The sequence below is a fragment of the Ostrinia furnacalis genome, unplaced genomic scaffold (assembly GCF_004193835.3).
Source record: "Ostrinia furnacalis isolate ACB-3 unplaced genomic scaffold, ASM419383v2 OfSCF1125, whole genome shotgun sequence".
Lineage (NCBI taxonomy): Eukaryota > Metazoa > Arthropoda > Insecta > Lepidoptera > Crambidae > Ostrinia > Ostrinia furnacalis.
In genome coordinates, this window is record NW_021131364.1 from 1 (window position 1) to 72089 (window position 72089).

Below are 72089 nucleotides of genomic sequence, written 5' to 3' on the forward strand. Positions count from 1 at the left end.
ATTATAGTATAATTATTATATGTTGTCTTTGACACATCAGTGTTGTAACCTGTAAGTCATAGACAATAATCGGTAAATTTAATCGATTTTATTTCAATTATTCAATCATTTTTATTACTGATTGCATTTAAATTGATTTAAATAGGGTCTTAATCAACAATGTTTTTTTTCTTCATTAAATGTACTATAGCCTGACCAGGAACATAAAAACCCTCGCCATGTTGCGGAAAACTAATGGTACTAATTTCTTTTAATGGCAACAGTAACTGAAAACTTCATTGACATGTCACCTTGCATGTCAGTCTATTGCTGTCAAAGTGTAAACAAACTTTATTTTAAATGTGTGCAATTGATTTTGTGAATTAAAATGCTAAAATATTTTTATAGTCGTGAAAGAAAAGTGGTTCACAATGTGTTAATGTATTTGTCGAAGAGAAATACTAAGGGTTTGGACAATATTTTCATTGAATAATGTTTCCGACAAAGGTTGTCAAATTGACTGACATGTTTATCGTATAGTACAGTCCACTATGAAAATTAGCTGTAGTTTGTTTCAACTACCTATTTTAAAGTTTTTTGTCACTTTCTAAGTTTTGAATTTTATGGAATTGGGAAAGAAGTACCGAGTTTGAAGCGTTCATGAGCAGACATTGCAGTTGAATATTCAAGTTCTGAATTTGATTTTTGATGAATAATAAAATAAATCCTACTAGCTCGATTGATGGTTTCATTTAATTTATTTAAACCAGGTTACCTTTATTAATATTTTTTCGTTAATTTATGAAAATATCAAATTAGCCCGTAATCCTGAATCCTGATACATAAATTTATCCTATTAATTTAACACAGGTATGACTGTACTCAGTGTTGCACTATCAAATGCAATTGAGGCGCCTCTATGCCAGGGTTTTTATGTTCCTGGTCGGGCTATACTAATTATTTAATGCACTGCTTTATAAAGCATTATAAATTCTTTCTATAGGTACGTAAATACTACAATAATTTCAATTCGCGATTAACGAGAGGTTTTGTCGCCTCACTAGGGCACAGATTAAAAATGTTTTAATGTCAGTTGGCCATATTTGTTTACATTTAGGGAAATTTCTAAAGAATCCGACTTTAACATTACTGTATTTTTACCAACTACAAAAATATTCAAATTATGATTAGATTATACTTACGATTATACAAAAATACCATTTATAGCCTGACCAGGAACATAAAAACCCTGGCATAAAGGCGCGTCAATTGCATTTGATAGTGCAACACTGAGTACAGTCGTACCTGTGTTAAATTAATAGGCTAACTTTATGTATCAGGATTCAGGATTACGGGCTAATTTGATATTTTCATAAATTAACGAAAAAATATTATTATAGGTAACCTGGTTTAAATAAATTAAATGAAACCATCAATCGAGCTAGTAGGATTTATTTTATTATTCATCAATAATCAAATTCAGAACTTGAATATTCAACTGCAATGTCTGCTCATGAACGCTTCAAACTCGGTACTTCTTTCCCAATTCCATAAAATTCAACACTTAGAAAGTGACAAAAAACTTTAAAATAGGTAGTTGAAACAAACCACAGCTAATTTTCATAGTGGACTGTACTATACGATAAACATGTCAGTCAATTTGACAACCTTTGTCGGAAACATTATTCAATGAAAATATTGTCCGAACCCTTAGTATTTCTCTTCGACAAATACTTTAACACATTGTAAACCATTTTTCTTTCACGACTATAAAAAGATTTTAGCAATTTAATTCACAAAATCAATTGCGCACATTTAAAATAAAGTTTGTTTACACTTTGACAGCAATAGATGAATAGACTGACATGCAAGGTGACATGACAATGAAGTTTTCAGTTACTGTTGCCATTAAAAGAAATTAGTACCATTAGGTAGTTTTCCGCAACATGGCGAGGGTTTTTATGTTCCTGGTCAGGCTATACTACCCATTTCCGTTTATTCCCTCGCTCTCATCAAATGGTGATTATTTGCGATAGAATCTATACTAATATTATAAAGCTGAAGAGTTTGTTTGTTTGTTTGTTTGGTTGAACGCGCTAATCTCAGGAACTACTGGACCGATTTGAAAAATTCTTTTTGTGTTGGATAGCCCGTTAGTTCCTGAAGGCTTTAGGCTATATATCATCACGCTAAGACCAATAGGAGCGGAGCACCAATGAAGAATGTTTCAAATCAGTGATTTTTTTCCTTTTGACAGCTGACGCTGCGTAAACGGTTAAAGTTTCGCAAAAATCATGTATGACAGAATTGTTCCCCTTTAAAAGTTCTAAAAAAAAGTCCGCGATAGCATATGTCTATCTTTTAAGGTTGGCTCATAGTAACCCTTTTTATGCAAAAAGAAATCTGTTTTAAATTAATGCATTATTTGCGCAGGTTTTTTCATAAACATGATATTAATCCTTATCCAAATAAATAAGTTATTCATCACAAGTATTTAATTTTAAACATACTTGGCCTTTACACCATTCGATTTCAATAAATATCTTAGAAGATATCGCAGTTTTAAAATATCATCGCAGCAAAATAATGATCAAGTACTGCGCGCGCCACTGATGGATCAATGCACAGCCTAAACCGCTGATCGTAGAGACCTGAAACTTGGACGGTGTATTCTTTGTAAGACGTAAGCATCTGATAAGAAAGGATTTTCCAAAATTCTACCCCTAAGGAGGTAAAAAGGGGGGGGCAAAGTTTGTATGGGATAACGAGATTCCTTCGTTCAATCTACTTCAAATTTCGCATAAGCATTCTTATAACAGAATTAATGGAAGATGTGTTTCGTATTTTAGTGAAATGCACCCCCTAACTATGTTAAAAAGGGGTAGAAAGTTATTTTAGTGGTGATTTGCTTCAAAGTTGATATTAATTACTCATTAGTGCATTTTTTTTACAATCATGTCATGTTAAAGACTATCATACTCTAGGGGCCTCCACTTAACCTCGGAGTTGGTGCCCGCTGCGTGCGCTCGCCTAACAATGCATAGTAATGCATGACGGTCAAGCCGCGGGCACCTGCTTGCGCTGTATACATAAACTCATTTTCGCGCGAGAGTTTTGGCGGAGGCCCTTGAGGTAGTGGGAGTAGTCTTGAGGAAAAGCTCCTTCTCCCACGGCCAGTGGCATGCTAGAAGCTTGGTGATTCTAGCACCTGTAGGAAAATAAAAAAAAAGTTTACCAATAATACTGCGGTAGGTGTAGTTTTCGATTTCGTTGCAAAAAGATAATACCACCGATCAAAGGCCGAGCTGCATATTCATAAAATATAAGAAAATTTTATTTTTATGTTTATTAATTTAACCTTTAAGATTTTTATATTTTATAAGTATTCAAACATTTAGATAATAACGTTAAAAACATTTAAAAATCGAATGAGAACGTTTTCGACTTCTCCGCGGACGAAGTCGCGGGCAAAAGCTATTTGTAAAATAATTAGACTAAATTATTAAAAGTGCCTACAAAGTCATTATTCCACGCGGACGAAGTCGCGGGCACAGCTAGTGAGAAGATATGACCGGAAATGGGTAGCTGGAACTGTGGCCCATAGTGCATAATGATGTTCAAACAAGTCATTGAAACATAGAGCATTGAAATGTACTAATTATTTAAAATAAAGTACCTTACATCTGGTCACACTGATTTTACATAGATAAAATAAGTCGTATGGCGCAAGTTGTACTTTCGGCCACAATGTTAACTATCCATTTCCGTTTTTGCTCTCGCTCTCATCAAATGGTGATTCTTTGCGATAGAGCGAGACGACATGACCGACAATGGGTAGTTAACACCGTTGCCGATTAGTACACTATGTGGAAAATTGTCCAAGTACCGAAGTATGGGCATGGGCACAGAATAAGTAATATGGTATGGGCGACACACGGGTGCCCGGGTGGGGGAAAGAGACATTAACCGAGATGGTGTTCACACTACTACGCCTTGGCCAATTTCCCGCATAGTGTACTTGTGCCAGTAAAACACCGGCTGACCGGAATGCCCTAATATTTTTAACCGACTTCAAAAAAAGTAGGCTAGGTTCTCAATTCGACTGTTTTTTTTTGTGAATTTTATGATATTAGATCAATCCACAGCAGAGCACATAATAATAATTTTATGTTAGGATAAAGATTAATTTATGAGGACAAAAAGTCCAATAAAATCTAAGTACGTATGACGGTATGACACAATGACGGACTGTGTTATGGTTTGGAACCTAATATTTTTTAATTTGGCTTATTCGCGGGATGCGCTTCAGTCAGACGAGATATCACGGAGACAGGGCAGAATTAAAATAAACAGGCATTGCAGCGATTTTTTTTTTATATTTATTTAATAATAGTAAAACTTGTTGCAGACTTGAACACAAAAATGTAATACTACTGGCACACATGAGCCAAGGGTGTATGACTAGATATTTATACAAAAAATATTTTACAAACAAAATTATCTAATTTCATCGTAAATACCTTCATAATTAAAAAAAAATTGCCACAAATTAATGGCACATAAAAATGAGCAGGAGTGTTGAATTACTTACAAACATAATATTATCATTAGCATCTTAAATTATAGAAACTTTCTATTCTAACACAATGTACTTTATTAGCATGTCAATGTAAATACTGTGATGATTTAATTCTTAGTTCCGTAAAATATTATGCTCTCCTTTATCCACTTCCCTGCTAGGAAGTGGATGACACTGCTATTGAGTATCAACTTTAAAGTTTGTGTAATGGCACGCCCCATTGATGATGATTTCGCTGATACTTGAAGTCGGAGGCGTATGGGCCGTAGGCAGAGATTCTATGTGCGTGGTTGATGTCATTGTAGGGCTTGTGAATAATTTTCCACTATGTATCGCTGTAGTATTATGAGGTTGGCTTGTATGTGTGTATACAGTGCAAGCAGTGTTTTGTTCTACTCTTGTATCACAAATCATGCCCATTTTAACTTCAAATATCACATCCTGTATCTTTTTCTTTGCCACCAAAAGATTCTTTTCTCCTTTCAGAGATCGCAATTCATTGGCAACATACTCCCCAAAGACAGAGAATTCATCTCTATTTCTTTGTATGCTAGGAAATACAACATCAGATTTTGGAGAGCTGAAAGAGTCTGTTCTTGTAATTTTGTGTGGTGGAGAGATGCTGCCTAGTTTGCAGTCAACAATGGAGCTTTCCGAGTGTGGTGGCAGTACATTTGTTTCAGAACTCAGGTCCTGAAATTGAGATAAATTCATGTTAATAAAAACAATAAATATGTAATAGTAAGTAATACTTAATAATAACTAGGTAATATGGAAAAGTCGAGTAAGAAGAATTTAAGAATTAAAATCAATTTATATTTGTAGATAATTCTTTTTTTTAATGTTTAAGTTTAACAACTTACCGTCTGTAAAATTCTGTACGGTTTGCTAGAATCCTTCATAAAGTGTAGATATTCAAACGCGTACCAATTACTAATGTATCGGTCGTGGGGATCCTCTGCATTTGCTCGCGCTTCCCTAGCAGACTCCCTGTTATATTGCGTCCTCAAATGCTGGATCTTTTTGGTCGTGTCCGGCACAGATATACCCAAGATCTCGGATATAGTACGCAACTCCTCTTTCCGCTTCTGTTTGTCCCTCCGAGTATCACACAAAGACGGGTTCCACAGACTAGCGTTCAGTTGCAACAGTTCGATCAACTTCAAAGTCTTATCTTTCGACCACTCCATCGCGCAGTCTACACGAGCGTTCATCGAAATTATGGTGTCAACATTTTTAAAGAGATGTTCGACAACAAATCGTTAGATAATTCACCAAACAACGCAGCGGACCGGATCGAGCTCTTCGATATTTTGTGACTATGACAGTGACAGAAGCTGACAGCTGTCATTTCAGAAGCGTTCCGATTCACAGTGTTATTTCAAATTATTCATTCGATAGATTTTGTTAATTTATACTAGATTTATATTAATTAATATTCCACAAAAATATTAATAAACATTCTTACCACATCCACAGAGCAAAGTAATTCTTACAAACAAGAATCATTTTTTGGTTCCATTCCTTTTGTACGAAAAGGCAAAGGCATTATGCCATACAGCCAAGTATTCAGTTTCTACCTAAGGCCCGGTTTCCACCAAGGCGAAGCAGAGCGGAGTGGAAAAGTGTTTTGACTTATAGCCTGACCAGGAACATAAAAACCCTCGCCATGTTGCGGAAAACTAATGGTACTAATTTCTTTTAATGGCAACAGTTACTGAAAACTTCATTAACATGTACACTTAGTAGGCAAATAAACAATTTGAATTTGAATTTGAATTTGAATTTGAACCTTGCATGTCAGTCTATTGCTGTCAAAGTGTAAACAAACTTTATTTTAAATGTGTGCAATTGATTTTGTGAATTAAATTGCTAAAATATTTTTATAGTCGTGAAAGAAAAGTGGTTCACAATGTGTTAATGTATTTGTCGAAGAGAAATACCAAGGGTTCGGACAATATTTTCATTGAATAATGTTTCCGACAAAGGTTGTCAAATTGACTGACATGTTTATCGTATAGTACAGTCTACTATGAAAATTAGCTGTAGTTTGTTTCAACTACCTATTTTAAAGTTTTTTGTCACTTTCTCAGTTTTGAATTTTATGGAATTGGGAAAGAAGTACCGAGTTTGAAGCGTTCATGAGCAGACATTGCAGTTGAATATTCAAGTTCTGAATTTGATTATTGATGAATAATAAAATAAATCCTACTAGCTCGATTGATGGTTTCATTTAATTTATTTAAACCAGGTTACCTTTATTAATATTTTTTCGTTAATTTATGAAAATATCAAATTAGCCCGTAATCCTGATACATAAATTTAGCCTATTAATTTAACACAGGTACGACTGTACTCAGTGTTGCACTATCAAATGCAATTGAAGCGCCTCTATGCCAGGGTTTTTATGTTCCTGGTCAGGCTATAGGTACCAATCAGATTTTTATTATTTTCAACCGACTTCAAAAAAAGGAGGAGGTTCTCAATTCGACCCGTATGTTTTTTTTTTCACAAAATTAAATCTCTCCGCTCCGCGTCGCGCTGCCACCGCTGTTAAATTCTATAGAAAAACGAGTCCGCCCTATACATTTCTCTCAAATAATGGTCTTAATTTCTTTAGTCCCTTATTCACTCGTTTTAATTCATAATTGGATGCAAATCAAATTTTAAACGTATAGTATAATAGGTACAATGATATAAAAATTACCTACTTGCTTCATTTTAAAATTTAAGTAGCCCTTAGTTCCTGACATTAAACTAAGTAAGAAATTATCCAACAAGCCTAGGATTTACGTTACTGCACTCGGGGTGTAAGAAGTCCCATATAAAATGAAAAATGAAAATGAAATATTTTATTCAGCGACGAGTGCGTTAATAATAACACATTCGTTGCCAGGATAACCTGGCATAATGTTGTCTCCTTTCTGGTGTAAATGTGCCCGAAACTTTAAATTTGAGCCCTCAGCCGTTCCAGCAGTACCTACCTATTCAAGAAAAATGGTTTCTGCTAGGATAACGTTATCCTGACTACATCATTTTTACCTGCCTGTAGGGTCTAGGTGGATGAAAAGTATACCATTTGATATTTGAGCCCGATTGTGCCCCAAAAAAAAAAATTTGAGCCCCTAAAATAGCATCAAAATGTTTTGGCCACATAGATCTGGGACCGGTTGCTCTAGCCGAGTCAGCTAGACAAAGTTAGTATACACCTCCCTAGACCTAGTAGGTATCAGTCGAAATCGCTAAATCGCATCTAGGTTCACGAATCATGAACTTGAATTTGTCAGGAATTAGGAATATAGGGAGACTTAAACTAGGGGGTACCTAAGTTTGTTAGGGACTCGCTAAATACTTTTTTTATTTTATTTATTTATTTAGTAAATATTATAAATTCATCATTACAGTAGTTAGGAAATGTTTTTCAGTTATATGCTGATCTCAATGATATTCTGAAATCCTACTTATTTGTTATAAGCTGAATGACTTTGGTATTGAGATTGAGAACGACTTAAGAATGATTAAAGCAATTTAAATCCCTAAATTGTTGAACCAATAAAACGAATACATTTTTCTAATTCATTCTCATTTATTTACAGACTACAATGTGAGAAGACTTATCACATTATAAAACGAGTGCTCTACATTCTAAAAATATTTATTTACAATATTTACACATTACCATCCATCAGAAATGCAATAAGTAAAAATAACTCGGCTACACTCATCGGAACAAAATAATCACGGTTCTTAACTACAGGAACTAAATAACAATAAAATCAAGGAACACAAAAATCAGCGTTCGGATCGGGTGCCGTACAGCTTAAGTCAATAACTTAATCAATACACAATCAATGTACAGAAAACAAGCAGTTCATTTTATAAACTATCAACACCTAATTTTATTACCAAAAATAATATTAGTCTAGGTACATTGTAATTAATGTTCTATTGTTTGTATTATATCAATCGGTGTACGAAATATTAAAAGGAGTTAGTTTTGGTAGATTGGATCTTATTAATTATTATTATTATTGTTGATTATAATTATAACTATTAATTATAATTATAAATCTAACTCCTCATTTAAAACATTATTTGCTTTAAATTACACGGTTATTGCATGTTATAAAATAAATATTTATGCTTGCGTCTAACATTTAAGAATAATTCATATAATGAGGATATTATCGGACTTTTAAATAATTTCAAATAAATAACAACAACAATGAATTAAAACAAAATTAAATGTAAACAATCACTAGAGAGTTACATTTTGTGTAAAAATAATAAAGTTATGAGTAAAATAATTAAATGGAGAGATAAAACTAGAGATTCACAAATTATAAATGTCACATTGAATACAGACCAACTCTCATTATAAGGTTTATTAAATTAATTCTAACGGAAGCAATATTAATTTGTTGTAAGTAGTTATGTAGAAAAATAATTGTGTATTTAGTTATTAGGTACATTCCATACGTTAAATTAATTATTTACTCACTTAAATAATATTTTATTATGTCCTTTTAGGATCGGTTTTTTGATCCATAGTCAAATCTACCAATGTTTTATGACTAGTGGTTAAATGATCAGCAAATTGAATTTTTTATGCAATTTAATAGTTGTTTTCTTTATAAATGTTACTGAAGTTTACAATTAACCATTGGTTACAAAAGACTATCAGTTGAGTTAACTGCGGATAAAAAACTGACCCTGTACCTAATAATGTAACTTCTTCTATCAACAATAAGTTTGTTTCAATAAACACAGGCCACCCATGCCTATGGTCGGCCATGCACACTTCAAATAGCGTTCACTCACCAGTCGCAAATACTGGCTATTTTATTATCTACAATTTCAACAAATAATATAGGACTTCTTATTTTATAACAATTGACAAAAGACATCTTTGTATTACCAAAACATGGCGATTCTCTTGACAGGTAATAAGTATCTTCAATTAGCGTCTATCGCACCGACATCAGTTCACTACCTACTCATCATTTAGGCCTATATTATGAATGAGGAATTCAGGTTTCACTTCTAGGTCTTAACACATCATGACATCACCAAAGTGAACTAAATAAATACCTAGCTATCTACATCTGTACAACAACGTCCAAAGTGTGTATCAACGGGGTTTACGTCACGTCGTTTGGTCGGGGCTCTCGAGATCTGAAGAAACCCTTCTCCGTGCGGCACTCTCTGATGGTGACGGTCTGGAGGTTCACGGTCACGTCGGTGATGAAGATCTGGTCGGCGACGGGCGAGCGCGCCAGCCAGTACGAGGCTCCTCGGCGAGCGGGCTGCGGCGGCGGGGGAGGCACCGCGAGCGGCGCTTCGCCCCAGGAATCTTCGTCTTCGGGTTGACTCGTCGGGGGTGGTGGTCGGGCGCCTTTCGGCTCCGCGGGCGCTGTCGCAGTCGGCTGGGAGTCGGTGCGTCTTTCTCTTTCTGGGGGAATATGAGCGTCGGCCTCCTCCGGCGAGTGAGGGGCTCGTCTAGGACCGGTCCGAGGCGCGGCGGCTTCCGCGGCGGGGGAGGCGGGCGCGGCGGCCCCGCCGGGCGGCGCGGCCGGCGGTGGAGGAAGGACTACGTGCGGCGTCCGCGAGCCGTTCAACTTGCTGCTATCGTGCCTCTTCGCCGGAGGACTCATGGTTATGGTGACGCCGATCTTGCCCGACTCCCGGGACAGCACCTCGGCCTTGCGCTTGCCGGGCGGCGGGTGGCGCTCCTCGGAGCCGCTCCGCGCGCGCTCGACCGGGGAGTGATCCCGCTCCCGCTTGCGTCCTTGACGCCTCAAGTCCTCCCCGCGTTCGAAACTTTGTATGAGCCGGGGGTCGAGGATGTTCTCCTCCGGTTCCCAGGTGTTGTGCTTCGGCTTCCACCCTTTCCATTTCACGTAGTACTCCACTTTGTTCTGAAAAGAGATATTTTGACGGTTAACGAATCGAATTTAAAATTGCAGCGAGCGCGCGGCGGGGCTGTCGTGGCGCGACTGATCGGTGGCATGCACACGAAACGGGAGGGTTGCACATAACCTTGCTTGCAGATTGTACGCGATAATGTTACGGTGAAAGTGCGGGAATAACGTTCGTGTCGATAAGTAGGCATGGGGTGAAATTAGGTAGGTGTGGAGGGGAATAAAATTTTCGTGGAGTTGCGAGTTGCGAGTGCAGTAGGTACTGGAGTGGGTCAGGTTGGGCACGGGCTGCCCGGGGCGCACCTGCCGCGCCAGCTGGCGGCTCGGGCGGGCCCCGCGAGGGCCGCTTATGCGTTCGCGCGACATGCAACAACGACATGCTTCGCGAGCCGGCGCGGCATCAACACTTCGACTAGCACTAATGACTCACTTGTTGGCAGGGAACATTTTACGCGAACTGAACGATCATTAAAATGAGAAACACCGGCAATAACTTGTTGATCTGCTCATTATTATTGGTATTCCAGCGTTAAATATTGCGATTTTGATATTTATCACGTGAGAGATATTCATGCATCGGCAAACGTAAACTGCGAACTGCCCGGTATAGCAAGGTCGATCGATGTCCCGAACATAAAACTAGGGCAGGCCCAGATTTGAACTCTCATTCACTAACGAGCAATTTATTTATAGTGGCCAGACAATGAATACAGGAATCGACAGGTTGTTGTATTTACATACATTTGATTTTTATGTTCTTTCTTACTTACTAAAGAACTATCTTTGTATGCATTTTACTTTTCTCATTGAAGCCATATCTTTCAGAAGAAAAAAATTATAATCAAAGCTTTGTAAAGAGGGAACATAAAAGCTCTCAATACCCAACCTACTTCACTACCTCCTATGAAAGTTATTAGGTAGCGTTCAACAGGCTTGTTACCTTTTATTAGTAAGTAAGTAGGCGAAAAAATGAAGGCAGAAAGAAATGGATGCGATAACAATGAAAGACGTAGATCTGTGGTCAGATTGAGATCACGAAGGGAAGCAAGAAAAATAAAGCCTTTGACGCGCAAAATTAGGCCTAATTTGGCATGCAAGTGTAAATTAACAGAAAAACATCAATGATTAATATTAGACACAAACAGAATCAAAATCAACAAAGAACAAATAAATCAATGAGTGAAGACAGTAACTTAATACCTCTAAGATAGTCCATTGAAGTGTAAAGTTAGTGCGCATTCACACAGCGGTCAGTTTCACAGGTTGAACTTGTTTCGTCTGTGTGAACACGCCCTTAGTTTTGGAAGGGAATTTTAACGTGCACGCTGTTTCCAGAGTGCATCTGCCATCATCTGTTACAGCGAAATAATCCAGGACCGCGATATTTTATACGCATCTTCAGTGTACTTACTTAATTTGAACAGTGTCTTCAACGGAAATAAAACCTTATTAATTCAGGGTTAAGTCGAAGTCTGTGTGGCTCAAAGGCACTTACGCCCTATGGAGATACGGCCGGCTTTTGAAACCCTCGCGTCTTATTGGTTTTAGTGATAGAGGGTGAGTTGAAATTTTGCAACGACGTGACTTTGTACTGAGGTATTTTTGAAATATTTTTTTGGAAAAAATGTTTTTTTTTGTTGTAGTAGCTGTAGATGCATTAAGTGATACGTATTTTATAATTTAATAAAAAAATGTTTACAATGTAGATAAAGTTTTAAAATAAGACGAGACGACAAAAGAAACATAAAATATAAAAAGTGTGTGCACTAAGTAATAACTTGTACAATACACTAAAATAAAATTTAACAATACCCAATAATCGATAAAACAACCCGCCAAGGTAAAAAGCTTGAGCTAATAATGGAACAATGGCAACATTGTAGTGCATTGTGTGCATTAAAACTTGACCGCAAGCTAAACTCAGAAACCAAACAAAGACATTACCATTTGAAAAAAAAAATAAAGGATCAGTCGGGACGTGTGGGCAAGGTGAGGTCGGTCGCCTGACGTTCAGCGATTGGACGGCGCGCGGGGCGGGCGGGGCGAAGGGAGAGGTGCCCCACCCCCGCTTCGTCTCTCTCCACCCCCGCCTGCCTGGTCTGACCTACCAACTTACGCTTGCCGCCAACATGGCCCTTAACTCGACCGACTACGGTTCAATTTTAACTGAAATGTGGGCGTAGTTAAGATGGCGGCTTTGATGGTTGTAATCGCGCCATGGGCGGACCGCGGCTCGGAAGCATAGACGCCAATTAGCGCCGATCGGAACTCATGTGGTAATTAGTGCAGGAGTAATTAGAAGATTAATAGCTATCCGCATTATCCTCCAGATTAGTGCTCGATTAATATTGCCGAGGCAGAAGGACGACTGGTGCTGTTTTACGCAAAATATGAAGTTGTATTCGGTTCATACTGAAAGTTTTGTCATGCATCAAACTCAAATGTTATACCTACTCTTTGTCATTCATTTAGACAATATACTCGTATAGATTTTTAGGGTTCTTGGGATGTTTGTTCATCAAATCCCACTTCTACCCTTTAAAATTATCACAATTAGTGATAAAAGTTGAAAGTGTGGGGTTAACTTTTATCATGTATTTTTCGCTTTTAGCATAATAGTTGACAGACAATGAGTAGGTAATATTTTAAGGTAAAGTTTAATCAAGTAATTCCACGTTAAGCTTATCCCGGATTATCTTAAAAGTTGCGTAGGAGGTCTCGAACTTCAACAGTTTCAATTTTACAATGAAAGGTAGAAATAATAAAAGTTAATGGATTCTGTCAGTCTTACGTAAAAATAGGTCTTTTGTCGAAGTAAATATTCAAATTAACTAAGTACTCAGTTACGAGAACTTTTTACAACATTTTTCTTTAATTGGCAAAATATTTTGTTTCACAAAGCAGAATGTGCAAGAGGCGATTAGATAACAGAGAAACGTATTTAGTTAATGCAAACCAACAATGAGATGTTCGGACATTATCACAGAAACATTGGCCCCACAGGGATTGGAAACCCAAAACAGAAACTAAAATAAACAACTTGAAAAAATCGAACTGCCTAACACACAACCTGACACGGCGACAAGGCCAGGAGGTCGTCAAAATATTGCCTGAAAAGGCCTGTTGTTGGCAAAAGATTAGAAGAGTTAGGTTTTGGAGTGTTAGGTTTTGGAGAATTAGGTTTTGGAGTGTTAGGTTTTGGAGTGTTAGGTCTTGGAGAGCTAGGTTTTGGAGTGTTAGGTTTTGGAGTGTTAGGTTTTGGAGAGTTAGGTTAGGTTAGGTTAGGTTTTGGAGTTAAGAGTTTTGGAGAGTTAGGTTTTGGAGAGTTAGGTTTTGGTGTTAGGTTTTGGAGTATTAGGTTTTGGTTCAATAATATAAATGTCAAATATAGCCTGACCAGGAACATAAAAACCCTGGCATAGAAGCGCGTCAATTGCATTTGATAGTGCAACACTGAGTACAGTCGTACCTGTGTTAAATTAATAGGCTAACTTTATGTATCAGGATTCAGGATTACGGGCTAATTTGATATTTTCATAAATTAACGAAAAAATATTATTATAGGTAACCTGGTTTAAATAAATTAAATGAAACCATCAATCGAGTTAGTAGGATTTATTTTATTATTCATCAATAATCAAATTCAGAACTCGAATATTCAACTGCAATGTCTGCTCATGAACGCTTCAAACTCGGTACTTCTTTCCCAATTCCATAAAATTCAACACTTAGAAAGTGACAAAAAACTTTAAAATAGGTAGTTGAAACAAACCACAGCTAATTTTCATAGTGGACTGTACTATACGATAAACATGTCAGTCAATTTGACAACCTTTGTCGGAAACATTATTCAATGAAAATATTGTCCGAACCCTTAGTATTTCTCTTCGACAAATACTTTAACACATCGTGAACCACTTTTTTTTCACGACTATATAAAGATTTTAGCTATTTAATTCACAAAATCAATTGCGCACATTTAAAATAAAGATTGTTTACACTTTGACAGCAATAGACTGACATGCAAGGTGACATGTCAATGAAGTTTTCAGTTACTGTTGCCATTAAAAGAAATTAGTACCATTAGTTTTCCGCAACATGGCGAGGGTTTTTATGTTCCTGGTCAGGCTTTATTTAAGAAAATGTTAAAAGCAACGTTTTCTGAAAATTCTGTAATGGAAAGGTTAGGTTTTTGAAGAATAAGAATTTGAAGATAGGTTTTCGAAAAGTTAGGTTTTCTGAGAATCAAGTTATCGAAATTTTAGTTTTTTGGAAGAGTTAGGTTTCTGGAGAGTTGTTTTCATTAAGTTTAGTCCTCGAACAGATACAGATTTTAATAAATATGATTTCGTAGCCGATTACACGCAACAGCAGCAGACAACATGTCACCGCGACACATTATTTTCTACGTATTTCTATGAAATACTTTTAGAAATTAGACGATGTGTCGCTAGCATCGAATGCTTTCATAAAATATAATCTTTTGACACATTGAAAGGTTACGTCAACAAGACCCATTAACGAAACGAGTGGATTTAATACAAAATGACTTACTTGACTTAAGTGCCTATGTCCCCTAGACGGGGCAGAGGGCGTCCATAATGGTTCATAATAGGATTCTGTTTTCAGGCGCGAGTATTCTGCGCCTGAAAACAGAATCCCATCACTAGGGAGGATATTTGGAAAAAACCGAGCGAGTCCAGAAGCTCTGAGGTGGCAGCCCCACCACCGGACTAGGGTACAGTAGGTTATCACCCACTTGCCCGAAAACACTCGATTAACGAAACGTACTCAACAGGAAACCGGACCGATTAATACAAAATGTAACAACTTTATTCCCTGTGAATTTTTAAAATAGCGGATGCAGCCAGCCATAAAGAGAACACGACGTCAAAGGACCACAGACAGCTCTGCGCTCGATTTAATTACAAGTCTGATGTACGAAGTACGGACGTCAGCTCAAGCTAAACAATAGCATCCTTTGTAGTTGTAATAGGTGCTATTTTTCAACAAAAATGTGTAGCCTGATATACTGACGACTGTACGCACAGTCACCCGCATGTTCGCGCTGGCTCGTGATTGTGGATTAAATCTGTTGACTGTAGGTCAAATAACAAACGGGAGCAGTATTTTTCTATTGACGCCAAATTACTATGTAAACTTTGATCAAATCGAAACCTAACTGCGTCTTTAGAAATAAGAACAAAGAACTTAACACACAGGATACTAGTTATTAAAATTAGTCGCGCGGCAAGCGGTAGGTCGTGGGTTGGATCCCCACCTTAGGCAGTAAGATTTTTTCAAGTTTCATAACAAAGGATATTGTCTGCGTGAGTAGTTTGATGCCCAAGTTGCCGTCTTCTAGACTTGACTTCTTGTATAATGACAATAATAATTTTCTATCATGACAGAATCAAAGTATTGACAAAATGCTTATCGAGGAAAGGATCACTCATTATAATATTAAACCCAACACTGTGCAAGAAGAATATCAAAATACCTTTGTTTTGTTTCGTTGTTTGGCATGAAAGGTATCCGATTTCTATAGAAAAATAATCATATAAAAACTCGAGTCTCGTTTGTTGGCGCCAGAATATTATGATACACAAACGTATTCGTAGAACGCTGTTTTCAGTCAGTCTACTGTGGTCCATTATTTAATTAATATTGTAGTAGACACAACATTAATGTTACCAAATACTGGTAGAGCTAAATTATTAGTTACCAAATAGCTAAATAATAATGTTTACCAAAACCACTCGTATTGTACTCTTTGAAAATATCCAGCGAAAATAACATCTCAATGGCTTAATACAAAATTCATGACACAAAGATGTACTACAATTTGGGTTTGGTGAAGTCAAGATACAATCTCGTCGATCGAAAAGAGATTCGCTAAATCTAGACCTTTGTTAAATTGCGATAAATGCAAGCCAGACAGAATCTGGACCAGGTGCATTCCAGGTGACTGCTTTTGAGCAGGGACTGGCGAACTTTGACTTAGTTTATTGTCTGGATTTGAATCAAACAGGTCAAACTGGTGCGCGCTGTTAACAAGTATTAAAGCCCGCACCTCTCCTGGCAACAAAACACCCCCGGCCCAGATATCGTATGGCTTCAGAGGCTTGCGCTAAAAATAATTTAGTTGGCGTTTTTATTAGAATAATTAATGGTCCTTCGAAACTTGCGAATAAGTAATTTAGTGTGTTTTTTTTATTATCAATCCAATTTAATATCTATTGTCAGGAATCATAATCCAGATCCAGAGGAACTATATCAAATTGTCCGAGTAGGTGTAAGAACCTAAAGGCATTTTGAAAGTGTTAACTAATAAACTAGAAGAAAGGAGTTGGGGAGGAGTTCTACAAATAGTAATAAAGCATTTAAAATAGAAAACGGAGTGAAGTTTTACAACCAATTCAGTTTATTGAAAGAACACAAAATGAAATGTGAAATGTTGACAGTATAATAAATGTGGCTCAGTGCCAATGTTTGGTGTTTATGCGGACGACTGATTTGTTACTCGGAAATCGGCGCCGACCGCTCGTTGGGGAAATAACAGCCATTAAGCCGATAATAGCGCCCGAGAATGTTGGGAGGCTGTTTGAAACAGCATGGGAGTCTTATTATTGTTATCAGTGTTATCACGAAAATGTGGTTAAATGAGCAGGTGTAATTTTTTTTATCCATAACTAGGAAGCTCTTGGCCTGTATCTCACCTGATGGTAAGTGATGATCAGGCCGAAGGTGGAAGCGAGCTACACCCGGAATCCTCAAACCACGGAGGAACTTAATTATTAGAATCTTACCTCTAACTGCCGGAACACAATAATGCTTTTAACATAACTAATAAGTAATAAGTTATGTGGAATATTTGAAACACACACTTATACCCTAGTTAGTATGACATATAGCCGCAACCGCACTGTATATTAACCGTATCTCGTTCAGTTTTCATCATCTATCAAGCTGTCGCAAATTGCTCCCGAGTTGCGTCGCCTCTTCCTGGCCATCCTGGCTCCCGAAGGGGAGGCAGATTAATGGTCCGGGCTCGGTTAGGTGGCGTCTGGCCCACGGGGACAGATCAACCGTTTGAACAAGACTCCTCTCAAATTGCCCGAATGCTGTGAAATTTCCGTGAAATTCACTCCACGTTTAATTCGTTCGGAAAGGGGGTAAAGTTTGATATCAAAGCAGAACTCATCTAGAAAGCTAGTCAAAGTTCCTGTGAATTTTCATCTACGGAACAAGCTGAGCAGGGGTTCTCTGAAATTGCTCGAATTATGTGTAAACGTGCAATATACAAAGGACTGTTCACAACGTAGTTTCGTGAATGGTATGAAATTCAATTTTATTTATCACTCCAATATTGTTATCGATAGTCTCCTTATCCAATAAACTTCTGTAAATGAAGTTACAATAGTTATAAATAAATTACGTCTAATTTCACACGAATTATTCCATTCTCCGCTACATACGCTATCGCAGCGATAGCCGATTTGTTCTGTCCTACATTGCGGTGCGTGCATTCCTAATACCGAACCACGGCGTGAAAGGCCATCAATCCTAATTTCTCGTTCTAATTCAGTGGATGGTTGACGTTGTAAATCACGGTGCGTGACCGAGGATGTCTCGGGTGGAGGAAAGCGTGACGGCGACCGCACGACCGGGCTTGTAGTCCTCATTAACACCATCTTACGCCGTGTACTGTGTACACAGGAGTTCTGGGAGATCGGCATTGGTGCAGGAGTTTGAAACTTGGAAGTGGTGGTTTGGAATGTATGACGAAAAGGATTTACGTTAGGAAGAACAGATGCAAGTCTTGGGATATTTTGTCACTTTTCAAAATTGTCTTCATATCTTTGTAATGAATTGAAAAATGATGGGGAAAACAAACTAAAGCAATGTCTAAAATATCTTGAAATGCGTGGAATAGATAACAGTGAAATTGTTTAGAAATGCTCGATTTATTGAAAAAGCAGTAAAACCTACTTACTAAGAATTAAACATAGTTTGGGGATGAATTTTATTGTCTCGTAATACCACGGCTCAGATTTAATAAAATATATGTGAGGTGTATTTAAAAGCTTACTGTGTGTTGGAGATTCACTTGTTTTAATATAATTACGCCGTGAATTTCAAAAGAAATTAAAACGTAATACCAAATCGAGACATGGTTCTGATTCAAGGCATAACGAGCTCAATCTATAGCTCCCGACGGTGTAAATTTAAGCGTAATTCAATTGTGCCATTTAATTTTGTAGACTGAACGAAACCCTCGCGAGGCGTTAAAAGGGTGCTCGGAGGGATCGGGAGGGTGAGGGAAGGTGGAAAAATGTCAGGGAACGAATCTCAGGTCGCCGGGGCTCGAGGCGATCGGCACAATAACGATGCTGTCGTGATTAATTTCACGTTGCGCGGCGACTTGTTGATTGAGACGTGACGCCGTTATGAACTTTTGCTTGATTGAATTTTATTTTCGTGAGACTGTCAGTGGTTTATTAATTACGTTATTCATTCGTATTTGCTTCAATAACTTGTTTAATATTTCATGCATCTTTCACTTGATTTTTTACTTCATTAGCAGCAGCCGTGTGCAGCGTTGTTTCGGAATCTAGCAACCTGACTTAAATTGGATGAGTTAACACCCCGGTGCGAGTTATCTATGAATACTCGCGATTATTCCGTCCACGTACGAGACCTCCGCAGAGGCGGACGTGACGCGACACGCGACCATCATAGCGAGTATATTTTGCTATGCATCGGTCTATTCATTTTGTGCTTTGTGTGTTAGTAGCGCAGTTAACGCAACGATACTAAACAAATTGCGAAGAATACGATCTATACCGCTTTAAACTATTTTCAAGCAAGCGGGTTTATTGAGCCTATAAATAAATATCTCCTTAATTGAATATTAGCATTTAATTTAAATATTGGTGAGTGCCTAATACGCTAACCTATTATTTAAATGAACCAGCTATCGACAGCAAATCATATTGGAGATTTTTTACTTCAGCCCTGCGAAATATAGCGCGTATTCTTTCGTAACTCAAATACCAGGAGCACAGAAATTAGAGGCGTTCAAAGCGCGCGGAGTGTGTGAGCGAGACGTTGATGTTAGACAAGGCAAGCAAGTCGGGACGGGTGAGACGCGGGCGGGGGAGGTAGCTTGGCCCGGAGCCGGAGCGAGCCGGCGTGTCAGTCGCTCGGCTGCGCGACTAGCGGCCGGATGGCATCAAGTTCCACGTCTAGTGTAATCTTCAACACATTACATTCCGCGATATGCAACAGGCACATTGAAGTTTTTTGTTATCATTTCGAGTTACATATTAAACAGAAAATTACTGATTAGATTTATAAGTCTGATGAGTACATGTGCCCGCAATTAATGGCTAATTAACTACATAAATCGTGTATGTATGCTCCAAATTAATAATTAACAGAATATTATACTCGGTAATGGATCTTCGTGCAATTGTTCCAATGAGAGGTAGACACAGACAGACTAACGCACTTAGCGGTCACACGGTCATCGACTCAGGAACAATTAAATCGATGCACTGTCAAGCACAGGGCGTCACCAACGTATCATTGGCACCAATAAGTGGAGCTGAAATGAATGAGATGGTTTGTACTTGAGCAATGATAATTTGAAAGATAGTTACGAAAATGGGCAAGTTATGAATTGTGTGGACACCAAAATCTTGACAAAATAAGAATGTACATATTCTTATTTACACACAAGGCACAGTACCTACTTATTATTTTGTGCTTTGTATTCACAATCAACAGCTAATTTAAATACAAGTATTTGGTATTTTTTAAAATAAATTCGCAAATCTTCGTTGAAATTTTAGATACATACTTTATGAAAATGTGTTTATGTTAATGTTCCTTGTTTTGTTATCACGCTACAATATCAGGCAGATATGGCTTCAAAATTATTCAAGAAATCTTTGGAGACTTTTGTATTGTACTAAATTCAGTATCCAGCATCAGAGGACTTGAATAAATGCACAAGGGTAAGACAAAGTTCTTGTTTGTAATACAAGAGGGTTGGCCCACCCTTGTCGCTAGCACTTGTGGCCAACACTGTGTAAACACCACTTGTAAGGGAGGAAATTTGATTTACGGGATACGCCATATCATCAGGAGATAAAGGGAATACATTATTAGGAAACGTTGGTCCCCATTTACCTGCACCCTGCTTTGTGATAATGATTTAGCATGTAAACAAACGTAATTAGATTCTTAATGTGATAATTTAAATAGCTGTGGATAACAACTGAATTAAGAGGGATCGCAGATCACACCCTGCGGCGGAGCAGATAGGAGTCACGCTGAATAAAAAATACAATACACCCAGGGTGGGTGGCGAGGGAGGCAGCCGGGGAGATACAACATTTCCAGATATCCTGACCCTTGTCTCGACCCTTCATAACTGCGGCGTAACTGATTACATTCCATTGTTATTGAAAGTAATAAACAATGTGTGCCATTACTGGATTAACGATACATACGCTTCCTTTCCTAGTAAGAAGGAATTGATGAAACACAAGTGTCATCCAAAGAGGCGTGTTTGACTTGTCAATGGAAAATAGTGCAAATAGAATGAGATCAGACAACAGTGTCAATTATAAATTAAATATTACATATTTGCCACCTAACAATGGCATACGAATGTCTAGATCACGTGGGAACATCTCACCTGCGGCGCCGTCGACGGCAATATCCTTCACTAATTACCAACCTTATCTCCATCAGATAAAGAGGATTACAAAAAAAACCACCGTCCTTTCCTTTTCGTTTTACATTTACATAATAATGCGTGGGGCATAACGACCGCCGGCGAGGCAACAGGCGCATTATTATAATGACGACCGAGCGCCAAGCCAACTTGTCTCTATACGTTTTTATGAGAGGCCTCCTGTAACGGTGTCCATGTCCAGAATACAGACACCGTTTTTAGAGTAAAAAAACATCGATACGAAAATCACGAGATGTTTTTATCGGAAACGTGTCGTCTTTCGATCCTCTTTTAATTTGATTGTAAAAGGGAATTTAGTTTCTCATGTTTATGAATGAATTTGCATCGGTGGCTCCTTTTAACGCAAATAGAGTTCGCTGTGCGAAGTACGAGCGTGGTCTAACGGAATGCGTTCACGAGTGTGCACGGTACACGCGAGACAATGCAGACTCAGCTTTAATTGTGTGGGGTTCCCATATGACGTCTCCCCATTCACTAGTTTAATATTCCAAGCGCCGTGTACGCGATTAAGTATGCTCTCCAAATATAGGGACCCTTCATATAGTTTTTTATATTACGGTGGGGTTGCTCGGTATCTACAGTGTAAACCTGGTATATAAGCCCCTAGTTATAATTGAGGACATGGGTCAAACAATGACAACTGTGGAGTATCTTTCATTTAGATTTTTTAGATAAATTTAATCTAGTCTTTTTAGACACAAACGTAATTATAATTAATACATATTTATTACGAAGATTTGGTGAAGGCAGAAACATTCCAAGTATGAAATGATCAATCAAACAATCCAAACACTTGATCATAGAGACTAGTTACAACAATATAAAACAAAATAGGGATGTTTCCTGGGTCAAAAAGCAAGAGTTTTAATTAGTCCGTCAGTTAACTTAGCATAAAATACTCTACACGTATTTTTCACTTTTTCAAACTAATGAAAATTTAAAGAGATAAAGCGCGCCAAAGTTCATAAGAAGAGGGCCGTGTCGTCATTGAGTGCATAAAAAGCGCCGCACTTTGTGACGTTGCGCGGAACTTCAACGCACCATAATTATGTAATTATTTGTTAGATTGACAAATAAAAATATGTGTCCAATATTTTTTGATATTAAACATGACGGACTTAAAAATTTTTTTTAGGAAAATCACGAATTCATGATACCTAATAGCCAACAAACCGCAATATTATCTGATACAGAACACCTAACTCGGCAAGAAACTTCTTCGAAACTAATTCAATCTCTACCCTTTAATTTGAAGGGAACTTCAAAACATTTCTACATAATATTATAGCAAGACGACTCAATGCCTGTCCTTGTTCCTTTCGCACTTTTTTATTTCATTCCGATAGGGATGGATAAAATTACGTCGGAGCATTGTCAAGCGATTATTTATAGAAATTTCGGTCTCTTTGTGTCGCTCGCTTCCGAGAGCACGCTGGTTTTGGGCAAGACCGTTCGAATTATCATCCTGACCTCGTAATAACGGTGGGTTCGTTTTTTATAATTTTTTGGGGATTAAGCGAACCGTTAGATTTGATACGATCTAATAAATAAATGATTACTTCAAAATATTTAGTATTAAAAAAATGCCTTTAATGAGGCATAAAATAATATTATTATTATTCCAAAAAGTATCCTCAGTATCCTGCTCGATAATTCTCTAGTATAACAACTGGTAAAAACACTTGCATGTTTTGTTCATTATTGTCCTTAAAATTTTTATAGGCAAAAATCATGTTTTACCAATCCGGTAATATTCGACCAAAGCAATACGTCAAAACAGCATCAAATTCCGAATTTTAATATTTTATATAAAAATTCTGAAACAGCGCCATCTAAACAAAATGTCCCGTACTACTTCGCAAGTGGTTGTGCTAGCAAACCAAAGGACGACTGCAATGAAAAAATAATAAAACTGGTAACCAATTTATGAAACCGCTACAAAAACGTTAATAAAATCAATAGACCTAACAATGAACACGATTCATAAAACTAATCCAAGATTAATTAGTTTTTTTAAAGACACACACGCCTGTGTGATATTTTTGCCCGTCTAGAACGTTGCTCGTCGCTGATTGGCCGAACGAGTTGGCGGGGAGCATGCGCACTGGCTGCCTCTTCGGCCGGAGCCGAATACTGGCGCGTTCTCTGCAAGATACCAGGGCCGCAGAGCTCTGTAGGAGTTACTACTACGGCGATCACCAGCAACTCAATACGCGCAGTAAGCGCATAAGAATAAGACTCAAAGTAGTTTGATTCTTAAAGTATCGTGTGTGTTAGGCCATGCCGCCAGATAACGAGGTAAGCCGGCTGCAAGGAAAAATGGCTTCTATTTCCTTACACACTTTGATCAAATCGGAATGGTTCGTGTATTATGTCATTAAGTAGTTTCCTAAATTTGACACGGCGCTAGTAAGAAGACATTGGGAACTTTCGTCTACGACGAGTTGCCGTATTTCATATTAAATTAATTAATCGAGATAGATAATAAATTGAGCCTAAAAGGGTTGAGTAGTTTTTTGACAAGTTGAGAGATTGTATATTTTTTTAATACATATTATCTTTTAATATAAAATAATAATTACAAAGTTCACAAAATGTTTAAGTAATATTTTCTGTCGAAAAAGGCACTGAAATGAGTGAGGGGATGAAGGAATCCACATGTGAGAAATGAACTATTTTGGGAGTGCTTTGAGAATAGTATTATAATTATGTAAACAAAGCTATTCAAATTATAAATTGAAATTTGGTATTAAAAAAGAAACTGAGTGAGTAGGTAGATATAGGACTTAACACCTCTTCTGTACAAAATAAAAAAAGGTTTAGAACAGGTTTTAAAATTAAGTGGATAAGTTGGTGTGAGTTTAGTTATGTCATAACTAATCTTGTTACAACCGAGATTAAAATATTATTCCTCTGACATTCCAACAAAAACCCTACCTTAAGGAAAACAATATTGAGTTTATTAATATTGATGACACTGATAAAAGTTGAATTAATATTTTCAGCATAATTATTATTCTACATTACATCCAGTTTTAACGAACGTTGTAGTTAAATATATTAAATCAGTTACTTTTAAAGACATGCAATACAAAATTAGTACCATCACATCAAGATCTGACACAACCAGCTCTTAAAACAGAAGCCTTACAGTCACATGAGACAGAAGAAGAAGAAAAATACAACCCTAATAATGATTACAAGTTTATGTCAGAGGATAGATTGACATACAACTCGATTGTAACAATAAAAATGCTTTATTGATTGATCGTGGTGAAGACTAATGACACGCCCTAACAATAAAAGTAGACATCAAAATGTCTGAAGAAAAATAAATGCAAGCAAAGATAATGATTAACTATATTTTTATCACCCGTATTCTGAATTCTTTAAACGTTATGTAATTTAAAGCATCACACCTACAAACCTACAAATCCATTATTTAATACTAATTTGAATAAGCATACTTATTTTTAGTGAAAATTGCATAAATCTGTTACTATCCTCATTATTTAAAAGAGTTCTAACAACTTACCTTACGTTGTCTTGAAGATAGCTAAAGTATAAAGTGAGACAAATAAAACATGCTTCAAATATCATCCACAACTTATTAACAATGTCTAAAACAGAAGATTAGATTAGATGTTACCTCAAATACAGCAAGAAAATGTAGTATAAAAATAATATTATCATGCAGTTCGAAGGAGGTATTTGTAAATTTCCTTGTAATTAAAAAGATAAGGTTAGTTTTCACACAAACAAACAAGCCATGCGATTATAAAAAGGCAAAGAAAACATGCAAGAATGTTAGCAGATTCAGAAACTGGTTAGCAAAAAAAAAAATGTGTTATAGTAAAAATGTTACCCATCCAAGTCACAACAGTCTTGATCATGCGAACTTGTTTACAGCCTGTGACCTAATGTAATCCCGAAGAAGGGCACCATTCATACAAGTATTCAGTTTCTCAGAGTCCCTCCGTTTCAAAACATAAGAACGTGTAAGGGGAGCCCGGAATAATAATGAAGACATGCGTGAAAAGGAACCAAAACCCTTGCGACGAAACAGCTGCCACCAGGATCACAATACACGGATTAATACACGAAAATCTAAATTACAATCACCATGCAATGCACATTCTTATTTATATAAAGCGTTATTCAAGCATGTTTTGAAATTCGGTGCAAGCAAAAACAAGCAAGCGATCGTTTGTTGCGACATACGCAGTTTACAATACGGTGCGCCGAAAGTTGCTGCTGATATGTGATCTCGAACGCCGGTTTCGCAAGGTTAGGATCTGTTGCGGTGTTAGTTAGCACGAAAGAAATAAAGCTTACCTTTCTAATTCTCTTCTTCATGATGCGTTCAGCGGCGTACACACTGTCGCCGAGCTCCATCTTGTGCATCCCCAGTTTGGAAGGTGTTTTGAAAAATCCAAATCCAAAAAAACACTGCAATCCAGTTACTGTGATCCAATTTTAGCACTGCATCCAAATTTTTGCGCACTGCAATCCGGTACACATTATCCGTCACACACTTTCAGAGCACTGTCAATGTTCAAAGTTGCCGCGCGAACGATCCTTTTCCGCGGCGCGCAGCAACACGTCCTGCCTTCTCAGACTCGCAGCCAAACTGAAGTAGGGGGAGGAAGTCCCTGCCCCGCGCGTCCCGCACGATTCACTCCGCCGAGCACCGACAGAGAGCGCTACTAGTTCGTACACACTCGTTCGATATCTGTAAACAAGTTTTATTTTGATCACTCAATACAGTATTTTCAGTTTCAAATTACGTCCTAAGTTACGTCACGTGTTTATAGTGAGATTTGCATAGTTAAACATACTTATTAATGGAGTCTCCCGTATTATCACTATGTAAAATTATGTACATAAAGTACATAATGTACTTAAATTAAATACCTAAACACGTATAAATCCAATTATAAAACTAGGCACAACATCGCATAGCAACAGTTAAAATACTAGTGGTATCAATACAAGAAAAGTAATGTTGGAACTCAGTATTGGTATAGTAGGTATATTGCGTTGGTTCTGTAGTGAATGCGTCTCACTCGGGTCGACGCGGCGCTATTCCCCGCAGCGCGGTGGAGGCACACGCGCGACGTTGCCGCTCTGCGCCAGCTGCGAGAGAAAGACTGAGCGCTACCCTATTATTTACGCGCGACGTTGCCGCGCCGACCGGCCTACGTTGATTACGAGGACACCGCTTTTACGTTCGATCATCCGGCGCTATAATGCCGCGTTTATAGCTCCATTATCTATGCCGGTGTTTATTGTAATGAATTTCCACTAATTGTATTAAGTTTCTTACTAATTATAGATGCTGTTGAAGTAATTACCTGATGAAATCAGCTGATCGGTGAAGTGAACTAGATAATCCAATAACAATCACTCGTAAACATGGAAAGTTGGTTCCGATCACTGTATTTGATTAATTGTATGATTTCACTGAGACCGGCAGCGAAAGCGACCAGCCAACATAGCGCGTGTGAAGTAACTAAGGCATTTTCGGTCGTATCGAATCGTGTCGGCATTCGTGAAAGGTCGGTATTTTGGGCCCGGAGGGGCGCGGGAGACGGGGCGCGAGTGCGCGCGCGATTGGCCGCGGCGGGCAGGCGGCGGGCGCTGCGCGCGGGCAGCCAATGAGCGCGCGTGACGCGGCGCCCCGCCCGTTGACGAGTGTCGGCTGCGTGCTCGCTCTCGCTCTAGCAGGCCGACTCGGTCGATCTGAGCGTTGTTTTTTACGCAGCGCGGCTCACATAGAAAAATAAACGGACATTTTGGCTCACGTGAACAAAACGAGAAGGGTCGCCGGATCCGGGCGCGGGCGCGGCGGCTGGCGCATTTATTTATTTTGTGCGCTTTGTCGAGGGAGAGATATGGCGCGATAAATAGAGATACAGCTTGCGACGAGTCTCATGCGTCCAAGTCTGGCGAGGTTTTTATTATCAGACTGTCATGTATGATGTATGAGCGGATTTTATAATGTATTCATGGACTTCGTCGAGTGGACAAAGTGGCTGGATGTTAAACGACTTATTTTGATGTCGAGATTTAGGTTTCTAACGGTTAGACGCTAGTATATTGATTCAATCATACTGAATTGTGACGTGGTTCATGGGTTTTTACGTATGATGCTTAATTATTCACGTAAATTTATGCATTTTGAAGACTAGGCACTTTAATTAAATGTTTGTATTGTAAAGTTTCGTACACCTATAATTTATCAGTCTCTGCTAATGCATTCTAGCAAACGTACCTACGTAAATTGGGAATGATATCGTCACATGAAACTCGTGTAGATAGTCCTTTGTTTTCGTTAAGCCTTTGTATAAACAATGAGTTAACCACAAGACCACAACACCATATTTATCAACCTAATAGGTCTTATTTCCAAAAATTTTGAGTTTCAAAATGTCATCATAGCAAGAAAACATTGACACTGTCTCATTCGAATTAGGAGAGCGGCGTGAAAACATGAACCCAATGAATCACCGACCAACGAAATAAAACCCAGTGATTCTTTATCTGCAGACTTCCGTGATGTCTGGAAAATATCCTGATATGTTCGGAATTTACTTAGTTCCAAACAGATGGGATTTACCCGCAAACATTTGATCATTGATGGAAATTACAACGGATATTTTGATAGCCGTACCACATTGCTAGTTCATCAAAGGCTGTATGGCCAAGGTTTATCTACCTGAAAATCTGCCTACAGCCGAGTTGTTAGTTTTGGTTCAGAGTTATCGCGGCAACATCGGTTTAGTTAAAAACGCGAGAAAATCGCGGACATACGGATCGAACTCGGTTAAAAACTAGTAGCGCCGAAGTTAAAAAATCAAGTGATGTTGAGTGCGATCCACATTGTCCACTCTAGCTTTTTCGTGCGTCCGACGTGTTGCCAGCGCCCGCGTAGTATCGACGTCTTGATTGCGCGCGTGTATCTTCGACATGGCGCTGCCAAGATGGGCTGCAGACTGCGATCGCAGTGAAAAAGAAAAAGTCAAAGAAACCGCGGTGGCTTTCAGTTTGCGGTCTACAGTCCACCTTAGACTTGTACCTTCAGTTTCGCCGCGACGCCAATGCAGAGCAGCTGCCGAAGGCTGCATCTACGGCCCGCCATAATACACGGATCGCTCTTGCAGTCATAGTCAACAATTTGAAAGCTGCAGTCCGCGAGGAATGGCGCCGTATTACGAGGAACATCACTCTGAATAGTGATTCAAAATGATGACCACGACCACTCTGACAAGAGTGTACCGACTGAGAAGAAGAAGAATTGATACTGCTCAAAAAGTCACAAGCGCGCGAGACGTGGAATGATTAGCGTGGGAGGAGGGAACTGCGTGAGAGCAGCCGATAGCTCGAGCAGTCAGTGTATCTCTGACGACTTAGACCCACAATGAAATTTTCGTTCTGCTATCCGCCCGAAGCAGTCAGCAGCCCGAAGTTTTTGGAATGATGAAAGGAAACAACAACTGCAGCTCGAGTGGTTCCGTGACGAATACTGTACTTTGTTATGCAGTCGCAGGCGCAGCTTGAAGCTGCCGATACTATGTAGTTGCTTCAAGCTGTTTGTGTATGGCGGCCCTACGCAGTGCTGGCGTCGCGTCCGCGCGGCGTAAACGCAACTCTTTTTTGGAAAAGTAATGGGAGTTGCGTTATTTGTCCAAAAAAATGTTGCGTTGGCGCCGCGCCCCTCCGGCGCTGCCATGACGAGGACTCTTGATAGATGCTAGATGTGGGTTAGGGAGGCCCTGAGAGGCAACGAGGCAGGTGGCGAAGCGATTTGTAGAAGGAGGTTGCCAGGGATCAAGAGACTCAGGCTTTGAAGTAGGTAAATGGTTAGGATTTAGAAGCTCGGCTTTGATCGGTTTTGGTAATTGAAGTCATCATTTGGGACTACTTTCAGAATTCATTCCTTGAGTAGAAGTAGGCAGTCCGAATGTACGGGATATACTGAATTAGATAAAACGATGCAGAAGACAAAGCTCTGAAATAGTGGCGGCAAAACCTGAGAAAGTTATAGGTATGTAATATTATTATGCTTTCAGTTGATGGATGATTTATTTAAGTAAAGGTATGATTCGGCGTAATGAAAGAAATATTGAAATACAAAGCTAATTTTAAGGCAGCCAGCATCCCATTTTTTACATACCGGACCTATCGCATAATAAGTATAACAATTTTGGATTAAACAAAAAAGAGCGGATACCTACTTATAGACGTGTAGCGAAAAAAGTTAGTTTGTTGAGGCGAAGAAAAAAAGATAAGAGAAACGCGCAGAACATTTTTATAACACGAAGCGCTTTGCGTTGACGTTTAAGAAATGGCTAATAATTTTCAGCCTGTTTTTGGATTATAATCTGCAGCTAATATTGGACGTGGGACTGGTAAAAAAGTCGTTACTCGGCGGATATTGCGGAGTTAAACCAACGGCCGAATTCCCCTCTAAATTAGAGTTTTTGCCCGCGAGGTGCGTTTGTCAAGAACTCAAGACAAGCCCGCGATCGTTATCTGAGACCCCAGTCCTTATGTCGTCGCGTATTGCCCAGTGCCCTCGACAGAATTAATGACTTAGAAAATTCTATATGACCAAAACGTTTTTTAGCGGCGGCAAAAATTGAGAAATTTTATTTGAATGAAGTTATTAATGAACGTTCTTGGAGGTCCCATTCTGTTGCATTTTATTGTGTTGGTTTTATGGTAGGTTGTTTAGTATTTTAGTAGAAAATGAAAGAATGCAACTTTTATTAAATTGCATATTAATACGTAGGAGGGGCGGGCCTTCGTTTGACGAAAGCAAAATATATTAGAAAATTTATACACTGCTGCCTGATTAGCATGATAGCTAGCCAGGTAGGCATTGTATATAAATAGCTATGAAACATACCTACCTAAGCCCGGAGTATAATCTAGCCTTATCCAGTTTTTACAATTTTACAGGAAGGTGAAGTCGATAAATGATGCGGGCTTGTCTAGAAGATGCCTATTTACTTTTGCTTTGAAGATTTTAATGCTGTCGCGTAGTAGGTAATAGATATAATAGATGCAGTGCACGGAAACATTGTTTTTATGCCCGTCTAATCTAAATGATTCGTGAAAATTTTAGCGCATACTTCTGTTGTGAAGGGGCTGTAACAGGTCAAGCAATGACATTTTATGCTCAGTCTTTAGTTCTGCTTAGCCAGTTCAGCCTAGTATCGGAGCTGTCCTAAGTGGTGGTGAGGATGGTTACTCTCCGCCTGTTGGCGCCCGTCAAGGGGAATATCTCGTGTTTCTCGGGGCATTTCCATGGCGTCCTCACCGCTGGTGGCAACGAATACTGAATATCATTGGATGGGGGCGAAGAGTAAGGGCCCTTTCCCATGGCAATCCAGTATTCCAGTTGTGCGGGATTCTGAATTACTGGATCCTGAAACTGGACTGTCGTGAGATCTAAATTCGAACGATTTTTTGGGTGACACTGCAAACGGGATTCGTGTGAATGTTATATTAATAAAACACGCATAATATTATTAAACGGAATCTTACAAAACACAGTTCCTGCAAAAAACGGTATGTTTCATTGGGAAAAAGTCCTAAGTATGTGCTACTAATAGCGGAAAGAGAACTCGCGGATGGTTTACGGCGAAGTGTCATCATCACTTCTCAATGGTTTGGAACAGCCACTTCCAGAAACACGATTCTGACGGTTGTTATGAGGACTCATGAAGATAACATTTGAGTCGAAAATATAGCGATAAAAATCTTTTAGAAGCGTTCAAAACGTAAAAACCAGAAATAAAAACGTTGTTGGTAGAGTCGCGATTTTATGTCTGATTATAACAGGGATTCATATATTGTGATTGCATGCACGAATTAACTTTTAAAACAACGTTGTAAAGTAAGATGGAAGATCTTTAACTTTCAGAATGTGATTAATTACGTAGCTTGATTAACGGTATACTTAACTTTAATTAACAGTTTTTACTATCCGACTGAAGCGCGTAGAGCGCCACGCAGTGATTCTGCCAATATCTGCCGGGCTAGGATGCGCGCCGTGATAAAGTCTTATTGATGATTTTAGACGACAAACGTATGGGCTTATCGAGTAAAATTGATAAAATGGCGCGATAAAAGCTTGTCGCGGCGCGCTCAGGTGTAGTTTTTCTTTGTTATGTAGAGAGAGATGAAATGCCATGTCATGGTGGCCATATCCTGTTGAATTTCAAGGAATAAAGTTGACGATGAAAGACATAACATAACTGTCCATTGCCTTATTTCGGCTATTTTAAGGCCAAACGATTTTAAAGCACCGAACGTATTTAGGAAGTATGCTCGAATAATTTACTGACGAAACTGCGGCGGGTAAACCAGTTTGGTGCGCCGGCGCAGCGAGGCTGGCGGTGTTCCGTGATATTTAAGAACATACCTACCTGGTAGTGTAAACTTACACCCGAACGCTAAAGGCTCCTCCGGTCGAGGCCAGGCAGCAAATGTCAACAAATCAATCTGATTCATATTTGATGAGATGTAAATATACTGTGATGACAGCCGGGTGTTATTTTTCTTCGACTTCGAGATGTTTAAAAAGAGACTGCTTATGGATGTCACTAAGGCCTTTGCCACATTAGATGGAAATGCTATCGTGGATCTTTTGTAAAGACCTAAGTTGCTGCAGAGCGACTGATCATACGCGTGTGCTCGTTTTAGTCAATTTTAAGCAATTACTGACTTGTAGCTGTAGGTATTGTTGGCGGAAGATCCGCCTCGGCTTTTCGATAAGCGTGGCAAAGACTTTAAGTTATCGATTGACAGATTGTTCTGTTAGTGAGGGGCAGTTAAAAAAAACTTAATAAAGACTTCTTGGTGGATGGGGAGAATTGATAGTTGGTATTAGATTTCCAAAATCGCGGAGGCGTAGGAGGGACGGTAAATGCTTAACACAACACTGCAGCGTAGGTAACTATGCGTAGTATGCGTACGCGCAGATGAGCACGTATTACTTGTTATATGCAAATCCCAATACTAGAGTATTGGAAATGAAACTGCGTGAAACACAGTAAATCACTTGCAAGTGATATGTTCCTAAGTACTCGAGGTACCACGCCCGTTATGCGCTTTTATAGGTAGGTATAGAGTTGTATTTTCAATTTGGAAGTTCGAATCCCAGACGGAACACACATTTTGAAATATCTCTTTATTATGTAGTTGTTTACAATTTAGTTGGGACATTCCAGGCTTGAATCATCAGTCAACAGGGACAATCAATGAGCGTCTGAAAAGAACTCATAAATGCATTCCGTCCTTCGGAGAGAAATGTATGCCTCCGCGGCGATCGTTTGAGTCATGGCAGACCCTTACCATCATATTGGTTGTGATCCCAGTTCTTACAACATACTACTATAAAAGAAGAAGATGGGGGAGGGGGACTGAAACTTGTGCACCCGGTTTGTTCCGTACGGCCGTTTCTTCTGACGCATCTCTTAGTGCCTTAAATTATCTGTGATGCAGATTTCAGAACGCGTGCGGATTTGGTGATTTGTATACGAACGCCTCAGATTAGAGAGACCAAATCCGCACGAAAACCGCATGACAGGAAAAAGGCACTTAGTGAGTTTAACATCATCAGATTATTAGTTCACTGATGAAAAATATCCCGTAATGCACGTCACCGAGCCCACATTACCAATTTACTTATTTAAATTCCGAATGAATAAGCATATTTGAAGGACCGACTCGGATGATCTCATCTTGGGCGTGGCATCGGCTTGCACTTTTTGAGAACTAAAACCAGTAGTATGACTGTTCTTAATAACATTGATGTTGTTGGGGTCATTTATGAGCGAAATAAAGATATTTCTTTGCGCTGATTTAATTATTTCTCAATATCAACAGATTCTTTTGAGATTACTTCATAAATTTTGTATCTCATAGGTTAATATTTTGCTACAAAAATGTTGGAAGTGTGCAATGGAGCGAAGATCATTTGCTACGAGCTCTTCCTAGAGTTTTGCGATTTAATGAATATATGTTCTTGATCACAATGTAATTCCGAAGGGTTCAAATGTGTGAACTAGGATAATGAATAGAGATTGTCTAGCTAGAAGATAGACATCTCTCGTGTCTGATCTGAAGGCCTGGGTGTATTCAGGAATATTGTCGTCGGCTATTCTCTTTGATTGTGTACTTATTAAATGATATGGGGATGTGGCAGAGCGCTTGATGCGGGTAATCCCACTTTAGGGGATAATAATGTCCACCATTTAAATGGGTAAAGACATTTTATAAAACTATTTAGGTCTATTCGCGGGTATGTTTGAATGTGTCTAATGTTATGCAACAATTTAGTTTACAAGCATTGAAATAGTAATTGGATAACCCTAGTAAATATGCTTTAAAAACACGAAATACTTTTTTTTGCGCAAAGAAAGTCGTGGTCATGGCAAACCTTTTAAAAATAGCGGCTTATGCAATTTAACTCTTTTGTGTGTCAAATAATGACCATTATACAACATAACATACAAAAGCCAAGTCCATAAAAGAAAAGGTATCATCATCTGTAATTATCTACCGGCTAATCATAACACAATAGAACCGCCTTCGGAACCATAAATAAAATCTTTACGACCCATAAGACCCACAGCCCACCAGTTATTAACAAAAAATATGTGCTACAAAAACAAGAAACCTAAAAAAACAAGTGCCGGCATCGCATTGTAAAATACCTAATACTTGGGATTTCAACCACGGACGCAAAGGAAAAGGTTCGAACAATGAAACTGAAAAATACCCTTCTGACAAACACCTTTTCTTTAGACATTTACCTTCAAGCACAAAAGCGCTTGAAATTCCAGCGTTCAAAGCGTACAAGCTGTTTAAAGCTGATAAAAATTCTTGCAGCGCTATTTTGGTTGAAACGGGATACGAGACACCCGGAGCGAAATAGCCGAGGGTGTCTCATTGATCCCTGCATGACGAAGCTGCCGAGGGAAAAGAAGCTCTACATTTCTGTTGTTTGGGTTGATATTGCTTTGTTATTTGACTTCTTTGTAATATCTTTAGCTTACATAAAGGGGATACGAGATCGGACAAAATTGCGCGCGTAATGACGTCTCGACAATAGGTGTTCTGGGAATGGGACTGCTTTTTGCAATGTCTGTGCAAATTTGTAACCGACGGGGATCACCATGTGGGTTTTGAAATGTATTCACAGTGAAAGTAACAATTGCTTGAAATAAAGGTTTCGAAACAAAGTCATGGGAGAGTAATGTTCTAATTAAAGCTTAACAAGACAGGAGAAAACTAATTTTATCAAACTAAAAGTGTAAGCGACGAGAATATTCCTTTTAATTATGTTCCAGAGGAAATAATTTGTTCGTACAACATTTGTAAACTCCTTCCATGTTTAAGGAACTTATTAAAAGTCTTTGAAAAACGACTTTCTATCATTCTTTCCAAACTTTTTCCGAATGGTGCACGTACATTTCCTTTAAAAGTTAGTGTTGATGTAAGTAACAAATATCAATAACTCGGTATCTGTTAGTTAGCTTTTGAAATAGCAGTTACAAGAGTACAGTCCCAGTCCCAGCAACAGCATTCATCAAATAACAACTGTCAATAAAAACCTAGAGCACGACTCTACATTAGAAATGCTGGGATTCGTATTATTCTCTGGAGGTATTTAAGAATGAGACGAACCTTAGAATCGGTAGTGAAGAGCCGCGTGAGTTGAATTTTTATGACTCTTGAATTGTAATCGATGACGCCAGTAACCGTGCAGGTATCAAAATGGCACTGGGGAAGAGAAAAAGAAATTGGAGTTTTGGCAGAAATTATTACATTATAAGGTCTTTGGAACTCTACAGCCAGGTACAGTCTAATTTTTTAGAAATCAGCAGAAATGTCATCAAATATGGCCAACTGACATAAAAATATTTTTAGTCTGTGAACTAGTGATGCGACAAAACCTCTCGTTAATCGCGAAGTGAAATGTTGTAGTACTTGCGTATCATCGCCGGGTGATCGTCAAAATACTAAAAATATGCAACAAAGTCGCAACATTGAATGTGAACTGATTATGAAATTTTCGAGAACAGGAAACAAACTGTATTCACAGATGTAATCAAAAAACACACTGGACAGTAAAACAATCAATGATATCCGTAAAGTTATTAAACTTCTGTTGCTTGCTGCGTGATTGGTGGATTTTGGTCATGTCAAAAATAACCAATCATGCAGCATTTGGACCTCGCGTCTACGTATTGCCATCTGGCGGATTTTTCAATCGCGAAAACCCTCATTGAAAGAAGTTGTTTATTTTCTTAAAAATAAACATTGGAACAATACGTAAGCATAATTGCATAAAAAAGTAAAATAATTTCGTTTAAATAAAACCGACTAAAAATTAAACTGACTCCGAAAAAGTAAACACTAAAAGTAGAAAAATAAATTTACGTTATCTCCAATATTGTCGAAGTTATCGCTGGAAAACTAAACAAAGTATCGTATATTTTTTATTTAAAATTAATCAGTAATCGGAATAAGTGAATACTTAAAATAATATCGATTAAATTTACAGATTATTGTCTATGACTCACAGGTTACGGCACTGATGTGTCAGAGACAAGTCATAGACAATATGGAGATAACACATGATTTTAAACGTCAAGTCAATTTGACAATGTCACAAATTTTCATCGTCCACGTATTTTGCTAAAATAATTTGTTTCAAAGATTGATTTCAAACTTGTATAAACGTGAAAATAAAGTTGGTTTCATGGGCTTGTTAAATAATGTGTATGATATTATGAACACGTAAGTGATTATGGTGTAATTGTGTATGAAAGTGTTTGTTTACATCTCTGCTGGATTCTAAAAAATCAAGGTATACTTCATCTATCATTAATCAAGATGATAAGATATTAATGATAGATTCAAACAAAGAAGAGATGAGCATGGCTGCATGGGTATAAATGGAGGAAGTATAAAAGTGGCGGTTATCTAAAAACGAAGAAGAAATTGTTAGAAAAGTAACCTAGAGTACATGTAAATTTTATTCATAAGAAGAGACACAGCAAAAAACGTATTGAGTATTGAGTATTGAGATTACGTCTGAAAAATAAATTATGAGTATAGAGGACATCACGACAAGACAATCTGCTGCAGATTCTCACTTTATCTATTACGATGTAACCTAACCAATAATGGATTCTGTTACTGCTAGAGATGTTGATGGCAGATAAGACAGCATGCAAACATAGTTCAATAGGTATCTGATGTAAAACATAACGTTTGAGTAGATACGAACCCAGCCTTAGACACTCAGCAGGTTTCCTCTTCAAGGTAAAGAAGTTGTCGTTACTCCAGTTGGTTACGTGTTTTCTGTTGATTTACGTATTATTCTTAGAGTTCTGTTGATAATATTTTCACGAAATTAACCTGTATTCTCTATTTATTCCGTATTTTAGATGAATTAAAATACCAACTGACAAATTGTAACAAATCTGTTGCATTTAATGACAATAGTTGCCATTGGTCAATTTTTGTTTTTCATTTACAAATGAAATAAAAGAGCTTTTAATTTTATGATATAAAAAGAAGTTTCTATTAAGTTCGCAGTTTATCGAAGTTTTGTTAAGTTTTGTTTGTTTATTATTTTACTCGGGTGTCTTACCTATATTTTATAAAGTAACTCACTTATGGCAAGAAGTTGCTGGTTGCAAAGCGATAAACGAAGATAGGCTTGGTGGAATTGGTTAGAGAAGGCTTTTGCCTAGCATTCCATTGACGTGATGATGTAGAATTGTAGAAAATACAAAATAGAACTACGAGTATTGTCCAGATTCAGAAACATTCGCCAGTGTTTATGATAAACCAGGAGTGAAACCGGATGGAAAACGGACGAATGCTAGAGGCCATTCCCCACCGAGGGTTCCATCAGCAGCCTCCGTTGTTAGTGGGTAGATCCTGACCTTTTGGTAGGTAGAGTCCCTTAAAACCCCATTAGTTAGTTGGACTGAATTTTTTAATTTTTCTGATGATAAAGATGAGTTTAGTAGACTGTTTGGAGACCGGTGTATTATTCTACCAGCTGAAAAAAAGGCTTACCTACCCTTTTTCAAGTCATTTCCAAAAACAGTGCTACATCCTGTTTTTCCCAATAAATGCTGTACCTACTACTTTCTGTTAAAAGTTTTGCCTTGGATGGAAAGACACATTATTTACAAACTAAAGTGTTTTCTTAAAAACCAAGCAAAAATTTCATTAAAACCTTCACAAAACCCTTTCGAGTCCTGGAATTTGTGCAGATAAATATTCAACTCCGCGTCCGTTTTTAATAACATTACTCTCGGGGGTGAATGGCGGGGTGTAGGGGGAAAGGGTGGAAGGGGGTGAAAGGGCGAAGGGCGTAGGGAGCGGAAATTGAAAACCCAGGGCTTCATAAATCCACCCTCGTTATCGGTGGAACACTCGCACTCGTATGGGCTCAATGAAGTGTGCGTCTGATTCATGACCAGTGAGTTTTGCTGTCACATTGTTGGCGCAACTAATTGGATTCGGATTTTTATCGAGTCGGTTTCCGTAGCAGTCGGCCGTGATGAGAGATAAGGTATCTTTGATATTGCCAATAACATATGCCTTTTTGTGAAGGTATGTGGCAAGAGTATACACACTTGCAACCCAAGGTTTTGTGTTAAAAAAATCCCACCTTTAAAATATGTTACTAAAAAGTATTTATCAACCTTTAAGCTATTACATATAATTCCAATTTCCAAACAGGTAACACATTTACAATATAGGTAGGTACTTACCAAATATTTATTAAAAAGTGATTCATCATCATCATCATCATCATTTTTGCCATACCTAAGACGTCATCTGCTGAAAACTGGCCAAGTGTTTATGTACTAAATACCTACTATTTTAATTAGGCATATTCTCCTACATTTTCCATACTCTGACCTGTTTTAATAGTGCAATTATTTTCCTTATTATAAATTAAGTTCAGTATTATAAAAACTTAAGTCGCTAGGCGGACAAGAAACACAAAATAGATCTACTGATGAAAAATTTCCCAATCATTTCGACCATCGTTTGCCTATTTAATCAAAAAAGGTAATTGGCTATTTCTCATCGTCACGGTTCTCATCGTCACCTTCGTGGCGAATTTTATTTCTAACTTATTTCAACTTTTTGTAAACAAAAATTGTAGCGCTTGATGTGAAGATTGTATTCTCAGTAAATCAGTCAAATAGTGAGTCTCGTTTGGAAGATTTAACGTTTTGAATTTTTTGATGCCACGAAAGTGATTCTGTACTTCACAGCAATATTTTTTTCAAACTTTACTACTGTAAATGACTCTTATAAAACATATATTTTGTCTTATTTTCATAGATAAATAGCAATAACATAATATAAATAGGCACCTACTTAAATACAAGATAAATTTTTACCGATTAAGTAGGTCACCTACTAAGTTACAAGATTCTACGCAATTGGTTTTAAGGGTGACACTGGTGGCATTCTGAAATGCTAAAGAAGCAAAAAACGGATTATCAGTACCTAAATAAAAAGAACTCTAACTGATTTATCAGTCCCTCAGCAAAAATATATTTTTTATTTAGGCCAGATGGCCTCGTATTTTTGTTGTACAACTTTTAACTCAAACTTCAGATTAAATTTATCTTACAAACAGATAGTTACACAGTCACATATACAGACATACATACAGTCATACAGACAGACAACAAAAATACGAGGCCCTTATTTATTTATTGATGTACTGATCTCTACTTTACCACGTATAATTTATTAGTTATTAAAATATTGTAAAAACAATTTTCCTTTAATTACTAACTAAAGGTTGATTTTATCGATACAATTTATACTACAAAATATCAAGCGCATACGTAGAGTTTTGATTTAAATAAAAAAGTAATGAAATAGGACAAATGGTTTTCAAGTTATGATTGATTTTCTAAAATTGACTGCCATTTTTGTTAGCTTCCACTTAGAGATGCCAATCATTGTTTTATAATAGCGTAGTAAAATTATTAAATTGCTGTGAGAAGGGAATTGGGTATCCTCAAATTAAATCGATATCTTGGCTGACCCATGGATTAATTAGGAATACATTAAAATCGCGCGCGTAAATGCCTAATTCTGGTCAAAAAGCCAATTCTGTTTTTAAAGTATTTATGGATTTATTGGTTTTTAAACTATTTTAAACCTTGCTGTGACTCATTGTGTACCCTCAAATTTCATAAAAACGCTATTTTTGTATTATTTATAGTTTATGTTAGGAACCCCTAAAATAGCAATTTTAAAAATTTTCAAGGACAGGTAGAGGCCTCAAGATGACAGATATCTAATTAAATTTAATGCTAATCGTAATCTATATGTCAAAACGCAACTTTTGACACCTCTTGCGTAACCGTAGCTCAAAAAAATTTTTTTCCCATACAACGACGGGACACCCTAATGTGCGTTTCTTACGAATGCGAGGCAACACTGGCTGCACGAAGCTAGCGTGGGGTGCGGTACCAGGTGCGCAGGGTACAAGGTTCTTCGACCTGGTTTCGCATTGTGAAGACATTTTATTACTTCCGTGCGGTACCAGGTCTAAAAACCTGGTATTAAGGTAGGTACATCATTACATTCTATTTTAAGAATACATCATAGATATACAGGGTGTCCCGTAATGTAACGTCAAGCCGAAACTGGGTGTTGAGGCAAGTTATGCTGGTTATCAGAAAAATATTAAAAAAAATCTATGTGNGTATATGCTACACACAAATTGAATGAAAATTGTGAATGCAGTAACCAAATGTTTCATTGCAACCGAAGGTGTGACACGATGAGAACGCGAAAAGTGACCCCGTTTTTTATCGTTTCATGTGATTTTTTCGTATTATTTTTGCTTCTATTACGATAAAATTTATTTTGTATGTAGCTAAATAGATATTTTATCATCTGATTTCAAAGGTATTGTTCTAACTTATACCGTTTATGAACTATTATTGTGTGACCATCAAATTTGAGTGTAAATGAGAAGTACCCAATTATTAATTTATCCATACAAGGTACAAAATTAAAAAGAAAAATTAAGTCAAATTGGCTGGAAAATTGCCTTAGAACTAGTCGGGCGACTTTTATAATTAAATATTATATTGAACATAAAATGGCACTTAACAAGGGCCAGGCAGTGTACTAAAAAAAGTACTACCTACCTACTTTGAGGAGACTTTCATCTCATTTGGTTTGTCATTAAAATCTATTGCTATCGGCGAAAGACTTCTAGTTACGAATCATTAGAAGATTAAACCTTTACAACATTGAGAAACGAACAAAAATACTTAATAACCTACTTATTTCCGAGGATAATATTTAGTAGGCAATTGATTATTATTTCCGTTGCTGAATTTCATGATCTCTCCCATTGTGTAGCAGTTCTTATTGCAAGAAAAATGAAAAATAGAGTTTTATCAGTCTGAATAAAGAAAACGAACTTTTATTACGCTGAAAACCAGCGTCAGGGCACGCGTGGCTCGATTAATGCTGAGCGGGCGCCTTTTTGGCACAAAAATATGCGTGTATGTATAGTTTTAAGTCCCTTTGTTCTGTTTTTTATTTTCTTTTAGTATCAAATAAAGTTTTTCTTATTCTTATTTAACTATAGATTAATGGTTGCTGATATTTTTTTTACCTCCATCAATATTTTTTGTAATAATTATCTCTATATTGATCAAACATCTATTATAATTTGTAATTTACTCGTATCTATTTTTGAATTCGACTTATTTACTTAGGCAGGTATTTACTCGAAAAGAAAACAATGCAGTTTTAGGAGAGGGAAAGTAAGGAAAAGGTCAAAATCTAGTGGAAGTAATTGAAATATACAACAAGCTCTAGATTTTTTTGAACGACGCTAACGTGCGCTCCGCGTTTGTACCTTTAATTCAAAAACCGACAAATCATTCTGTGAAGAGAACTAGTGACAAGTAGAGATTAAATTCATATTCATATTCATCATCATCATCATCATCTCAGCCATAGGACGTCCACTGCTGAACATAGGCCTCCCCTAATGCTTCAGCTCTGCGTCCAGCGCTTTCCTGCTACCTTTATGATGTAGTCGGTCCATATTCATGCTTGTAATAATTCTACAATTTGAGTCTAATAAACCTGCTTCCTTTGTGTACTCGTAACTCGGCATCTATGGCAATCGCTTTGATGCACATCCATTGCCGTGCCGTTACAAATTACTGTGACAAATGTCTGCATGAGCCAGGGATGAATGTTGACAGACTGTCATATTGGAAGCGATGCTGATGTTAATGTGAAGCAGTTAGGAATGCACTTATGCGACTCGCAGGTCACCTTTGTATTTTTACATAAATGGCAATGTTCTTTATGTGCGACAAGTATATATAATAAAATCAGTATCATAATATTCTAATGATGAAGTCACAGTCATGACGTCACTGGGAGACAATAGTTACACAAACTAAGTAAATAAAACATTGATTTGTAGTAAGAAAAAAGAAAGTTTTTTTGCAAAATATTTATTTTATGACACAAAAATTACATATTGAAATTGGAGAGAAAAAATTTGGTTTACAATACATGGTAAAGGATTACCTTTGAAAGCGAATTGGTTATAAACGGTTCAGTTGTGGTGGCTTAACGTCGTTAGTAACAGTCCATTCTTCCGCCTCTACAGCTGTTGTAACCGCTGTAGCCATGGGCACGGCAGCACTCGTCCTTTTCAGCGTCGATGCGGTCGCAGACCTGGTCACAGGGCCCCACACGGACGGCGTCAGTCACGATCACCATGGCGAAGGCAATCAGCAGGAGCACAAAGGTAGTCTTGAACACGGCCATTGTCCCTTCAGTTCAGTAGAAACGGTTCTGTGGAGATGAGAAGTTGTTCTGTGAAGACAACGGCTCACGCTTCCCTATTTATACGAGCATACGAGGATAATCGCGACCGGTTGTCTTTGTACAGCCTGAACTATAATGTATGCCTCTATTATATCGATTTTCCTGTTTTTTACCTTGAAGTTATTGTAACGTTAGGTAATACCTAGAAAATTTACGAACAATTTTCATTTTCATGCCTTTGTCATCCCAATTTGGAGTGCTTGTCGACGAAAGAGAGCCATGTACGGATTGTACTAATCAAATTCATTTTCCTCTAAAAACTTTGTTGTTCCACTTGGACTCACAATATGATGTTTTTCTTTTAAGGACTGGCAATTTAGCAATATCTTTTTTGATTGAAGCTTGAAAGAAACTATAAATATAGATTAGATTTAATTACCACGTTTTAATTACGAATTAATTAAGAATTAGATCACGCGATGTTCGATTAAAACAACTGGAATCTACTAACCAAGCAGCAGTTAGAGGCTGTTAACTATACAGTTTTTTTTAAACATTTGATCCTAATAATTGTAATTACCGTGCGGCATTTAAAAAAACTTGGCAATTTTTTAACCGTGCCACTGATAGGCGATAACAATGTATCTGATATTTTCCTTATATTATGGGCATATTTTAAATGTTTACCTTGTATATGTATAACAGCTGCAGCTATGTTATTGATGTCACATTATCCTTATTTCTAGTCTGCTGTCAGATTTCCCTATTAGTCAGCATTATGCGTCTTAACAACTTCAATAACCATTTTACGGCTTGCATATAAATTTTCCCTCAGAGATAATGCAACTGCCGCGCGGGTAAGACGCTCATACTTTGATTTATTTTTTTAATTATTTTTTTGGTCATTGAAAAAATAACTTGAAGAAAGTTACCTCACGGTTTTACTTTTGTTTATTTATTGTTTGTTTTTCTAATTACTTTTTACGGGTTCATAAAATGATTGTTTATATTTAAAAGTTAAGGTTTTCTTCTAGCTTCTTTGTTCAACAAAGTAAAAGTGCGTAAATTCTTAAATATGTCTTATTTGCTTGTAACATTAGGATTTTAACAATAGAATCATCCAGTTATTTAATTTTCATTTTATAACATTTATTCTTAGAGTTGAAATCTGTGTAATTAAAATTTTGGACAAATATTTGATCACCATATTGTTAACAACATCTGCTTAAATTTTAAATTATTTTAAAAATAAATAATCATTAACAAAAATATCTCAACAATAAATAAATAACTTTTTATGTAATTTTAAACAAAAAATGCACATTCTCAAACATCATAACGTATCGACCGACCGCATCACGTTCACATCCGTATACCTATTATGTCAAGCGTTTCCTCACTCTAGACGAGGTCATTCTTATCATATCATTTTAATATCATCAAAATGCATTTATACGTCGACTATTTTGAAATACAAATCAAATCAAATCAAATCAAATCATTTATTGCATTGCATTACATGTGGTTTGATAGTTGGTAGTTACAAGGAAGTCGACTTGTGGTTTCGGCCTAATGTAACATTTTTGTCAGGCAAACTATATTTTGACTGTTATTTTGTTTGACTACACAAGTCAGTTTTGTTTGATTTCTAGGTAATATCTTTATTTACAACTAGCTTTTGCCCGCGGCTTCACCCGCATGAAATTTAATGTCACAGATCGGCATAAATTATAGCCTATATGTTAATCTGGGTTACAAACAATAATAGACTTAAAGACTTTTAAAGACTGTAAAACCTTGAAAAGGAGGCTGACAATAGTGACTGAGTTTCTTGCGCTGCTTCTTCTAAGCACTGGCCCATTTATTGTCCCGAAGCAGTGGTAGGGTTAATATTTGGACGTGTAAAAGCGCTTTTTTAAAGCCTATTTGCAAAAAAAAAACTGAAGTTTCAACAAAATCCGTTCAGTAGTTTTTGTGTGAAAGAGTAACAAACATCCAGACATCCAAACTTTTGCATATATAATATTAGTAGTAAGGAAGTAGGATAAGCAGAAAAATAACCAACAAAAACTTAACTATAAACAAAAAAATATAGACTTATTAATTACTCAAAAATAAAAGTGCGTCCGCGAGGCAAAGAGGCGAGGATGCTGGCTGCATTTCTAGGTCATGTTAACCATTTAACTCCATCGTTCATTTATTTTCTACCTCTATCATTTATCGTCTGTAACAGAGTATCTAATTTCATTGCCCATTCACCTTTGTGTTATGAAACGGTGCAATAGTCGCTTTATCACACATAGCCTTCGCAAAACAAAGCGGATGGCGCAAACCCGCCATTGTTGCAGATAGGCATTTCATATTGATGCCAGCTATTTAAAGACTAGCTCAGTCATTGTCTGAGGTATAAGAGCGGCACGGGAGGGGTGACATTGACATATTATGAGGTGACAGAGCATACAAGCAGGCCAGGCCTCCTACTAGGTGGACCGACGATCTGGTAAAGGTCGCGGGAAGAGCCTGGATGCGGGCAGCGCAGGACCATTCATTGTGGAAAGCCTTGGGGGAGGCCTTTGTCCAGCAGTGGACGTCATTTGGCTGAAAAAAGAAAAGAAAAAAGAAAGAGCATACAAATCTGAAGTGTCGCTGATGTTTGACGGCACAAAAACTAAGTAACTTGTAACTATCTGTTCATTTAATTGTTACTTTTGGGCACTCGTTGTCTTTTTTCTTAGTTACTATTTTTGTTTAGAATTTATATTTGTAATGACTGTTTTTGTGCCAAATAAATAGAAAAAAAAAACCACTCTCTAGTGCCGCTCCCATACCTCAGGCACACTGGCCTGTAGTTGTGGCAACGATATCTATCAATAAACTGTAAATAAAGACAATAACCATCTGTTACAATTATGAACTACAAACGTCAGTGTCACTCACGACGGTAATACATTCAGTGTGTGTATGCAATTTATTGAATGCGTCCGTTGCATTATTGAACACGGAATCTCATTATTGTATGATGTGAGTGATGAAACACTTTCTTCAAAGCATAGGACAATAAGAGCCTATGTCTAGGGAAATATTACACATAAAACAGTAGTAATTTTGTAATTATGTATGAATTATTAGCTTTCCGCCCGCGGCTTCGCCCGCGTGGAATTTTGTCTGTCACAGAAAAACTTTATCGCGCGCGTCCCTGTTTCAAAAACCGGGATAAAAACTATCCTATGTCCTTCCCGGAACTCAAACTATCTCTATGCCAAATTTCAGCAAAGTCGGTTCAGTGATTTAGGCGTGAAAGCAAGACAGACTGACAGACAGACAGACAGAGTTACTTACGCATTTATAATATTAGTATAGATAGTACAGATTAATTGATGATTAAAAATTTTTTTTCATAAGACAGGATAAAAAATAAATAACACACACAAGATATAAATTATGTTTTGAGCCTTATAAGGAATAAATACGTGAATGCAATACTTTGTATTTGAAAAATATATTTCCTTATAACATAAAATACTTGTTATGTACCTACATAAAATTAACAAGTGTTTACATACAAGACAATAATCTTATTTTCCTTAGCAACGAACATTACCTTCGTGTTGGTGACACATCTCATAGATTCATACATAATGTAGTACCTGATTCTGAGTTTTCACAGTGAATAGTTTAAATAGGTCTGCTTTGTTAATGAAAAAATATTCATAAATACGTATATAATGCCTATAAATAAATAAATTTAATTCTATAGTTACTACGTTTGTTTAAGATTTATTCCTAAATTAATTAAATAAAAATTAAAGAACTTAAATTAATAAATACATAATAAATATTTACATCCTAAACTCATCTCTCTTATAAACTTGTGTAAAAGTAATATACCTACAACAATGATGTTTCTTCACTATATTGTTTCTGGACAAGTTCTTTTAGTAATTAAACAAACTCGAACTTTTTTCTAAAGCAATTCTAAACTACAAAGAAAAGAAAAACAAACCGCGAGATTTCGATCGCTACAGAATTGGGCTCTCTCGTAGAGCCGTGGCCGCGACGCGCCGCTGGAGCGTGACAGAACACGATTTTGTGATATTAAACTCGATTCACCGACTAGACTAGGGCTGGCGAGTTTTTATCGAGGAAATGTGGACACAAAAAAGATCCAATACACATGAAATTTTCACTGAGGGATCTTTTAAGCTCTTCGGGATCTTTTTAGTAACCACTTTGCACTCTTTGGTATATCAAACTCAATTTTGGCATTTTGTGAGTTGGATCCTTTTTGCATAACTGCGTCCATATTACAGTCGACAGAACAATCGGACTGTCTGAGCGGACTGTAGATTTTTATTATTGTTTTTAAAATAGTCGGCCTTATTTACTAGCAGTCCATTGTTGGGCATCGTTCGTTCGTTTCAGCCGAAAGACGTCCACTGCTGGACAAAGGCCTCTCCCAAGGATTTCCACAAAGACCAGTCCTGCTGCGCCGCTCGCATCCAGGCGCCTCCCGCGACCTTTTGGGCATATTTATTGTTGGGAATATTACGAGTAAATAAACTTTAAATCGCCAAAATTAGTTTTTTTTTTTACGGAAACTTGGTAATTTTTTGCCTTTTTTACCCGACTGCGCCAGAAGGAGGGTTGGATATGTTTTTTGCGGCTTTTCTTTAAATAGGCATTTCATTAGATTAACCATTTTCAAACGTTTACAGTTAGAGGCAGAACGAGTAAGTACCTATGTATAGGATTTTCTTCATCTGTCAATTAAGATATGGAACCCATAAAATGTTGTACAGTATCCTAACAATATGGGATTTTAAAACGCTATAATGTAATAATGGGTCCAAGGACGTATTCTAATCGTAAGTAACCGCATACATTTACATAATTCTGACATAAATGGGCATGTCATAATAAATTAGTAATTTATTCAAGCAAAACTAGTTAAACTATCATAATACGATGTTGTTTATTACTATAGGATTAATATTATGTTTATGTAATAAGTATGTCTCTATTACATTGTCATGACCTACCTTAACAGTATGCTAGCATGTAATTAATTAGATAAGTAGGCCTAAGTAAGTACAGATGATTTCAAATCAGTCCCGCATTTACAAACATTACTATGTGGTCTCACAGTGCGCGTGGACGCACAGGGTCACACCCGAACCAATCACAGAGCTCTATTCAACGCTGTGCGTTCGATGCAAGCGTCGTGTGTGAATACGGGCGTCAGACTACATCTTTTTGCAAAATCGCCTCTATTCTATCTATTACAACACTGATCCCATGGTATTTAGCTTGATGTGCTGTTGTCCTACAGATGATGGCACGCCAAGGTAAATACCATGGCATCTTCGTTCGTTCGTTTCAGCCAAATGACATCCACTGCTGGGCAAAGGCCTCCCCCAAGGACTTCCGTAACGACCGCTGCCCGTATCCAGGTTCTTCCCGCGACCTTCACTAGATCGTCGGTCCACCTAGTGGGGGGCCTGCTCACACTTTCCGCCCTTACTTTTTTGTAATAAGGGTTAATATCTGTAGTTGGATATGCTCTCGTTTCTGCCTACTCTTTAGTTAGACGAACGTGCACAATGCACATAAATAAAGCTTTTCAATTAATTACTTCACAGCAAGTCAATTTACGACTTCATGTAAGTATTATTTTAACAATAAAAGATATTTCTTCCAATAAAATGTTGTAACTTTATTCGCATCCATTTTATTGCCTACAATTCACTACGCGGTTATTTCGAATTGCATTTGGAGGCAGACTTTTGCACATTAATTAGGTAGGTACTTATTAATTGAATTGATTCCTCGTAATCTTTGAAATTGTATTGAATTTAATACAATATAGCTATTAGATTTTTATTTATTAACTTTCAGAATTATTGTACAAGTTTTATTTATTAGTAAATCGCTATTAAATTATTTTTACGTTTGATCTTTCGTTTGTATTCCCCGATGCGACATGTTGCATTTTAGAGAGGCTTATCGAAATAAATCCTTGTAGAATTATGTCAATTTATTTGGGAAAGTCGATTTGCTACAATTTTTAAACAGTAATGTCTAATGTTTGAAACACGTTAGGGTGATTTTTTGTCGCCGTGACAGTATATATGTCTCTTTTACACCTTATTTATAGAGAAAAACTCGGTGACAAAAGTCACCCGTGTGCGTCTAGGTCTAGGCTAACTTGTGATAAAGTCTTGCAACTCACGAAGGCGAGTGAGCTTTACTTGTGTTTGTACGTGTACATGCACATAACGATAGTGTTAGTGTAATGTCTATCAAAACTTTTGAAAAACGAGCAGTAGCGAGCCACCACACATGTAAAGCTCACTCGCCTTCGTGAATTGCATTGCAACAACTAGGTATACAGGACTTGACTTTTCCCAGAAAAAGCTATAGATTTTATAAGTTAATAATATAGAGTCGACAACAATTGACGACACTGATTGCAGCAAGCTGTTGGATGCAGCTGATGCAGGCGACTACGGATCGTCCGGTGAGTAAGCCAGGTTGCGGTCACATAAATCATCAATAGCGTTTTCCCGTTCGTTAAAAAGTTCCAAAAGTAGGTACGACTACTAAGATAACTTTGGCTTCCTGGCGTATGTTTAACTAGCGTGAGTTAATTTACTACGAATATACTTAACCTAGTTTATTTGATATCGTGTAGTTTAATTCGAAGCCTTGTGATGAATAGGGCTCGCTTTGTTAAGTAAGCTCTGTGTTAGTGGGTTAACCTCTGCAACATTAGTGTAACCATGATTTTCAGCTTGAATCCCATGAGAATCTAACCAGTGAAAGTTAAATTGTTCCTGGGGATAATTTAACTGTATTGGGAGAGATTGAACGTCAGGGAGAAGTCAAACAAGCGTTTTTTTAATTCTTGTCATTTAAGTAGGTTTAAGTGACCACACATTTTCTGTGGTTCAGGTTAATCTCGACTCTTGTAACAAATGCAGCGTAAATTACGCTTTTTTCACTTCACATAATGTTTTGGAATAAATGCAGCGTAAATAAACGCTCGTTCGACTTCACCCTTAGCTCCTTCACGTAATGAACCGCTGATTGATTCAGCGCGGGTATAATTGCCTCCGTAATGAGCGCAACACCTATAAGGTAACGTTGCGTGTTTTGCATCTTTATTCGATTCCATATAGGAACGGTTACATAAACAGCTATGTTTAAACGTTATTATTGATATTATTGATTAAAATATGCATTGGCTATTTTTAATTAATAATTGAATGTTTTATAAGGAAAACCAGTAATATTCATTAATATATTTACGCTATACAAATGTTTTACACACCAGCTTCCATTGGCTACCACAAACTATCAGCAAGTCCTGAAAATTAGGAACTAAATTATATTCATTAAGGCAAGCAAAGGTCAGCAGATAAAATATAAAATTTAAAACGGACGCAAACAAATTGTTTTATTTTTCCTTACTAGGTCTCCATTGTTACTAACTGATATATCTGATAAAAGGGCTTGGGCTAAAAGTGGCATTTTATCGTATTCAATAATTTTCTTACGAAGATTTCTATAGTCGCCAGAACCATTTATTTATTTATTTTTGTTGCAAAGTAGCACCTGATACAATTACATAAGTCGCCATATTAAGAGCCTTGCTTGGTGTGTCGTCTTGGATTGTATCTGTAAAATTATCTTTGTACAGATGTTCAGCTGACTGAGTCATACATACGATGAACAAATTAAATAACAACTGCCTGAGCGGCAAGAAGGTGCCGTATTTTTGATCAATAAAGAATTCTGTGATGGATGGAAAATCCCAATAAAACCTAATAAATACTAAATTCAGATTTTTATTCGTGCACATGCATCTTTATCGTCTCTACATAATAATACCTCTAAGTAATAAACTAAGTTGCAGGCTATTAAAACAAAATAACTATTGAAAGTGCAGTCCTTTACCCTTTACAATGGTGGACAAGACAATAGGCTGCCTGGAATAGCGTGGTTTCCCTCCCATTGTGAGCTGCAGAGTCCTGGCCTGATTGGAAGCTTAGCTTCAGATGAAGATAACTTTATTAAATACTGGCCACTCTGATATACGGGCTAGATAATTTAGCCGACAGATTAAATAAAACAAATTTTTTTCACTATTATTTTTAGTCTGTGTCTATAGATGGCCATTGCAGAAATCACTAGGTACTTAACTAAGGATGCTTTGTATACCCTTGTTTGTCATCTGTTTTATTGGCGTTCTTGGGTACCTAATGGAAGCTGAAAAGAAACAAAAGACTCAATATCAGGGCCAGCGAGACGGGGCAAAATTATATTGATTTTTTGTTTTTTACCGTAACGTAACTCAGGATAACTGCATTATCAATTTTAAGTTTAAAAAGTATTAGGATGGAATATGTTCGGAATATATGAACAAATCAATGCTGGAAAACAGAACCTAATACTTACTTGCATTCAGTAAAAGTGGTTTTATTTTCATTTTTATATCTAAGTTAGCACTGGCACGGGTAGTCTTTTTCAAAAGCCTTACTATCTTTAGATGTTTGCAATTCTCATCTCTACCATTGTTTCGCCTATAAAACCTATCTATATCACGTTTCGCGCATCCTTCGTACCTGCGCCAAGCGGGAGACAAGACAATGGGCTAGGCCGCTCCATCCATCATCAGCGGCCATTGAGTTGTCTCACGGCGAGGAGGCTGTCTGCTTTATAACCTGCCTCAGTTCATACAATGTTATGCGACAATGTAGAAGAGCAGGCGAAATGTATGGTGCGTCTTACATTTTGGTCGCTCTTCTGGGTTGTCGCGTAGGTATTGGATTGTTTAAGGCACAAAATAAGTCTTGGTATAATAAAAATAGTTACTGCCCGCGGCTTGTATCTTTCGGACGGTGACGAAAGTCTGTAGAGCACACGGTTTCCCAATCCAAAACACTTCATTATCCAAAAGCATGAAAATGAAAATATCTGAGAATTGGTGGTTTGCCATTCAAACTATCGTCCCTCTATTTTATCCCCTTTACGATTTATTTTTAGTTCAAAAGTTAGCCTGCCTGCCTATGTCCTTTTCCCCTCATCTATGTCTACAAAGCTCACCGAAATTAGCTGAACGGTGCAGGCATGAATAAACAGGATGAACAGACGGTAAGAGAAATACTATTTACGTCAATTCTTTCTTCACATCTTTTGTCATACAAAGCATGAGCCTTTCTTCTAAACGACATAATTTTGTTCCAGAATAAATAAAAGAAAGTGCTAAACGTACAGGGAATCTCACAAAGGTTTGCGGTAACAATGTGCCATTATTTCCCCATTGCCGTGGAATTAGCGCCGCCATATGCCGGCCATGTGGCGGCACGCGACCACATCCACCACAATTGTCTATGCTCCACTGATTTTAATGAATCGTTACGTCTTAGAAAGTCTTCATTGTCTATGCGGCAAATGTAAGGCTCTGGCTTGTGGGCTAGTTATAATTAAAGAATAAAGCAGGCTCCCGTGAATGTAAAACAACGATTTGTTTTTCTATTTTCCAAAGTCAGGTTTTTTGATCTTCTACATAGGTACAGTTGTAATCAGAGTGAACTTTAAAGCCATTAAAAAGTTTGTAAGTATCCACTGCTAAGGGACCGAGACTCTACATTCGGTCCCTCCTGAAAGATGGAATGGAACACACTAAGTCACTTTCATAAATTGTTCCAGCGATTGTTCCAAAAATACATTTTAATGTGATTCAATGCTTCAGAGGGCACGCTAAACCTTACGGCTTGCCTTAGTCTAATAAAACCAATGAAATAATAAACAAACAACATTATTTTCGGTCTTTAACCGTTTATTACGCTTGTTATAGTTATCTAATAGGTTTGCTTATAAATAAATTGTACTTTAGCTCAAGATCAAGAGAATTACACGACAGATCGACCCATCACGTATTTGGCAAGTGACATTACAAGAAGTGAACGGCTGGAATTCTACAATTCCAAACTACAAGCCGCTAAAATACTCCACTTGACATTTACAAGCTGTTTTGCATTCTTCATGGAATGTGCAGTCGTACTAACACAGACGATAGCATATTAAGCGACACCGACTCCATGAGTAATAGCAATAGTTAGCTGTTATTTTATGTTGTCTCTTAGCATTTAAGGTTCTTGCCGGAATAGAACTTTTCGTAGATGAACTAGAGCTATATCAAAAATTGTCAAGAAGTTGATATTGTGGTCATTGGTTAAGCTTCCAAATACGTGCAAACGTGGTCGCCCCAAGCAAACTTGGCGGCGCACTGTGGCAGACGAGGCGAAGAAGATCGGCAAGACTTGGAGCGAGATCAAACGCGACGCTCAAGACCGAACGCGATGGAGGACTGTTGTGGATGTTCTCTGCCCCATCTAGGGGACATAGGACCTTAAGTCAAGTAAGAAAGTCATCGAAAATGGCAATGCCAGATTTTGTATGGAAGGTGGCGTCTTTTTTTTTTCGCGCGGCCATCGACCAAACTTTGTTTTTTGATTACAAAATAGTGTAATAAACCAAACTTACTATGGCATGTATACCTCTAAACTCAGTCTGAACTGAGTTACGAGCATTAGAAGTTTGATGATTTTCATACTAGATTTGCTTTTTGCGCGCAAGTTTTGTAAGAAATTGCAACAAAATATTGCCCTATTTTTTAATTGCGCTGATTCTGCTGCATACTGATGTCTGGAGCCTTTAATGGATGGTATTGTTTGTTTACACATATAATGTCACTATTTTGTTGCAATTTCTTACAAAACTTGCGCGCAAAAAGCAAATCTAGTATGAAAATCATCAAACTTCTAATGCTCGTAACTCAGTTCAGACTGAGTTTAGAGGTATACATGCCATAGTAAGTTTGGTTTATTACACTATTTTGTAATCAAAAAACAAAGTTTGGTCGATGGCCGCGCGAAAAAAAAAAGACGCCAATTTCCGGCATTGTCTTTTGTTACTTGGAAAAATCTACTGGATTTGATAAGAGTTGAAGGTCCGACCTTCGTTTCATATATTTGCTATTAGACATAGCTAAGCTTCTGAAGTTCTGAGTTAATGGAGTTGAACTCCATGATGTCTAATCATTCATTAAAAGAACTGATTCTGCATAATATTTCGTATTAGAAGAGAGCAAATGAAACCATATTTTTCTTCGGTTGACGGAAAAGTGACGTTTTATTCTTTTCTTTTAAATTACTTTTTTCTGTCCTTGACAAGAACTTATTTTCAGGATGATGGAAAGAGCCTACAAAATGCATTTTGTCCGGACAGCTCCGCGGCAATCCAATATTTCCTTGATTTATTTCACCGTCAAACTCTACAACCGCTAACCGGTAAAGTAAATTTAGTTCAACCCAAGTAAACGGGCAAGTAATTAAGCTACACTTGATCCGAATAGGGCCAAATGTATAGGACTGGTTCTAAATTGAGCGCCACATATGGGCTGTTCCTAAACGCTGAGTACACAACACACCCAGGTAAGGCGCTTTCACACTGGCCGGCTATAAATTCGTATTACCGACGATTAGTGACCGTTAACTCGCTTCCTTAAGTACCAGAAAAAGGTAGTTATGGACAATTATGGGGCGTTTCCCTTATGACCGAGAAGCTTCCCTTCGAGAAGCTCCTTCAAGATTACCGTAATTGAGGGTCAAACCCAAAATTTGTTTTATATTTTTGTAGAGTTCTTAATGATGCAGGAAACCCTACTTTAATTTTTTCACTGTCATCTGACTAAGTACTGCCAAGCTCTAATATCAAAGCTGAAGGGTTAGAACAAAACTGTGATCTTTCTGAATTAAACAAGCCAAGAGTTCCCAACGTGGATGTAATAGTTACCTATCTTCTTTTCCCGCAAAATTTGTATTATCTCAAGTCTGTACCCGAGCCCTTAGTTGTCTCCCATGTGGACGCGCCCACGCGGACTGGTCGGCGCAGGATTCCGGCGCTAACGAGCTGCGCACACGCCGCGTTCCGCGCTTCGGGGAAATTGGACTATCGACCGATTTTAGCTTAGCCGGGATGTTTGAGAACTCGTTCCATTATCGTTAAGGTGTACTTAAGTTTTATTTTACGGCTGATGTACGGAACAAGTCTTTCTTTATGTAGGAATGAAATTGACTTGGGAAATTACTGCGAGTAAAGGTTCGGCCAAACCAACGCGATCAGCCGGCGTGCAGCGATGGCGACCAGACTTAAATGCATTGATCGCCATCGCTGCACGCCGGCTGATCGCGTGTGATCGCGTGTGATCGTGTTGGTTTGGCCGAACCTTAAAAGTTACGTAGAGCTGATGATTTGATTACCTACGTATGAATGGCTGAAAAAATGGTAGATTATGATTTTAATTTCTAGGAGGAAAGCCATTTGTTGAACACCAGCACGTTTCACCGACTTTGAAATGCTACGATAATATTTGGTTATTTGGCTCTCTTTAGAGAAAATTACACAATCGAGTATCATAAATTGAAAATTGTACATACCTTTTGTTTATCGAGGTTAGCTATTTCTAATGAATACTGATGATTGCTATCTCGTGAATAATCGTGGAGGGAAGTTATTCCTTCACTTTAGAAGAGCTTTTAAGATTATTTACAAACGGGTTAAGGTTAACTACAAATGAGAAGAGAGAGCCTAGAGCTTCCTCGTGGATAAAAACAAAATTCAAGCAATTCCTTTACTTGAGAAGTTTGGTAAAGTAGAAGATTAAACGTACTAGAAGAAGAATAAACGCGTACCTAGAAGAAGAACAAATAGGATAAAGAACAAATTAGTAGTATTAATGAATGCTGTGAAATCTTGAATGAAGAACACGATGAATCAAATCTACTGGTTACATGCATGTAAAAGGGCAAAAAGGATGATGTTTTTATTGTACCAAATAATAGAAAGCATCAACCAAGAAAATTAAATGATAAGTTTCTATACAAAAACAAACTTTTAATCCCACCATTCCACAGCCTGTCCATTCAACCTCTAACAAGACAATCAATAAACGCTTTCACGTCCCGATTGTATCTAACATCCGACTGGGATTAAACGTCAAATCATAAATAATAACCGGGCCGTTCCCACGTCACGTCGCGACGTCTTTATAAACTTTATAAAGCCGTGTGCTCACGCACTTGACCCTTTCAGCGGGAGAATCGAACTATTAAAACGTAAAATACCCTCAGAGACCGCGCACACAGCAGCGGTGGATAACCTCATTTCGACGATTCGAATATTCTACGCACACATCGGCGCTCGGTACGACCGCACCGAAAGGCACGCACACAGAGATCTCGTGTTGCTTCCAATTTCAAACGCGTTTCGGTGCCAACGGCGGGCTTAACCTGGAGTACACTTGCGCAGTGCGGTTGCGTGCGTATTTTTAGAGCTGATGCGATGTTTTTGCCGCCTATTTGCAGGTTACCGTTCGGAGGAAAAATGTGAGTTGCGCGGTTCGTGCTGCTAATGACTCGACCGATACTCTATATGGTAATGTCAGTTTTTGTGCAACCTTTATCTTTTGAATGCATATACTTACCGTCCGATTAGGAGCTGCTGATTAAAATGATGCATGTTCAATCAGTAGCTATGCGACATAATTAATTAGCATTATGATAATTCTACGATGATTTCAGAAATAACACCTTTGTACTTAGGTATAAAATCAAAATCAAAATCAAAAACATTTATTCAGTTTAGACCACAAGTGGCACTTATGAACGTCAATAGAAAATAATAAAAAAAGAAAAGGTAGCCCTTATGGGGCACTTTACATGTCTCCTTATCTTATAATTTTCGAGTTACCACTTTGTTATGGTGAGGGTATGAGTTAATTAGCTTTAAAACTACAGTTATACATAGAGCAAAACGTCATTGTTTAAAAGAATTCATGAATAGTGCACAATCAAAAAGCTCGTAAAAGTTGAAAAACCGAATGTAGAGTCGATATGTGTGATATGTATGATCTGTCTTTCTTTGCTATTGTTTACCTAAGACCTAAGTTATAAAGAGCAGATAGGTAGGTATATTGTTTCATAATAGTGTGTCCTTATTTCCATTTCGTCCAACATTTTTTAACACGCAGCAAACCTTATTTCTTTGAATTCCTAATACGGCACTAACTGGAATTTCTTTAACGTATGTGTTATTCTTGTACAAAGTATTTACATAGGTACTTTGCTTGCTTGAAGACCAAGTCGAAAACATTGAAGAAACAATAAAGTTAATAAGCATATTCAGATAGAGCTACATACACAGGGAAAAATTATGCTCAATTGCCATGAATATGTGAAAAAAATTGGAGATTTTCGCGATTTTTCAAAAAATATTAATTACGATACCTATTTCAGTCTATGAGAGCAATGCAAATGCTAAATGGCTAGTAACCACCATCTTACCTAAGTCTGTCGCCATAACAATAATGTTAACAGCATTGTTGTGTTCCGGCAGTTGAAGATAAGATAGCCAGTTCTTCCGTGGTTGATTGAGGATTCCGGGTGAAGCTCGCTTCCACCTTCGGCCTGATCATCACTTACCATCAGGTTAGATACAGGCCAAGAGCTTCCCCGTTGTGGATAAAAAAGGACCACTAGGTACAACAGATATGATGATCCGGATTTAAATGAGAACTCTATCTGCCTGTCTGTTAACTTTTTAAGCTTAAACAACGGAATATATTCAGATGGAATTGGCATAAGAGATACTTAGAAAGAATAAGTTATTTTCCTGGATTAGTAGTAGAGCTTGATCGCCCTTTAAAAACTATGATACAATAAGTTGTATCCTTGTTTTTGACAGGGCGATCAATCTCTTGTTTTTTAAAGGGCGATCAAGCTCTATCAAAGAGCAAAAATAGAATTTAGCGTATTTTCTTCTGATTAATTATTTATGTTGCGGATCCAATGACAATTAAATCTTTCCCCCGGCTCTACCTTAGCCTTCATTGGTTGGCTCATTGGTTTATTTAAGATCAAGCTATATTTGCTATAGGTACAGAAGTTATGGTTACAGCGATGGAAACAAGAGGTAGGAACTGGTTAAAAAAGGAAATTAGATTTTTTTATCAACATTTTGTTTTATACTTTTAAAAGAATAGAATAGAATAGAATACCTTTATTCAGCATTAACATTTATGTGCATACATGTACAGAGGTTAAATATTACTGAGCCATGCTGAAAAGGCGCCCGCTCAGCGAAAATCGTGACATGACACACACAAGTCGTCAATTCACGAAGCTGGTTTTCAGCGGGTAACAACATGGGGGTTATTACGCCAATTATGCGTCCTTTTGACAGTGACGAAGTTTATCAATAAAATTCGTGTCGGTTCGTAACACTTCCTGGCAAAAAGACGCGCAACAGAGGGCGCTGCAGTTAAAATAAAATATCAATTTATTTACATAAATACAAAATAAAATAAAAAAAAGGTAGACCTAAAATATTACATTTACAAAATATTTATAAAAATAAACTCCACAATTGTTCCAAGTACACTAAACAAAATAACGAGACTAGAACACAATCAGTTAACGGTATAATTATTAAATAAAAAAAATTGAAAAAAAACAACGGTATACCGTTTTCACTATAAAAAATTACTTTAATACTTAAGTAATCTGTGAGGCGGCTTCGGACTGCTAAGAAAGCAAGGAAAGACAAGAATCATTCAGTATCACACATAGACAGTTTACAACAATGAAGAAAGATAAAATTAAATGATATACATGATACTGAAAAGGTGGGCCCACTCAGCATATTGTGTCGTTGCATCTCCGGAATGCCACGACGCTGGTCTTCCGTGTATTTTAGACATTTTGTTCAGCTTAAGCATTTATTTCGTTTCGATTGCGGCTCAGAATCAGTGTAGACAAAGTATCTATCTATTCGTTTTTCAATTTCAATACGATTCGATAATCGTATGTAGGTACCTACTATAACTGTTAGACTAGGCGCAGACTATCGATTTTTAGTTGGCTGATAGTTGTGCCCGATTTTAAATTGTATGAAGAATCGGCCAAACCAAATCGGTGTAATGTGCGCACTTCCATACATGCCCATACTGATCAACTGCCCGACTAAACCATCGGCCGACGAAATCAATGGTCTGCGCCTAGTTTTAATCTCTCACATCTAGAGACTACTAACTAATTCGTGCAAAGACTTTGTTTCATTCAATATTACAAAATATAGTGTAGTGTCACACAAGAAGTAAAAGTTTAAGGAAGTAAAAACATGGACGATGAAGTTTCAGTTGACTGTTGCGAAACTTGAATCGAAGTTAAGCCGCTCCCCCGTTTATTACAAAATAAGTTTTACACTGACACAAAAGTTTTCATACTATTTTAAAAACTATGGGTAGAGTGAGTATCGCTTGAGCAACGTTGACACACTCTATTAGGTAGGTATCTGGTGATTTTCTATATTTTACGCATTTTCGTTGCAACGTTATTAGGTGACTGAACAATAGAATTAATGCGTGAAAGGAATTTAAGACTGTTTCAGGAGTTAACACCATCAAGCTGTACAGAATCGAGCATTGATTCCAAAAGGAATCAAAAATCTAAATGATATAACATGTAGAGTGGTCAAAGATTTTTCTTACCATTCAGCCATGAGTTTGGCATGGCATTTTGCTGGTATACTGCTATGAAGGAATTGAATACCAATATCTGCTAATGGCGATTATCCTGGTTGCACGGATGGTATATATCTACAATGCGACACAATTCATAACAAAAGAATTTCAAGTAAAAGCAGGAAGGCGCTTGCCGTAGACCGCTACCAACCGGACAACGTGGAAATCATTGGGGCTATGGCAAAAATGATAATAATGATGATGATTTCTGAACGTCTTCTAAAATTAAGAAATTAAGAAGACGTTCAGACACATTAATACATTTTCTAAGAAGAAATTGTACTTACGACTATTACCTACATCCTATCAGAGAAGAGCCGTGTTACTAATGACACAGCTTGATAAATGCATTGTGGCTAGCAGTAGATAAGATAGAGTCTTGACGCACTCGTTTATCGAAGGAATCCGAGTGTTCCACGAATCGATTATCGAAAGATGAATGGGCACAAATAGAAGTAGGTTGAGAAAAGAAAATGTAGTAGCCGGATGAAAAATAGATCTACAATGCACAATAGTTTCGAAGCACTTGTTTGTATGTTTTGTCTGGAATTCGTTGGAGTGTCTGGAAGTTCTGGAACATTAGAATTGCAACATTTCGGGAGTGAGATACAAGGAGTGGTTTTCATTTAGTTACATCTTTATTGATGTTCAATCTGTCTTGTTTCTTACGTTGTTGTTATTAATTAGGGTATGTAGATGAGGTTTTACTCGTAAATCAAACTATCTATTTTTTTTATCTACAACGAGAAAGCTCTTGGCCTGTAGTATCTCACATGATGGTAAGTGATATTAATGATTTCTGATTCCTCTGTATCTATGTAGGGGTGATTAGTGTTCTCTTTTCGACTGGTTAATTAAGTGTAGCATGTATGATAATAACTGTTGTAAGACTGGTTTATAGGCACTTTTAGATGTTAGTTAGTAATGAAGTATTTGATCACGCAATATGTAGAGTTGCATTAGAACCAGTTGAATGATATTTTGTAACCGTACTCTTATAATATTGAATGGATTTTCTGTTCCCAGAGTTCTGCAACACGTGACGTGAGAAATTATCTTACTTAAGCAATAAGCATTCATATAACCACTCGGTCTGAATAACAATCGTCGGACAATTGTCGCATCCCATCGATGCATGATCACGATGGCCCCATTCGCTTTGAATTTCAAGCGAATGCTCATCTGCATCGCCATTTAAATTTGTAATCAGATTCGCGAGACTTCATCCATCATTCATTCCTTTGACGGTGCCTCGCTAATCAATTAGAGGATAAACGGAAAAAAGACGAAATAACCGAGATCTCGACTCGCCAGTAACCGCTCATTATTTCTTCTCACACATTTTTTATTGCGGCAACATTATACGTGGGTGTGGTTGTAATTTCCTTTCACCGACGTAAGGGCACACACGCAATCTTGGTTTTGTTCGTCTTATTTTCGACCACAATAGCTATATGCTTAGGGTTAATTTTGGCTTGGCTGAGGACTTCCTGATGAGAAGATGACTGATAAAATATTAAAGCGTCCGTCCCTTTCGGTCCTATAGGGTGCGTCTCGCTCTGGCCCGAGTCTGGCACAGCCGTGGATGTTTTTACGCGCGCCGGGGGGCAAAATGTTGTTCGTTTTGGCGGCAAAACGCTCCGGGACCGCGTAACTCAATAATGCGAATGCTTCGAAGGGATAGCATGTTTTATTTACGGCGTTTCAATCGGGCCGCTGTTATTGCGATGACTGGGCTGTTGTGCAGCGTGTGCGTGACAGCCGATATTGGGGAACACTGCTGATCCGTGGATTTGGTGTAATTTCACCGACACGCAAGTGACGCAAGCAACATATTACACAAGTCTATGGGGATATGTTATTAGAACGAACTCCGTAGATAGAAATAAGCATGACGTAATCACGCACGTAGGTTTCCAAATAGAGTCAGATCCATCATTGCTTTGGACTCTGTACCTATTCCTTTCCAATCCTAAATCATACCAATTCTATTCTATTTAAATTAAGATTTGATTCCACACATTTGAACGACAACACTTATCCTTTTTAAAAACATCATAATTTTTGTTCGCACTGAACTCTACCTCTACATTTTGCAAAGATCCCTACTTTTAGAAATACCTACATATTAGCAAGTCAAAAATGATAATTAATAGTACAAAAGACACTTTATACCTCCAAATTGGACACGACACAAAATCTCCGCTAACTAAAACAAATGGCCTCTTTGATCCGGCTCATACTTTATTAAAATCCGCGTGGAACGTTCCGTGCATTACCCCAATTTGGGCTCGCAATTAGCGTACGCAGTCCCGAGGGCAGGGAAGGGGGCACAGGAGGGGGCAACCCTCAGCAACCCCCAGCAACCCCCCGATAGCCTTTGTGCTCCCCTTTGTTCAATATCCAGCGCGAGGAAATGGAATTGGAAAATGATTCCGCTTTTAGCTGATTGCAGCGTTTTAGAGGGAGTGCGTTTCGGATAATTAATGCAATTATAGTGGGATAAGGTTTTATGTCTTTTTAGATTAACGCTTGTGTAGCTATCGTTGCGTTAAAAGTAAATGTATTATCAAAGTAATAGAGAATTATTATAAACTCTAAAACACCTAAATTGTATTTAAAGTCATGTCAAGTTGATATTTCTCCTCTTCTTCTCCTAACCACACCAAAAAAGGGCTCTATAACTCATGAAATGTTGACATGAACATAATTCCCTGACAAATCGTCTTCACTCTGTCGTGTTGGGTAAATGAGCGGTAGATAAAGAATCATCCATCATCATTAGGTGTTCCCTGGACAAGCGGCGGCTTTGGAAATATGTAGAAGAGAGACTCAGACAATTCGCTATACACATCACACATGCTACTTTTGGCATGGGCAATCGGCGATTGAACTGCTTTTTAGAAGCTGAATGCAGCGACCACACATCCCACACCGCACACATAAAAACACCAAACGCGGCGATTATGTCGCTTTTTTCGGTAGCTCCATGCCATGCAGCGACAGCAGTCACTAAATCAAACGATTCCAATACTGCATCCGAACGCATGAAGTCGCGAAATTGCGATGCTGCATCGATAAAGTCGCTAAAACGCGCGATTTTGACACCGCATCCCTACGCATAAAGTCGCGAAATCGCGATGCTGCATCCATAGAGTCGCTTAACGATTCGGATGCTAAAAGTAACATGGTGTGCTGTTTGATTTATTTTAAAGTCATCGTTAGTTTTTATGGGTGTTTATTATTAATGCACATCATCGATATGTGACTTGAATGGACCTAAAGAAAGCCTGATGTTCATTTCCAAACTACTGTACTACTGTTTCGAAAGTTTTAATGGGGGTGATGCATTACAAAAATCCGAAATTATTTTTTAGTCCCGTAAATAGTAGAGATTTCACTAAACTCCGAGAGCATTTTCATTTTGTAAATAAAAAAAGCGGTTTTTGTTGATTTACCTATGCAAGTGATGAGTTCGCGCCATCGGAAACTTTTGCCGAAATAAAATAATGTCCTAAAATTGCAATATTAATTTTAAATTATTCTTCGTCATCGTTCGGAAGTTGAAATGCGTTGGCGAATTGGGGGAAGGATATTACTCACCACTCATGATAGTATACTCATTGGACGAATCTAATTTTACTTTTTAGAGAAATGAAAAACATGAATTTAAATTGCATACCTAAGTTTTAGACGAAGAGAAATGCCCAACTCATAAAAACTCACAAATAAAAAAAAAATGTATTGTGCACCTTGATGTTGTATCATTGGATTTATGTATTATGATCTATGTTAGTCTCGGTTGGAGTCAAGTCGGAGTTTCTTGTGAATGAGTTTTGAGTTTTTTATGAAGAGCACTTTTACACATCCCAGTATTATACCCTACCACTGCTTCGGTGCTCCAACCAAGACTAGCATAGATCATAAAATATAAATCCAATGATACAACACCCAGGTGTATTATACAATTTGTTTTGCCGTCCACAACTTGATTTCCCGGTCCGGCTCAACTCACAAGTAGTGGGAAACGCGAACGGGATCTAACTGTACTCTGCGGCAATTTGAAGACATTAGCCGCTAACTGCGACGTAACTGTTGTTGCGTTGAAGCCGCGGCAATTCTAGAATCTAGACCACGTGCGTGAGAGTCTGACGCCCGTACCTATTCACAAACGATGCTCGCTTAAGTGAAGCAGTAAATCGAACGCACAGCGTTGACTATGATTGGTTCGTGTGTCACCCTGTGCGTCCATGAGCACTGTGAGACGTATGTGTCGTGAGTGCTGTGACTAGAATTTTGAAATATAGCGCAGGTACACTGAGTCGTTCTTGGGTGGTAAAAAGACATAGACGAAAGTACAAAAGATTAAAAATAGCACTTAAAATAAATAACACATAAGATACCTCTACCACAATTGTTTTTGTTGGACCCTGTTATTTTTGCTTAGGAAGTTGTTATGTTATCAATATGATTAGAATTTGTTTGGTTCCTATAGCCTGAAGTGAACACACAACTTAGATTCAACCGTAGCAAAATGTGGATTGCGAAAAGCGCGCTTCGCTTTGTAATTAGCCGTAGGTGTTAGTCAGCAAAGATAAAATCTGTTACTTATTGTCAATCCCGCGAATGTAACGTCAAACGCACATTCAATAAATAAAAGCTCCCGAAAGATAGCCAGGAGTAGCATGCTCTAGTGGTCAAGCAGTGTGAAGGAATCGTGTTTTACGATGTCAATCTCGAAAGAAAACACTCGACTTAAGGTCAATCTTTAAACAGGAACACTTTTTTCCACTTCTCGAATAATCACATCGATACTCGACGTACTTATCAATTACGAGAAATTAAGTGAGTAATCATTAATTTTTACGAGCTCTAGTGCGAATGCTTCGGAATAATAAACCGATAGCACTATCAATAATGGTCCCTGATTATATAACGTCGCACATAAAACAGTAGGCACATATATTTATCTGTTATATTTACATTGTAAATGGTGTGAAACCAATAAAGTTGGCATTTATCTTGTTTTCTTTTAACCTTTTATTTGACTTCTCTGTCTTAAATGCGCAATTATTTGGAAAGTAGAAACAAAAATAGTGTCAGTAAATTGGTTACAATGTTGCAACATCTTAAAGGAATTTTTAGTTGGCACTTGCTTATTTGTACCTATAAAAGAAGATGGATGGAAAGGAAAACAGGATATAACTTTTCATCTCTACCTAGTCAGATAGTTTAATTTAGTAGATAATGTGGCAACTAAGTTCGTACTCTTTGATCTTTATCATAAAGAAAGAGGTGGCTCCATCATGCAGAAAAAAGACAAAGAAAAAATTATCCCCTTGAGTTGAGTTTTCGTGAAAAACGCATACTAATGCAAGTCAGGATATTATAATTTGATAATTTTATCAAAATTAAAAAATTTATAGTGTTCTACGTAAAGTTTGAAATTCTATGACTGTACTTTAGTTGCGGGTTTAGTTTTATAAAAATCTATACGCGGGGAAAACAGTGGGCAAAAGCTAGCGGTGACAAACATTTGATATTATGTTTCGGAGTCAATATGTAGTGAGTTTGATAGTCGTTATCATTAAAACCCTCATAAAGATAATGGACAATGAACCTCCATTCTTCAACCCATCATCAAGATCGATCCATCACCCGTTATCTTATCAAATGATCTTTCCTGCACGTAGGTAAATATGTTTTAGTTTTATCAGATAAAAACTATTTTACGCCTAATTTGGCTTACTTAGAAATCGGGGCTTTGTGATAAAAATAAAACATTTAAGATCATGTTATTATTTAATTTATTTTTAACTGAGATCAATGATTATCCGTAACGTACCTGGTATAGTTTATTTTCTTCTGAGTTCTTCTTTTGAGTCTGGATCATTATGCCTCTTTAGTCGAGATGCGCGGGAGTGATCCATAATAATTATAAAGAAATAGGTAACTAATTAAATACAATATCTACTAAAGCTAGTTTCGTCGGTTCTAGATATAAAGTTTCAGAAAGTAAGAAATAGAGCGGAGAAATCCAATCTGCCAGATAACTCTGTGAATCCGAGAACTGTGAAACTAATATTAGAAGTTCCTAATAGGGTTTCTGAAACTTTATCAGAATCTGGTGAAATCTAAATACGTGCAAAATTCTGGAGTAATGCGAATATTGGTCATATTATATTTTTTAAATACGGCTGGCACATAGGTAATCATTGTACAGGCGGCACGTTAAGCTAAACAATTGCTTTTTATGTAGTTTTAACATGGTTGATTTTGCAACAAAAATGTATGGTCTGATGTGCTGTCGTCTGTATCTATTGTATAACAGACAGGAATATTAGGTTCCCACAGTTTCGGGTTTGATACCCGGAATGTTACATGGCATTTGGACGCCACATGTTTGTAGCGTTATTTATTCAACGGATTAGCCATTAGTTTGTAGGTATTAGGAAGTATTATCGTACTCCGAAATCACCAAAACAGTAAAATTATGTATGCTAGCATTAGCTCACTTTTGTTACGAGTGATATAATTAAGTACACAGACTCGACTCCTCTTGATGGATTTGGAGCTCTCTATTATAAGATTTAAAATCGATTAAGGACATTATCGTTATAAATGCGGTTAAATGGGCGAGGATAGGTAGGTAGCTTAAAATAGGCTCTGGAAATACTTACTGATTCTGGAGATGATTTCATTGATTGAAAGTTTATTCTTCATGATTTCAACCGCTACTTTTTATCCAAGATATAAAATCATTTCAACCAAATTCTTCAGTAACCCGTAGGACGTCAACAAGGAGCGCCAAAAATATTTCATCCAGATAGTGCTATAAACTTTTTGAAGTCTTACGTTGAGGGACTACACTGGCCGAGTCTTGGGTCACCATTCGAGAACCTGTTTACTCCGTCTTCCTTTGGTTCTTGAATGGATGTGGTCTGTCCACTACCTGGATGCATTTTGGACCAAATAGTGCCCGTTTTGATCTTCTGGAAAACTACTATCCGGAGGTCTATCATTTTCTTTAATAAACTGAAACAGACCCTGAAAACAGTTTTGTATAACAATAATCCAGTTTGCATCAGCTCTACTCTTTATACAGACAGCACAAAAACAAGACCTATAAACTTGTTAACAGATTTCAAATAAAGTGACACGAATATATTAATTATGTCTCACTACTAACAACTGTTTTTGTCAATTAACAATACGGCCACAATTAAGATGTAGGCTGAGATAATAAACCTACTAACACTTTTTATGGCGTTCCCATGTTAGTTTCATGGTTCTCTAATAGGAATTGCGGATTAAAGCGTGTAGTATGGCCTAGAAAGACAAAAACACGTCTGAACAAGATGGTTCCCAATATTAAATGCAACGCTATATTGGGAATAAGTGTACTATAAATGAAGCCTTATATAAGCAATGCAGCAATGAAAATTCAACGCTGTTCGTGTACAGTCTGAATGATAAAAAACGAACATAATACACTTTTGGAGATGGATAGATGTTTGTTACACTTTCACGCAAAATGTACTGAACAGGTTTTGATGAATATTTACAATATTTTTGTTTATAAATCAAAAATAACATAGGAATAGGCTATACCTAATTTATAAAGATCTAATTATGCAAAACTGAATTTCAGGAGGAAGAAGCCGTGAGCAAAAGCTCATCAGTCTCTACATTTTTGCTGCAAAACCAGCCCTATTACACCTGAGTAGCTAAATAAGTAACTAAGTAGCAAATAAAGTTTCATTAGTTTCATTTCAGCCAAATGACATCCACTGCTGGATAAAGGCCATCCAAAATAATAAATTAATAAGTGTTAGTAATAAATACAGCGGAGTGTACCGGTCTGCTCGGTCGGGTCTCGTTGAGCAACATTTACGGTCCATAAAGCTATTTCGATCGCCGCGGGCGCAGCGCGGGCGGCTCTCAATTAAATAGATTAAATGTTGCCACTTTAGCGCTGTTTTTATGTTTTTTCCTTTCGTTTGCGTTTTTGGTTGAGATTAAATAATTTGAGGAGGCTTTAATAAAAACAGGAGAGGATTATTTGCAAAACAGTATCGTAACTTTCAGTCTTTTTTGTTGAAAAAATATTTAAAGATTGTGTAGGCGCGACATTGTTTTTTCTTTATGAGTAACTAGCTGACCCGGCGAACTTTGTTCCGCCCTAATGGCAATAAATAAGCAGACTTTTTTTTTATTTCGAACGGGTTAAAAAGTATCCTATGTCCTTCTCCTGGCTCTAAACTAACTCCCTGACAATTTTCAGCTGAATCGGTTCAGCCGTTCTTGAGTTATAAGTGGAGTAACTAACACGACTTTCTTTTATATATATAGACTAATTACCTACTGCGTGAAAACAAACAGATATTAGGAACGCTTTTAAATCTCGAATCATTTTTAGCTCCCTTTTCCAAAAATTTGAACAATTTAATACTCGAGTTTATGGTTATCATTATCAGAGTTTCAGCGTTTAGACCGTACTAAACGCTAAAACTCTGATAATGATAACGATTCATTGCGGTTAACAACTCCTGTGTAGCCATAATGTATAGTGTTGCTGCTATTGAATCATAATCATCAGGTAGTTCGCAGCAGTACCAACGATCATTATAATTTAACGGCATGTGGTCCTCTCAAACGGTGCAAAATATTTGTCACCATTTTGGTTAAACTTTTGAAAATATAATATAACCATTAACACCTTATCTCTATGAAAGAAAGAAAGAAAAACCATTTATTTTGGTATAATATGAGGATGTCATTTCTTATTACAAATGTAATAAACTGTTTAAATATAGCTCTACCTTCCAGTCTACTATATTTAATACTAGCTTTCCGCCCGCGGCTTCGCCCGCGTGGAATTTTGTCTGTCACAGAAAAACTTTATCGCGCGCGTCCCTGTTTCAAAAACCGGGATAAAAACTATCCTATGTTCTTTCCCGGGACTCAAACTATCTCTATGCCAAATTTCATCAAAATCGGTTGCGAGGTTTAAGCGGGAAAGCGTAACAGACAGACAGACAGATAGACAGAGTTACTTTCGCATTTATAATATTAGTTGGGATTGTAATACTCGTACATTTCAGGCGCGGACGAACTTTGTTGTAAAGTTTTCAGTAGTTTTGCAGCGAGGATAGTTTGCGTTGTTTGCTTATGATAAATTATTACGTCTGTTAGAGGAAGTTGTGGGGTGTTTGGTGGGTTTTAAATGAAGTTATTAGTTAAAACTTTTTCTACATTTAAACGATGAAATTATTATGAATGGTTTCTTTTCTACATCTTTTTTGTCTTTCACGGCTCCGTTCCTCCTTCCGTGATATTCAATTGATGTAAATAGGTATCTTTACGCAAATACCGAATATACCTACTTAATTACATTTAAAGCATTCAATGCGCATCGATGCGCGATAGAAAGTGACAATTAGTTTTAATAATTATTTGTATTGTAATTTTGTTGTATGCCGTGAACACCTTCATTTTGTTATGTACTTACCGCGCAGCTTTTGAAATCCATAGTGTAGAGGTAGTGTGAAATCTGACAAATATTCTTGCATGAAGAAGCCAATTTCAATATAATAGCGTACGGTACGCTCGTTGCAGCGTATTGCTTCATTCAGACGTCCCTTTCCAAGAAAATGGCAATGCCATTGCATGGCATTTTCCGACAACTTCACACAAGCAAATAACTTTAGTTACTTCGTATTATTATTACGGACGAAAGTATGTTTATATTGTTGTTCTATAAATTATATTACAAACTTTGCTTAGTTTGGGACTATATCTGATGAAGTGGCTGTGGCTAAGGGAAAAATTCAGGATCCTCAGACCTTCCCAACCTTTCTGGCCAGCATGGGGAGTCGTTCTCCTGCAGTAGAGACTGATCTGATGATGATGATGACGACGCTGTGTAAGAGTTACAATAATATTTAGTGCTGCTTACCAAACACCAAGCCAGTAGAGCGCAAGCAGCCCAAAAAACCTGCAAAAATAACATTTTTTATGAAAGATACCGTTAATAATCGTAGTCAAAACCAATAGAATTTATTTTTTATTTAGTTTTTTTAAGGGAAACACGCGCGCGTTGGAGACTTTCAGTGACAGGTCAAAATTCATGAGGCGAAGCCGCGGATAAAAGCTATTTTATTTACATTTTTAAATTCATTTGCTCATCTCACCAAACACAAGCCAGTAAGACCGCATAGAGCGCAAGCCGCAGCCCAAAAACCTGGAAAAATAACACTATGAAAAGTATAGAAATACTCGTAATTAAGACCAGGAGAAATACAGGACAGTTTTTATCCCGGTTTTTGTAAGAGGGATACGCGTTATGAAGACTTTCTGTGGCAGACCGAAATTAAGCGGGCAAAGTCACTTGCATAAGTTATTTATCTATATTTATACTGTATTTATAAATTCACTTGCATTCATCTCACCAAACACCGTACGACCGACCGTAATTACGCGAGTGAAGCCGCGGGTAAAAGCTATTTTATTTACATTTTATTAATACATTTGCTCATCTCACCAAACACAAGCCAGTAAGACCGCACAGAGCACAAGCCGCAGCCCAAGAAACTTGCAAAAATAACACTTGTTATGAAAGGTATAGTGTTAATGCCAGACCGTAATTACGCGGGTGAATCCATGTGTAAGAGCTAGTATAATATATTTATAAATTCACTTGCTCATCTCACCAAACACAAGCCAATAAGACCGCATAGAGCGCAAGCCGCAGCCCAAAAAACATGCAAAAATAACACTTGTTATGAAAGGTATAATAGTGTCAGTGCCAGACCGTAATTACGCGGGTGAAGCCGCGGGCAAAGCTATTTATTTAAACAGGGTGTCCCAAAAAGTAGTGTCAAGCCGAAGCCCAGAGGTAGAGCATCACTAGAGCTACCCGAATCACCCCCATGTATGTTCCGAGATTTTTGATAGTTTTCGAGGTTATATTGCTTTAAATTATGCGTGGGTACTTTTTTGGTTACTGTGACGCGAATAGTTAAGGTATATGCCTGATTTTTTTATTATTGTTAGATGAATACTAGGCCTAGCTAATTCAGAAGTATTTTCATCCATAACACTAAAAATAAAGACATAAAAAATCCTGAATGTTGTAAAAAAAAAAATAACTCGTAAACTATCAAAAGTCGCGGTGATTGGGGTAGTCCTAGCGATACTCTACCTCTGGACTGCGGCTTGACACTATTTTTTGGGACACCCTGTATAAATTTATTTGCTCATCTCACCAAACACAAGCCAGTAAGACCGCATAGAGCGCAAGCCGCAGCCCAAAAAACCTGCGCAGCCGCTGACCTGTTTCGCTGTTCGCGGAACGCTCGCAAAAAAACGACAAATTGCCATTTAACTTGCGCTTAGGGCTGCCAACGAGGGCTGGGGTGCTGAACGCGGATCAGAGTATGCTTGAAAAAAGAAAAAAATGTGGATAACTGGATAGTTACTTTGAATATTGACTGGATAGTCAGTTTCAAAATGGAGCAATAAACAATTTGAATTTGCAAACGCATGATTGACTTCTGGCTAAAAATTACTTATTTTGAAAGAGACCGAGAAGATTTCTGTCGTTGGAGGTCCATCAGCACAAGCACCTCCCTGGAGGAGACATCAACCTCAGGGTCAGTTGCAACTTCACGGCCGACTCAGTTATACTCTGCTTGAAAAAAGGAAAAATGGATAACTGGATAGTCAGTTGGAAAGGAGTTAAAAAAAGATGATGAGAATTATAACGCTCCATTCAAGTTTCGTAGTGTTGTAAATGCTCAGAATACAGAACAAACCAGAAGGAGTGTTCGATAACATTTCTACGCGGCAACTTGTGTCCAAAATACTTCCCCTCCCGCGCCCCTCTACCCCCTTTAGTGTTACTAGCGCCGTGTGACACCCCCATTTTTGGGGTAAAATTATGTAATTTTTTAAAGAGATGTTAAACAAGTAAAAAATAAGTAAGTGAAATAAGTACACACGGCCAGTGTTAACTATCCATTTCCGTTTTTGCTCTCGCTCTTATCAAATGGTGATTCTTTGCGATAGAACGAGACGACATGACTGGCCATAGGCATAGATAGTACCTACCTACCTATGAATTTAATTTTTACTCCGAAGTAACTAAGTGTAAGATGATTATTTATTTCTATTAAATAGTGTAATATATGTACTATATTTTATGTAGGTATAATATGTTATTTAAAAGTCAATTACAAAAGTCGAATATAAATTTTAGAATGCCAAGTAAAACAAAAAAGAAACTTAAGGTTCTTTATTATGTAAACATATCGACAACAAAACATTTGTTTACGGCGCAGTAGTGCTTTTAGTTTAACTTTTCTTGGAGTCAAAAACAGAATCCAAATCAAAAACATCACCAATACTTAAATTTGATTGCGAGGCAACTCTGGCTGTGTATCCTGAAAAAAAATCAGAGTAAGTATGTAAGCAATAATTAATTACTTAAAATTATTATTAAATATACAAATATTGCTGCTGCTGATCTGTTGATACCAATGCCTTACTTTTGAATAAATGGGAAAGTATGAAATTCACGATAGTAATTTATTATCTCCTCATTATTAGGGAGTAATATTATAAATTAATTCAATATATTGAAATCAAATCAAAATCAAAAATATTTATTCAGTTTAGACCACAAGTGGCACTTATAATTTAATTAATCAGGTTGTCATGTCATGGATGAAATTACACTAAAAACTAATTAAAACAAAAAGGATGGGGAAAATATTCCATTATTCTGTGGTAACGCTAACAAAATTAACGCGTGAATTTTTTATAAGTAGACAAATGTAATTCAATATAAAAAAGTAGGGTAAAATATTCCGTTGACCTGTGGCAACACTTACAAAATACAACCGTGATTTTTTTTGAAAATTATTATTTAATTAAAATGAATTGGAAATGTGCTACTTACGGATAAAACATGATCCCATGCACTTTCTTCGTAATTCCAGTAGCATTCTTACATGTTGGAACGGCACAAGACGGCATAATTTAATGATAAAGTGTCAATCTGACGGATATGTAAACAATGCGCGCGCCGGCCATTGACTGATTGCTCTAAAGTCAAAGTAGTGCGATTTGGAGTACTTTATATGAATACACATTTACGCCCGTTGACGGTTTCTGGTTTGTTCCGTATTCTGAGTGTAAATGTCACTTTTCAATACAGATACTTTTAGATGACTAAGACGGGGTTGTGTTTTATTAATTAAAATCCTAATTAACTACTAATCTGGGTAATTAAACTGGATAAGACACTGA

At 37.4% G+C, this 72089-nt stretch overlaps 3 protein-coding genes across 3 annotated transcripts; all 3 read right to left on the bottom strand.

Annotated features, from left to right (window-relative positions):
- Positions 1-4348: 4348 nt before the first annotated feature.
- LOC114351257 (uncharacterized) lies at positions 4349-5867 on the bottom strand. Its single transcript, XM_028302396.1, has 2 exons — positions 5422-5867; positions 4349-5251 (listed from the first exon to the last, which is right to left on the bottom strand). The coding sequence occupies exons 1-2, from the start codon at positions 5770-5772 to the stop codon at positions 4736-4738; spliced, it is 867 nt and encodes a 288-aa protein (XP_028158197.1). The 5' UTR covers positions 5773-5867; the 3' UTR covers positions 4349-4735.
- A 3129-nt stretch (positions 5868-8996) lies between these two features.
- Positions 8997-26748, bottom strand: Pc (chromodomain protein polycomb). The gene is made up of 3 exons (XM_028302401.1): positions 26602-26748; positions 25583-25979; positions 8997-10476 (listed from the first exon to the last, which is right to left on the bottom strand). The coding sequence occupies exons 2-3, from the start codon at positions 25649-25651 to the stop codon at positions 9700-9702; spliced, it is 846 nt and encodes a 281-aa protein (XP_028158202.1). The 5' UTR covers positions 25652-25979; positions 26602-26748; the 3' UTR covers positions 8997-9699.
- A 15050-nt stretch (positions 26749-41798) lies between these two features.
- Positions 41799-42198, bottom strand: LOC114351262 (spodomicin-like). The gene has a single exon (XM_028302402.1). It carries the CDS (start codon positions 42131-42133, stop codon positions 41942-41944), a length of 192 nt encoding a protein of 63 aa, XP_028158203.1. The 5' UTR covers positions 42134-42198; the 3' UTR covers positions 41799-41941.
- Positions 42199-72089: the final 29891 nt, after the last annotated feature.

Excerpts from the sequence above, each read along its gene's own strand:
- LOC114351257 (XM_028302396.1), bottom strand. The coding sequence starts at position 5,772 with ATGAACGCTCGTGTAGACTGCGCGATGGAGTGGTCGAAAGATAAGACT. Across the intron at positions 5,252-5,421 it reads CGTACAGAATTTTACAGACG|GACCTGAGTTCTGAAACAAA; the intron begins GTAAGTTGTTAA and ends TCTCAATTTCAG.
- Pc (XM_028302401.1), bottom strand. The coding sequence starts at position 25,651 with ATGCACAAGATGGAGCTCGGCGACAGTGTGTACGCCGCTGAACGCATC. Across the intron at positions 10,477-25,582 it reads TGAAGAAGAGAATTAGAAAG|AACAAAGTGGAGTACTACGT; the intron begins GTAAGCTTTATT and ends ATCTCTTTTCAG.
- LOC114351262 (XM_028302402.1), bottom strand. The coding sequence starts at position 42,133 with ATGGCCGTGTTCAAGACTACCTTTGTGCTCCTGCTGATTGCCTTCGCC.